The sequence below is a fragment of the Camellia sinensis genome, chromosome 9, assembly GCF_055761805.1.
Source record: "Camellia sinensis isolate YWXY chromosome 9, ASM5576180v1, whole genome shotgun sequence".
Classification (NCBI taxonomy): Eukaryota; Viridiplantae; Streptophyta; class Magnoliopsida; order Ericales; family Theaceae; genus Camellia; species Camellia sinensis.
Window position 1 is genome coordinate 117,979,362 of NC_138969.1, and position 72,089 is coordinate 118,051,450.

The following is a 72,089-nucleotide window of genomic DNA, read 5'->3' on the forward strand; positions in this document are numbered from 1 at the left end:
CACATAATCGAGTCAAGTCTAAAAGGATGACCACTTGTCTCAAAATTTTCAAGGAATTCTAACCAGAAACCACGTTGATAAGATGTGTTTCTAATGAAATCTTAAAGCAATTTAGCCAGCTACAAACACTATCCCTAAACTTAAACCATGCCCACATAAATGCAACACAAAATTTCCTACACCTCATATTTCCTACATGCAAACATCCTCACCAAGCGAAGCTAACCCATTGTGGTAAAAATCACTTCCCACGAGCTCAAGGTTTTCAAACCTGGTAAGCTCTAATACCAAGTTGTCTTGCCTCAAACTTTTATTATTCTAATACATTACCAAAACATTTAATTTAAGTCTAATTACATGACATATAAATATATGAACAATCATTACACTTGAGTAAATTGAAAATGTTCCCTTTCGAATAAATATAACAATAGTGCATGCCTAAGTTTGCATTGAAATACACATAAATAAATAATTACACGAGAAGCCACTCATCAATCCCAAATCATAACATTTCTCTCATTTACAATTTGTATAACAAACACACATGAAAAAAAATAGACTTCTTGAATTTTCAAACTGGTATTTCCTACTCTGTTTATTGAAAATGGTGAAAATAACATGGGATGAACAAATATGTCCAGTAGGGATCTACAATGATCCTTAACAATAAAATCGATAGATATATGCAATCATGAATGCTAAAGGATGATACATAAATAAATAATGTGCCTTGTATATTCAAAATAAAATATACATAGGCAATACCTTCCTCATGAAAATCCAATAACTTTTCAAAGAGAATTCTTTATTTTATCTTCTTATCATTGTTGTATAAATTTCTGACATTCTTTCATAAGGTTCCTTTGAAACAATACATAAAGATCCAAGATCTATTAACCATGAGCTATTAATGATCATACATTCCATATTTTAAATCTCCACTAGCCATTACCCACAAAAATCTACATAACTTCAACATATACATATAACTAAACTTATTTCAACACATACTAAATAACCAATCCATATAAAACATTTCAAAACCAAACTTTAATTATCCAGATACATTACCAAAACTTTTAATTTAAGTCCAATAACATAGCATATAAATATATGAACAATCATTACACTTGAGCAAATAGAAAATGTTCCCTCTTGAATAAATGTAACAATAGTACATGCCCAAGGTTTACATTGAAATACACAGAAATACATAATTACATGAGAAGACACTCATCAATCCCAAATCACAACATTTTTCTCATTTACACTTTGTATAACAAACACACACAAAAGAAAATAGACTTCTTGAATCTTTAAACCAGCGTTTCCTACTCCGTTTCTTGAAAATGGTGAAAATAACGTGGGATAAACAAATATGTCCAGTAGAGATCTACAATGATTGTCAACAATAAGATTGATAGATATATGTGATCACGAATGCTAAAAGATGATACAGAAATAAATAATGTGCCTTTTATATTCAAAATAAAATACACATAGGTAATATCTTCCTCATGAAAATCCTCTAACTTTTCGAAGAGAATTCTTTCTTTTTGTTTCCTTATCATTATTGTATAAATTTTTGACAGTCTTTCATAAGGTTCCTTTGCAACATTACATAAAGATCCAAGTTCTATTAGCCATGCTTTGCTAATGATCATGCATCCCACATTTTAAATCTCCATTAGCCATCATCCATCATAATCTACATAACTTCAATATATACATGTAAATACACTTATTTTGACACATACCAAATAACAAATCCATATAAAACAAATCAATTCATTTCCATTCATCACATTTACACATACCAATCCCATTATAATTATCTTGCACAAGTCCACAATCAACAACCAGTTCCATTACCAAGCCACATCAACGAACCACACACTTTTTCGGGCGCTACTCCAAAAGAAAGGCGGAACCTCTATTAAGCGCCACACTTTACCGATCACAAGTTGGAAGGAACGCAGAACCTTCACATATCTCAATAGACCCCATGCTTTTTCGAGCGCTACTCCGAAAGGAATGCAGAACCTCTATCAAGTGTCACGCGTTACCGGTCACAAGCCGGAAGGAAACAGATACTTATTCCAATATCACCATTCATCCACTCATTATGTTATTCTTTATTACAACTCATGGATAAAGCCATCAACATCATTCATTGTTTCCATTATGCATTAACCCAACAGCACATCCATAATAAGCATAAAGATTTATCTTTGAAACAATTACAATTTATTTTCCACTACATTCTTTACTTCTTAACAGTAACATCAACTCTTTATATTCAATTATACAACAATTGTTTTCATACTCTTCCCAAGATATATTAATTCAATTTCCAATGTTAATTTCTCCAACATAATCCTCATACCCCCTAATCATTTTCACAATAGCTAATTATCGTCATTTATACTCATCTTAACCAAACATAAACTAAATTTCAAGAATTTAGGGTCAATTAAACAATTTTTCATCTTCATAACGAAGAAACCATAAATAGAGTTTGACAAAAATTAGGACTTTTTACTTTAATGTGCAAAACCATGTTCTAATAACTCAAATTTTCCATATTCCACTTCAATCATAAGTTCAACTTCTATAATTTGAAAACCCTAACTTCCCTTACATGCTTTTATGAAAATCTCCTCAAGATGAGGTTCTTATGCAATATAAATCTACCACCCATCTATCTAAAAGAAAATATTGAAGAGAGCAAAAAAATTTATACCTCTAGCAAGAAGAGAAGAAACCTGAAATTCCAACTTTGATGAAAACATGATCCACTCAAATGGATAGAAAGCCCTTGGCATGCTCTTCGTGTTTATGTAAGGAACCTAGAGTAGGAAATGAGTAAAAAGAGATAAAATTCAAGCTTGAAGGCATGAAACCCTCAAAAATAGTGGAATGGAAGAAGAAAAAAGAGAAAGAAGCAGAAAAAGTGATTTTTTACGCACACTGACAGGTGTTATACTTGACACACCGTGGACGCAGTCTAGCTATTTGCAGGTGCCAACACATCAACTACATTGGTCACAGGCGCAACCCTCACATCGTAGGCGCAACCATGCCTGTTGCGGCCCCTCGCGACCAATGCACCTCCTCCTGGGCCAAACACATGAATATTGCTTTTGGTCATGGCCTAGTCATGGGTGCGATCTCACACCTCGCGAGTGAGACCTTCTTGGTCACGGATGCGACTTGCTCTCACAGAAAAAAACCTGGCTGCTGCCAGCAACCAACCCAAAGCACCCCAAAGGCCCAAACTACTCCGAAACAAACCAAATCACCCGGAATAACCCCGTGTCCCAACCAAAAACAAAACAGGTCGAGTTTTCTAAAGAAGGCCATTACAAGCTCTTTGCCATGGGAGAACAACCATGCCTTTGTACTGTGAAGAGTGTGGGTTGTTCTCCAGTAGTTTTAGCCCACTGTTGAGAATTATTCGAAGACATCAATGGAGACACGTGATTCATATACATGCTCTATGGATTCGTTTTGAGCATAAAAGGTATGCCCAAATCCGTTTATTTCCGGTGTGCATTATTTCTTATTTTTCTTACATTCAGAGCCATTGTTGGGTGTCTTCATGTTATTTGTGCATGAATATACGTATAGATATGAGTTGTGCATAAAAATTTATGTTTTTTCGAACCATCTTCGATTGTCCTGAATTTGATATATGTTGTAGTCCATATTATTTAGATCATATCTGCAAAGTTTTGCAAAAATTGGATGGCCAGATTTTGAGAAAATTTGAGATTTATATTTGATTTTTGTAACTTTGACTACATGCTATTTTTACATGCTTCATTTTCATGTTATGAAAATTATATATTTGAAATCCTTGTTTCGAGACCTTCGAAACGATATATTATCGGCCTGATTCTGACTTACGAATTGAAAGAAATCATAAACCATAATTTAGGTTCATTATTGTATTTTTTGAGGTTTATTGTAGAAGATAAAGTGCAAAAAATCTGCACTCCCACTCTCACTAAAGAGAGAGAGTGGATTACACTCCCTATTTAGACTTGTCAAAGTTAAAAAAAAAAAAAAAAAAAAAAAAAAAAAAAAATCGTGACCACCAATGGATTCCTTTCGAAAAATCAAGTCGGATAGTACCAAAAGCGAATTGAAATGGAATATAGAAGGCGAAGCGTGGTTCCCACGCGCTAAAAGCTACTGTCACGTGCTTCCAAGGGCTAACATGTGCGCTGACGCACTGATTGACGTGCTGATTGATGCGCATAGTGACAAGTTGAGTCACGCTCTAACACTTGCTGACTAAGGCACTGATGCGAGTGCTGACGTAATTTGCTTAGGTAAACGCTGGTGTAGGCACTATTAAGGCTTTGTTTGATTGCTTTTAATTTAAAAACTACATTAATTGCTTCTATATTATTTTTTATAATTTTGATTGAAGCATGGCTTATACCTTTGGACTCGTAATTCATTTTTCTACAATATGTTAAGAGTTCAAATTATTTTTGAAAAATAAATTATTTTTCATTAATAAATAACTCAATATTTTTTTGTTAAATTGTTCTTGGTGGAGAATGACTTGGATTTTGGACTTGAAATTTTTACAATAGACTACTACTATGTAATCTTATTTGCTAGTATGATTTTTTCATTTTTCTGAATTTTGTAATATTTATTTCTATTTTTCTGTGTAATTATTAATTACTTGTAATTCTAAAAAATTCCAAAAAATTGCAAAAATTATAGAAATATGTTGTGGCATTATTTAAATACTGTATGCAACATGTTAAGTTTTTTTTAAACATTAGAACTTGTAATATGTTTTTATTTTAAATAGCATAATTTATTTATATTGGTGAATTTTAATTCCATGATTAAATATTCTAACATGTTTTCTTTTATGAATTATATTGAGACATTGTCATGTGGAGTTAAATATTTTATCATGCTTCAAACATGCCATAGTTAGTGGGAGGTTGTTCGGTTGAGAGAAATCTTTGTAAATTTACTCTCGAAAACTAATATTTTGTGTATAAATTAAATTAAATTTTGGATAATTGTCACTTGTGGCGCAAGAAATGATTACAAGCATAGCATATTTTCGAACTTGCGACTTATATAATATTGTCACTATTTAATTTAGATTTTTGGAGAAAAATTATTTTATAATATGCTAATTAAATTAATCCTAATGCGCATTTTTCATCTAATTGACTTAGCTTATGGAAGTTAATTTGGTTGACCTAGACTTAGTAGAGATGTTCAAATATGAACAATATAATCCTATTCTTTAGATGAGCAAAACAAGGTCTTAGAGATTGTAGGTCAGACTTTAATTGAGCCAAAGTAAGGAAACATGACTCCACGTTGCTGTGGTATTGCTGCCTTGTTTGGCACAATAAAAACTGATGTGTGCACTATGATTAGCGGTATGCTAAGTAGTTTTGATTGGCGAGTTTGGAGTTGTGGGATTTGTAAGCCCTCAATAGATCTAGATGTGATCTTGACTATTGATCTGCGTGGATTGGCTTTGTAATTTGACTTTAATAATGTTGTATCATTAGATGAAGCAATATCCAAGAGTCACATCATCCACGATATGCGAGCTTAAATGAGTTAGTCATTAAGTGTAAGACGAGTAGCCAGTATGAGCATTGTTTTGCTCTCTACCCCACTGATGGAAATGGATGGAGCAAAATTTCACGCACTATAATAGTGTGCATTGAAGTATCACTTGAAGTTAAAAGATTAGCATTTAGAAGCTGCAAAATCTATTAATACTAAGTGAGAAGATTAGCGCTTAGTGGCTGCAAAATCTATTGGCACTGCTAACTTGTCTAAGTCTGGACACTCACTATTTCCACACTTGAGTGTGAGATATGAGGAGATGCTTCTTTGTATGATTCCTTAGCTAGGCTAACGCTTTTGAATGGCATTTACAATTGAGCGCAAAAGTTATAGTATAATAATGAAAAGGTCAAGGCTGACAAGGTTGTTATGACTTTAAGAATTTGATGCATCGCTCATGAGAGCATTGTGTTGAATTTGACTCTTTAGCCTAATTCGCTCTTAAGTTACTTCAGTAGCTATCATAGATTGACAGCTTATCCTCTCATTCTTATAGATAGTAGAATTGATTTCAATTGACTATGAAGCAAAAAACAGAGATGACAAGAGGAGTATCGTCATGTTTCAACTAGATGTAGTAAAGTGTATGGAGAATAAACTTGACTTGAAGGTGCAAGGGATTAGCACTTACTAGTTAAATTTGTGAGTTAGGCATACTAGATATCTCCATGACATCCTTTTATGATCTAGTGAACATAAGTTAGTCATGAGTCATTGCCTAGTTGGGCCTAAGCCTTTACACTTATTTTTGAGAAGTCACACATTAGGATGATTGACATTGATCATGAATCGGTGGCTTATTGTACTTAATCCCATTGACGAGAAGATGATATGGATGGTTTAAGTAGGCCCACTTGCTTGTGACATCTTACTCTCATGTGAATGTACAACTTTGTTCGCAATGGTTGTACACAAGTAAGTTAGAAAGCTGTAAAAGGACATATGTATTGGCATATTTGGTCACATAAAGTTTTCTTAGCAGAGGAGACGTGAATAGAGTTTTGAAACTTTATAAGATAGAGAATTCTAAGTATGGTGCTTTATGTAGGCTTAGTTGAGAATGGAAAGAAATTTCCAATAGCCTAGGGACAGTGGAAGCGACGTATCTACTAGTGGATTATTCCATTAGAGAAGAATACTCTACATTCTTAGTTGCGTGGTAGTAAATGTGAAAATTTTCCACATCATCACTGGGTGATTGAAAGGAAAGCATTCATGATTGCTCTACAAAATGAAAAAGAGCCTAGGATAGTGTAGTCTCTTGTTTTTAGAAAATGGATCAATGTTGCGCATTTTAAGACAAAATCTTTGAGGATTAACCATTTCTAAGATTTGGTTGACTTTCCGCTATGACGCAAAACTATTCTATAGTCATGCACGATTTGGATAGTCATTTTTTAGGCATAAGGCTCACTAGATACCGAAAAGTCGCACCATTGAGGAAAGCGTAGACCATGAGAAGACTACCTCCTAGGGAGTGAGGCTTACTTCAACTTAGGCTATGATTGACATGAGTTCGGTACTTTACTTTGTGGACATTGTGACCCAGCTTCTTGTTGGCGAATTGTATAAGTAGATCTGTAGGGATTTCCTTATGCTTTTATGGCAAAAAGTTAGGAGCGCAACAGATTGCTAGTTCCAATAAATCTTTTACAGCCTAAAACAGTTATCCAAATAGGGGTTCTTAGATTTCATCGAGCCATGATGGGCCAACAATGATCGATGAAGACCACTAGTGGTTTATTTTAGTAGATAATTAAGGATTCTTAGGTTATGTGATATTAATGCTATTATGGTTTGTGTCATAATGATTAGTAGATGATGATGTCAGCAGGAAAGATTGACTCATTGACACGAGCAATTGTCCTTGGCGATTGGGAGCGAGTAAGGATAAGACTAGTGGTTTATTTTATTTGGAGCTAAGAAAGGCTTAAAATTATCCACTATGTATGTCACCTTGGTTGCAGCCAAGATGAGGTCGTGTTAGAGACCAAACATGGATGTTAGTAACCACTTTCTATGTTTTGCCTGTTATGATTAGCTGAATGCGAGACCTCATTTGGCGCCTAGAAGGCGCACAAATAGAGATTTTGGGTTAGGTGGTAGAAAGCGACTCGTGCACTTAAGGACGACTAGACTAAGATCTGTATGGTGTATCGAGTATGACATCACTCTTTGTACGAGTTACTTCACTGTAGCATGTATTCATACTACATGTGCTTGTCGACCGAGTAATGAGGTGATAGAATGGATCCTTGCTTCTCATCATGTGATTTTTACATGTCATTGTTTATATGACTTTAATTTTTGTACCCTTTTGTAACCTTTGATTATGTCATAAGGTAAGGGGTTAATGTTTTTCTACTTTGATATGTTGCATGAGGTCATGTATGATTTGGCCTAAAGGGATATCAATGGGAAAGCAATCGATTCTAAACTAAATGGCATGAGGGCGAAGGGAAGATCATCTAGTATTACACCTCTGTTGTATATTCACTACGAGTAACTCACATCGCTCTGTATGAGAGGCAGATTGGGTGTGAATATATTGTAATATTTGAGTGAGTTAAACATGCTCTTTTGAGGGATTAGAGATGTTTTTGGACTGGTGAAATTAGATGGGTCTGGGGTAGATGAGACACTATTTTTATCTTCGAGTTAATGTCTTTATGTTGGCTCTTTTGAGTTTCTAGTATAGAGCTTCCATATGCAAGTGTTATCAGCGATCGCACAGTCTATTGACAAGTATAAGTTAGTTCAAGACTTGGGCAGATTGAGATTGAGATAGAGATGTGGCATTGTCATGTCAACCCATGTGCGAGTGAGAGATGTTGGAAATCAGGTCAAGTTTTGGATCTGGGTTTGGGCGCCCATGGTAACAAGACCCATGACCCATGTGGTGATCTTATTAGCTTGAATTTCAAACCACCTTATCTTGGGGATAAGGATGAATAACCCACAATCTCATCTCCTGGGGAGATAGAATTGTGGGTGGTTACATCTCTTGCATTTATACATATTACGTATATTGTGATATGAGTTTTGAACCGAATAATATTCTTGGAAAAAGACTTTCTCTCTCTAGCTCTATGCCATGGGAGAACAACTATGCCTTTGTATTGTGAAAAGTGTAGGTAGTTCCCTAGTAGTTTTACCCCACTGCTGGGAATTATTTGAAGACATCAATGGAGGCATGTGATTCACCCGCATGATCTATGGATTCACTTTGAGCAGAAAAAGGTATGTCTGAATTCGTTTATTTTCACTATGTATTATTTCTTATTTTTCCTACATTGCTGTTAGCCAGGCGAAATCATCGCATCTGTTCTTGCACAAATCCACTAGGGGTGAGCACAAAGCCTAATAGGAAAATCTTAACAGAGGATATGTTTAAGCAGTCTCATAATATACATGTTATGCAATGTCATGCTCTAGAAATTCATATCTTTGTTCTTTTTGAAAACCATATGCAATGCCTTTTCAAAAAATTGCATTATCTCATAAATTTCATATGCACAGTAGGGTAGTAAATACGACTCAGGTAATCTCTGGGTTAGTGTCTGCAAGCAAGCATATCAAGCACTACCAATCCTCACTTTACTGGCTTCTAATCGGAAGGCATGTGGTTACCTATTACATGCGTGTTTTCAGTCTTTCACGTTGGATACTCAGGCCAACTTAAACAATATCAATCTACACCCCCTATCTGGACTTACTAATGTATTTACCCGAAAACCTTTTGAAGATCCTCAATTGTTTTTCTCAAAACAATAAATCAATTTCCAAAACATGGCCATAATAATCAATATTCGAAGTTGTGCAAATGAATGTATATAGATGCAATTATCAACATCTCTCAATTTAATAATCAATAACCATATCTATATGACATATGACGCAATCCATATTCACAATGCTATAAAATTACCAATTTTTCCATGATCCAACTATTTTCATTATACTATCCATGGCAATTTCTTAACAAAAATTCATCCATTTCATAGATGATTTAACAACATAACAGCATGTTATTTTTCTTCATCCTTTTCAACAAAATCTCATGATCCCATGAGTTTCCTTTCAATAATTTCAACATTTCCCCAACTTTCAAAATCTAGGGTTTCCACCAAAAATGAATTTCTTACATTATCAAGAGGTATTCTAGCCAATGGACTTCCAAGAGTCATACATTTCACAAATAAGAATCAATTTCATGAGAGGGAAGGGAAATACCACTTTTTAAAAACACATTCAAAATCCTCACTCAAACCCCAACTCATAACCGAAAGATTTCATTAAGAATAGGCTAGGACATGCTAAAAACATATATATAACTCAAAGAAACTCCCTACCTCAATATTTGGAGAAGAAGATAGAAAAACCCCCCAAAATGGACGGTGTTGAAATCCAATCTCTACTGCACAAGATATAGCCCTTGATGAGCTCTCCAACTTTGATGAAGGAACTTGGGTCAAAACTCTTAATCAATTTGGAAAAATCAAGGTTTGAATAGAGTTTGGTGACTGTAAATGAAAAAAGAAGGGAGAGAAATGTGTTTTAGAGAGAGAGAGAGAGAGAGAGAGAGATCAAGAAAAAAGTGAGATACACTCAGCCCAAGGAGAAGAAAAAGAAGAGAAATTTGGACGCCCGGACGTGCAGTTATTTTAGTATGGCACTCTCCGAAAACCCTCATTGCTGAACGTGCGGCCCCCACTTCCGCACGTGCGATACGCTCCTCGCATGTACCCCTCCGAACCTGCAATTATTTTAGCCCCAACCCTTCGTAAACACCCTCACCGCACGCATGGCGCCTCTTCCGCACGTGTAGCTCCAACCCCTACGCGTGTGGTTTTGTTACCGCTCCAGATTTTGTAAGCTCAACAAGCCTACGACAACCCTGACTCCAACTACACTGCCGAAGCAAGAAAATCTCAACTCCGGAACAAAAATGAAGATATAAATCTGAAAAAGGCTTCAAGAGTGGGGAACTTATACGACCAACGAGGCCTTAAACTGGTTTCAAAATCCTGAAAATAAGGAATAAACACAATTAAGAAGGGAATAAAAAGGGTTATATACCTGGGGCATCACATATTGTATGTGTAATCCAAGGGTGGAAAATCTTTATGAAGCATTTTATGATATTTTTGTCGTGATCCCTAACAGTATTCATAAAATTACTAGGCTAATTATGAGTAATGTTGGCATAAGTGGTGAGTTTCACATGTAAATTATAGGGATAATAATTGGGAAAAGTTCACACTTACAGAGCCATATATTATTTGATTCAAGGTTTAAAATTTTTTAGTGATACATGTTTTTGAAATTATTTGGTAAGAATGACAACTTATTACTTGAATTCCCCTCCCCTCCTTCCCAAAAATTTTTTTTAGCCCATTGCTGGACCATTGTCAAAGTCCACCAGAAAATTTTTCATCATTGGAGAAGTTGTTGGCAACAACTGTTGGTATCAACCGCTAACAATGATAGTGGTGGTGATATGGACAGATAAGTAGATTATGTGGACAAATAAGTAACACATGAACAAATAGAAGATAACATATTGATAGATAGGTGGATAAATACATGACACTTAGACTTAGACAAATATGTGGGGTGGACAAATATATATGGGTACTATGATCTATTAAATTATTATTTTTTGACCTCAAAGGAATAGAGTTTAGAGTTATTGCCTGAATTTTATTTTTTTAATTGGATCTATGATCCAAGTATCCTAAATTATATAAGAATAATTTACACTGACCTTACCTAAAGTTTAAAGAAAATATAGTGAACTCTACCATTCTGATTTAATTATATTAAACTCTCTTAAAATTTTAATTAACATAGCACATAACTCTCTTTTTTGTAAATAGCTTGTTACTGTAATCTCTTTTACCTTATTAGGAAGGTCAGTATAATTATTTAAAATTATAAAATTTAAATTTAAAGTCTTTCCAAACTAGGCCCGAATGTTTTTCAACAAATTAAAGAGGAGGTGATATATAATTTTCAAAATGTATACAAGTGCCACCGCCCTTCCTTGCATGGCCAAAAAGCTGTGTGCCATGTATGTGAATGTGAACTTCCATATAGATTTGTAGTTGTGAGTTGTAACCCTCTAACACACACTCTCTCTCTCTGCTATATTCTATTTGGATAAAAATCTTTAATGTGTTGAGATTTTTGTGTTTTTAACCGAGTCCCGAGTCCCGAGTCCTGACCACCGAAAATGTCGGTGTGGCAGGTCAACTTGGTCTCGTCTCTATATGGACTGTCCATCCATTTGTTAAAACCATTTTATCAAAGTAGGGTTTTTGTTACCTAACCATGGTGAAGGTGAACTCCTCTGAAGAGATCAACGTTCTTCAGAAAATTTGGTAAATACCCACTCAGTTTTTCCCCCACATTCAATTTCTGAACCAGTTTCTCTCTTTCCTATTCAACCCTTTTGTATTTTTATTATTAGGTTTACAATTTCAATGATGTTCTTTTGTGTTTGATTTATTTATTGCTTCTTTTAGGCTCTAACAGATGATTACAGATCGGTGTTTGTTTATTTGTTTGGTTTTTAATATTATATTAGTAATTTGTAAAATAAATAGTTTTAAAATTATGAGGTTTCGCAATAGGAATTCACACCCCAATATTATATAGTTCGCAATCCCCAAATTAATTATATGACAATTTTAGAAATTGTTTTTTAATTGAGTTATGTTGAATATTAATTCTTGTTATATCTTGAGTTACTTCTATTCTTGTATTTAAAACTGAATTCAAAGATTCACTCAAATAATGGTTTTCACTGTGATTAAATCAACAATATCGTCTTTTTTTGGTTTAATCGGTTTGAAAATACTATTATTTTAAGAAGAATATCCCACTTCAAGATATTTCCATTAACAAAATTAACCGGGATATATATATATATATATATATATGTATGTATCTTTAATTTGCTGATATCCCTTGTTTTAGTATTCATTCATTGTTTGTGAATCCTTTGACAATGGGGATATTGGCTGTGTTTGACATGACATTTGTAAAAATGAGTTCCTTTTACTAAAATGAGTTATCCTCTTATTTATATTATGAAAAAGTGTTGGATACAGCTTGAGATGTCTAATTTTATATTGGTAGAAATTTGATTTTGTGGTTTGGAAATTGTTTTGGTTAATGATGATTTATTCACTTTTTCATATTGATAGAAATTGATATTGTAGTTTGTACCTTTTTGGAATTTTTTTTATTAGGAGTTACATAAGTTAGAATCCTTGATCCATCCTTATTTACATGTACACAAACAAACACACACACACACACGCACAAACACACATATATATATATATATATATTTCACACCACATTCTTATACGTCTTTGATTTTTACAATTTATTGTATCTTACTTACCTTTTCTCAATACCAATTTGGATCAGAGCTCTGTTGCTTCAACATTTTTTTGGTTACGTTGGACGTGGCAGCCTGGGGAACCCATCAAACCTTTGACCACCTAATGAGTTGAAAGGGTTTTGGTCAACTAGGTTTTGCTGTAGTTGGTTTTTTATTGCCTTGGCATTTCTTGGAATGTTGGAATGTAATCTATGTACCATTTTTTTAAAGTATATTATGATTATTATCTGTTTCTTGAAATCAGTAATTGTGCTCCTATGTGCTTTTTCTTATTTAACAATAATTCTGACCTTTCATTTTGTTTAAAGTTTTACTTTATTTTTCCTTCAGTTGAAATGATCAGTAGTCACCTAGTTTAGAAGAATGGATCCATTGACAGTTAAATTTAATTATTATGTATGAAATTGTGAAGAATTTGCTCAAACAAATGTTTAGAATGAGAGTAATTCACCTCTTGGATGAGCATTGATTTATATGTTTTTTACATGATCAATATGCTAGAAAGCAATTTGTTATACAACTCTAAGTGATAATCTAAATTTACTGCATTGGTATGAATCACGTCAATTTCCTAATTGCAGGCAGAGTTGCAGTCCTCACGTATGCAGTGGAACAAGTATAGCTATATTGCTGGCACACCCGCAACAAGACTGGAAAGGCTCTTGAGAAAAGGGGAACTAAGGAAATTGAGCAGGTCTTTCCCTCAAAGTGAAGAGGTAAGAGATTGGAACAGAGAGGTGGACCAATGTCTAACTGAGATTGATAATTGGCCCCCCGAGGAAGAATTGTTGTAAGGGTTTGCAGTGGGAAGACGCCTTGGTGACGGATTTGAGAGACAAGACAGGCAGCCTCCCAAGCAACGATTATTGGTTGTGGCCAATCGGCTGCCCGTCTCTGCAGTTAGGAGGGGTGAGGACTCCTGGGCTTTAGAAATCAGTGTAGGAGGCCTTGTCAGTGCACTTCTGGGTAATTACCTGCTGAACTTTCGTTTTAATTGATGTTTACACATTTTTTCTTATGTGTATGCTTCGTTTATTTTCCATAAATGCATAGGATTTTCTATCTCTAACAAGAACAATAATTGATGCCAAAATATTTTTTTGAAGGTGTGAATGAGTTTGAAGCCAGATGGATTGGGTGGGCTGGAGTAAATGTACCTGACGAAATTGGACAGAGAACTCACTAAAGCGCTTGCTGAAAAGGTTAATAGAACTTGCTTCCATCCTAAAGTCTTCATCTAAGAAGTACGGACACGGCCACGGTGTAAGTTTTCTGAATAAAACTGTATATTAGTCTTGAATTAATTTGAACAAAGAATACATACATCATTTATATAGAGTACCACTAATTCCTAACCCTACATGAATACATTACTTAGATATATAGAAGTCTAATAGACATAGGACACTTATTCCTAATCCGAGGAGAACACATATTCTCACACCCCCGCTCAAACTCAAGGTGTTTTAGCAGAAAACACTGAGAGTTTGTCAAGAAAAAACCAAAACCGAGCAGTGGTGTGAGTCTTAGTGAAGAAGTCAGCAAGTTGCAGAGCCGAAGAGACAAAAGGAAGCGAGATAAAGCCAGACTGCAGATGCTGACGGACGAAGTGACAATCAATCTCAATATGTTTTGTCCGTTCATGGAAGACAGTGTTATAAGCAATTTGAATAGCACTTCGGTTGTCACAATAGAGAGAGGTTGGGGAAGATTGAGGGACGCCCAACTCAGATAAGAGCTGACGAAGCCAGACAATTTCAGCAGTAGCATGAGCCATAGCACGATACTCAGTTTCGGCAGTAAAACGGGCAACAACAGTCTGTTTCTTGCTTTTCCAAGAAATTAGGGAATCGCCAAGAAACATACAGAAACCAGAAGTAGATTTACGATCATTAACATCACCAGCCCAATCAGCATCAGCATATGCCACCAAGTCTAAGGAAGAAGTAGAAGAGAACAGCAAGCCCAGAAAGATAGTACTGCGAAGATAACGAAGAATCCGAAGCAAAGCAGCCCAATGTGTAGAGCGAGGGGCAGAAACAAACTGACTAATCACATGGACAGCATAGGCAAGATCAGGGCGAGTAACTGTCAGATAGACTAAGCAGCCCACAAGCTCGCGATACAATGTAGGATCATCTAGAGGAACCCCATCAGTAGTGTTGAGCTTTACATTAAGTTCAATGGGGGTATCAGACAGCTTAGTGTCAGTAAGTCTGGCACGATGGATAACCTCGTTAGCATACTTAGCCTGGGACAGAAAGTAACCCTCGGGAGAAGAAGCCACCTCAATGCCAAGAAAATACCGCAATGGTCCCAGATCCTTCATTTCGAAGGTGCGAAAGAGATGCTGCTTGACCTCAGAGATAGCAGAAGAGTCAGAGCCAGTGATGATCATATCATCTACATATAGTAAGAGAGCAACAAAACCAGCCGAGGTATGTCTTAGAAATAAAGCAGAGTCGGAAGCAGAAGGATGAAACCCAAGCTCGGTAACAACAGTCTGAAAGCGATCATACCAAGCATGAGGAGACTGCTTCAGACCATATAGAGCACGCCGAAGACGACAGACTTGGCCAGAGGAATGGTGAAGACCAGGGGGAGGACGCATGTAAACCTCCTCAGTGAGAGTGCCATTAAGAAAAGCATTCATAACATCCATCTGATAAAGGGGCCAAGAACGAACAGCAGCGACAGAAATCAAAGTATGGACAGTAGTCATCTTGGCAACAGGAGCAAATGTCTCCTCATAATCAATACCATACTCCTGGGAGAAACCTTTGGCCACAAGACGAGCTTTGTAGCGCTCAAGAGAACCATCAGAATGAGTCTTGACTTTGTAGACCCATTTGCAACCAACTAGATTCTTACCAACAGGTAAAGGAACCAACTCCCAAGTACTCGTTTTCTATAGAGCAAACAACTCATCCTTCATAGCTTGAACCCAATGAGGATCCTGACAAGCCTCGTAAGACTGAGGTTCTGCAAAAGAGTGAATAGCAGACAAAAAGGTACGATAGGAAGCAGAAAAACAAGTATTAGACCAACCCAACCTTTTTGGAGGATGACGCGCTCGAGGAGGATATCGATGTGCAGCAGGATCAGAGTCGTCAGAAGCAGGAGGATCAGCAGCAGGGGTAGAGACAACTAGTAGAGGAGGAGCCTTGCGACGAGAATAAACTAACAACGGAGGAGAAGAAGAAAGAGAAGGAGAAGGCGAAGGAGGAGGCGAAGGGGGAGAAGTAGTCAAAGGTGAAGCAGTAGGAGAAGATGGAATAAGCTCAGGAGGAACTGTGGAGATGTACTCATCAGATGGGACCTCAGAAGGAAATGGATCAATATGAACCAAATCCTCTTTGGAAACTGGGGCGGTGAGAGGAGGACGCTGAAAGTAAGATAGACGTTCGAGAAAGGCAACATGGCGAGAGACATAAAGGCGACGAGAAACAGGGTCATAATAGCGATAACCTTTCTGAGTGAGACTATATCCCAAAAAAACACATAGGACAGATCGGGCACTAAGTTTAGTCCTATCTTTACGGGGTAAAAGGACAAAACACGCATACCCAAATACACGAAGGAGGGAGTAATTAGGAGGTTGAGAAAAGAGAGCCTCATAAGGAGACCGACCCGAAAGAAGGGGGGTAGGCATACGATTGAGAAGAAAAGCAACAGTAAGAACTGCCTCACCCCAAAACGGAGCTGGAACGGAGGCAGAGAGAAGAAGAGATCTAGCTGTTTCAAGAAGATGACGGTGTTTACGCTCAGCTCAGCCATTTTGGGCAGGTGTATCAGTACAAGAAGTTTGGTGAATGGTACCCAAGTTGGCCAAATATTCACAGAATTCAGTTTTAAAATATTCCCCACCCAAGTCAGACTGCAACAATTTAATAGTAGATCCAAACTGTATAGTGACCATAGACTGGAAAGTACGATATATTTGGTAGAAGTCAGACTTATGAGTCATAAGATAAACCTACGTGTAACGGGTGCAATCATCTACAAAAGACACATAATATACTGAACCCCCTTTAGTAAGAACAGGAGAGAGTCCCCAGACATCAGTATGCACAAGAGAGAAAGGAGAAACAGAAATAGACGTACTTTTATTAAAAGGTAAAGCTGACATTTTAGCAAGTTTACAACCCCGACATTCATCAATTTGACTAGGAGAAACTTTACCCAACAATCCTGACTGAGCTAAAGACCATAAGCGGTCAACAGACAAATGACCAAGACGAGAATGCCATAAGTAAAACTGACTCGACTGAGAATCTAATTGAAACGAGGAAAGTGCAGCTGGAGAGGTGGATAAGGGGAGATGCAAGCTTTCAACCACATAGAGATCTCCAATTCTACGGCCGATCCCAATCTGCTTCTTGGACACCCGATCCTGCACACAACAGACAGAAGAGGAAAAGATAACATCAAAACCAGACGCATCAAGTTGACTGATAGATAACAAACTAACAGATAACTGAGGAACATAAAAGACAGAATGAATAGTAACAGCAGACATGGCAGAGGGTAAGACAGACCCAACAGATAAAACAGACATACCAGATCCATTAGCAGTATTAATAGTAATAGGAACGGGTGGGGGAATACAATTTTGAAGTAAGGAAAGGTGAGGAGTCATATGATGTGAGGCACCAGAATCAAAAATCCAAACAGAAGAAGGGATACCTGAAGAGGACCCAAGCAAACCTGAATGAAGAGAGGTAAGAGCGGAGGCAGATGGGGATGACTGAGAGGTGGACAAGCTATGCTAAAGTTGTGCAACCTGAGCACTCAGGGAAGCCAAGTTAGGATCGGGAGCCGGAGTAGATGCAGTGTAAGCAGTAGGAGGTCGGAAAGTACTCGAAGTAGTACCGCGGAACTGTGTCTGAGAAGACGGAGCAGGCTGACGTCCCTTTTTAGGACAATTGTTCTTCCAATGACCCCTCTGATGGCAGAAAGCACACTCATCTAGCCCTAATGGTCCTCTCTTGGGTTTCGCAGTGGCCTGAAGTTGATGAGAATGAGGGGTCGATAACAAGGGCAGCTTGGCAGGAGCCAAGAACACAGAAGGAGGCAAAGTCTGACTGGCCGTCTTAAGACAGGTTTCCTCGGAAAGGAGTTCACGAACAATAGCATCCACCGAGGGAAGAGGAGATCGGTGAAGGATGCCACCTCGAATAGCCTCATACTGAGGGGAGAGAGCTGTTAAGAACTGGACTAAACGACCCTGTTCCCGAAACTCAATATAAGCGTCTAGTATCTTGAGACTAGGTGGTTCCATAAGAGCCAACTGATCCCAGAGACCTGTCATCTCAATATAAAAGTCCTGAATAGTTTGATCCCGCTGACGAGTACCCTGAATAGTTGTTTCCAACTCATACCGCTTGGCAAAATTGGACTGCTGATAAACACCGACTAAATAATCCCACACTTCCTTGGCAGTACTGTACTTGGAAAACATCATTCCAATACGGTCATCCACAGAGTTATGAAACCAGGTAAGAACTTGGGCATTATCACAATCCCAAGTGTCACAGGAAGACAGATACCCTTCTACCTTTGGGTCCGATGGACGAGGAACAGAACCAGAAACATAGCCCCATTTTTTTTGACCAAGAAGAAAATTCTTCATAACACTGGCCCAATAGGCATAATTGCCACCATTGAGTTTACATTTAATGGCTTGAATTTTAGGGTCCATTATTGTAATAAATTAAAGATTAATGGGTCAAAGAGGAATAAGGGTTTTAATACTATTGATAACAAATCACCGAGACAGAGATAGAGAGATGAGAACCAGAGTCGCGAGAGAGAGTCGCAATGATGAACCGAGATGAAGCCACAGAGAGAGAGAGAGAGAACCAAAGTCAGAAAATCGCGAGAGGGAGTTGCGATGATGAACTGAGATGAAGCCGACAAGGACTGAGAGAGATTCGATGATGCAAGGGCGATAATTGATCGCGATTTACAGCCGATGGGTTGCGACTGAACAGAGAGGCTACGGCTGTTAGGGTTTCGACTCTGCAAAAAGGCACGAAAGAGGCAAAAACAGACAACCAGCAGGTTGTGACGATGGGTCTTGACCTAAACCCAGATGAATCGCGATGGACAGACGAATCACGATGGATGGGTTGATTTCGAACCAGACGAAAACGAACAGAGATGGTTGCTAGGGTTTCGAATCCTTCAGATTAGGGCTTCGAACCAAGCTCTGATACCATGTAAGTTTTCTGAATAAAACTGTATATTAGTCTTGAATTAATTTGAACAAAGAATACATACATCATTTATATAGAGTACCACTAATTCCTAACCCTACATGAATACATTACTTAGATATATAGAAGTCTAATAGACATAGGACACTTATTCCTAATCCGAGGAGAACACATATTCTCACACACGGATACGAGATACAGTGATTTCAAAAAAATTGGGACATGGACATGACAATAAAAAATATAATATATGTATATTTATTTGCTATGTAGATTAGTATCACATCCGCATACAATTAAAATTAACTAAAACTAACACTAATTCAATATATATATATAAAAAAAAAAAACTCTTAAGTTAACTCTTATTGTTTATTTATTTTCGGATGATCTATTAATTTTTTAAATTTAAGCAAAAAGTAATAAACATTCAACATCTAACACCCACCAAAAGCACTAAAGAAGAGGGGGGAAAACTAGTTGGAATGTCCCTTATGTATCCCTGTTGTGTCCGCTTGATTGACACTGCTACAACACCTGTTTTGAAGTGTCGGTGCTTCATAGATGCTTCATTAATCTTGAACTTCTAAGCATGTTATTGTAATATTATCACCTTAAGTTATATTACAACATTGATGCTTGACATTCCATCCAATGATTGCCTTATTTGCTGCAAAGGTGCATCCCGATTTTTCTTGATGAAGAGATTGTTCATCAATATTACAATGGCTATTGTAACAACATCTTGTGGTCTCTTTTCCATTACCTTGGGCTTTCACAAGAAGACCGCCTTGCTACCACCCGTAGTTTCCAGTCTTAGTTTGATGCATACAAGAAGGCTAACCAAATGTTTGCTGGTGTGGTAAATGAATATTATGAGGAGGGTGATATTGTTTGGTGCCATGATAATCATCTAATGTTTCTTTCAAAATTCTTAAAAGAATATAACAACAAAATGAAAGTTGGTTGGTTTCTCCACACACCTTTCCCTTCCTCCGAAATTCACAGGACGCTGCCATCTCGATCGGAGCTGCTGAGATTTGTTCTTGCTGCTGATTTGGTTGGGTAAGTCTCTTATTTTTATCAAATATACTCTGTATCATAGTCTATTCTTTCTTTGGATGTTCAAGGTCCATATAATTGGATTATTTATGATCAGTACCTAGAAGTTTGAATGCATACGAGGAGAACTGTAGTTGCTAGGATTTTGACATGTAATTGATGCTAGACAACCCTTTTGCGTAAGATGGGGTTTAAAAATCTAGGGTTTGGATGTACTCTCTTAAACCTGTTATGCCAGTACGCTAGTATAGATTTGAGCATTTTGCTATCCTATTAGCACAACAATGGGAATTTTGGGGGGCTACATGAAAAGCTTAGAGCTCTACCCAGATTTGTGTGCTTTCGATAAGATGAGAAATTGTCAGAAAGAATAGTTTCAAATATGTCATTGTTTGCTGTCCCTTATAGTTATGTGGATCCAGTCTACTAGACTATGAAGCATGGATACTCCCAAATGGGCCGCGTATGAGTATCGGGTAAGGATACACGTCCGATACGTCGGGATATGTATCGGATACAGCAAAAAAGTATTCCAATTTTTTATTTTTATTTTTTTGAATTTCGGATATGGCTTGAATACGCATGTATACGTGAGAGATACGTTTCAAATACTTTTGGGATCTGGTGGGACAAAAAACGTAACTTTCAAAACTTTTTTGTGGGTCAAACCGTAAATAAAGAAGTTAAATTGAAAATAATACAAATCAGATCCTTCAAATCCACTTACGCATGAACCAAAATGTAAAAAACACTACGCCAAAACAGGGCATTAACGGCGATTTTTTTAACGGCGGTTTTCATTACCGCCGTTAAAGATACTATTAACGGCGGTAGCGAAACCGCCGCTAATACCGCCGTTAATGTATCTTTAACGGCGGTTTCGTTACCGCCGTTTAAAAAACCGCCGCTAAAGCATCTTTAACGGCAGTAATGAAACCGCCGTTAAAAAAACTGCCACTAAAGCCCTCTTTTAACGGCGGTAACGAAACCGCCACTAAAGCCCTCTCATTACTGCCGTTAATGACGGCGGTCTTTGCCGGCGGAACTCCGGCGTGTGGTGACCACGCGCGGCCAGAGGTTAAATATGACCATCTACAATAAAGCAAAAGTAATGTTTAAATATTTATTTAGGGAATATATTTCATATAGAGTGGCTGTGGTGTAGTGGTTGGTGTGCATGGATTAAAGGTCACGGGTTCAAAGCTTGGAGGGTGCAAGAAGAGAGAATTATTCTTTTAAAAATTTGAACCTATTTACGGCGGTAAAGAACCGCCGTTTTTTGTCCTATATTACTGTCGTTTTTTATCGACTTTTAACAACGGTAATTTACCTTTTTACGACGGTTGTACCTTTTCCGACATGCGTATAAACGGTGGTCCTAAATTACCGCCGTTAAAGGCTTTAACGGCGGTAAAAAACCGCCGCTAAAGCCCAATTTTGGCATAGTGAAAAAATCAAACGGTGAGTGAGAAAGAAGAAAAACCCTAACCTCAAATTCACAAATCGAAGAAGCATTGAAGTAAAAATCTAGTTTCTTGTCTCGATTGACCACAGCAACAAACATGTTTCTCTCTCTCTTACTCTCGTTTTCTCTTTCTCTGTCTCTGTCTCTCGCTCTCGTTCCTCTATTTGTCTCTCTCTCCCTCTCTCTCTCTCTCATGTTTCTTGATTTTTCCCCCTTATCTCTGCTTTTTTATTATTATTTTTCCCCTTATTTATTAGGTTTCTTTATTTAATTTTTTATTCCAATTTTTTTTCTTTTCCCTACGCTGTTTGAATGTTTCATTGTAAGTTTCATGATAAAGTTTCATTATTTTATTTTATATTATTAATTTTTCTTTTAAAAGCTAGGTTCTCTCTAGTTTTTTTTTTTTTTTTTTTATTTGCTTTTGGTGTTGGCATGTAAAGATGCATGTTTAATTTGCTTTTGCTTTTGTTTTTAGTTTTAGATGTTTTATGAATGTTTGAAGACTCTAAGCTTTATAGGAATCCCGTTCTATATTTATTAATTTGCTTTAGGTTTTATTTTCATGCATATTACATTATTAAAATTATAAAAAAATAATTTTTTTTTTATGAACATATCCCTGTCATACCTTTACCCTATTTTTTCAGATTTTGGTGTATTGCCATATCCATTTCGTATCGTAATGTAGGAATTGTCGGCATTATTGTCCATTATTGTCCAGCCCTTTTCAATTTCCATTACTCTAAAAAACTAACAGAAATAAATCTAGTTAGACTTATTAAACACAAATTGCTCAAGTATGTGTATGGCCACAAAATAAAAATATTAATCTTCTTGGCTGTGTTTTTTTACAAATCTGAAAGTAATGCCTGTAATGTATGAGATCCAATGCTCCCAAGAGGGAGGGTGTTGGTGTTGGTGTTGGTGTTGGTGTTGGTTTGTAAATGACAGAGTTGAGTCAATGGATGGACTGCAGTGTGGAAAGCAGTTTTTTGCATTTAATGCATAAATGATGCCTTTTCCTCCGTGGGGATTGGCAACATCTTCGTATTTCTTTTAGAGATTTGAGAACTTAGCTTTTCCATGATTACTTCTCTATTCAGAAGTTAAAGATGAAGGTGACAATGACGATGACAGCAATTAAAAAAAAAAAAAAAAAAAAGAAGAAGGTTAATTTGTGATATTGGCATTACATCATAGGCTAGCTCTCTTACTATCATGCTTAGTTTCTTATCTTTTCCTCAACATTTCCCTTTCAATAGAAACAAGATGGTTATTGTACATAAGATGGTTTGCATAAAACAATGACTCAACCTTATGAATATGAATCTTGAATTTTTGGGTTAATTACATTTTACCCCCTTGTGGTTTAGACCGATAACCTATGAAGCACGGACACCTCTCCGAGGGCTGCGTATCAATGTTGGACATGTGTTTGACACGGACATGCGGTGGACGCGTGTCCTACACGCTGTAGAAGGTGTCTGCTTTTTTGTTTTTTTTGTTTTGTTTTGTTTTGTTTTGTTTTGTTTTGTTTTGTTTTGTTTTTGCAGCCAAACACGTAATGGACACGTTCGGAACACCTCGGGGTGAATCAAAATTTATGAAACTTTAAGTGGGAGTCAATTTGTAAAAAAATAAAATAAAATTAAAGCAAACTGATCAAGTTCTAACCTAGATATTGAACAGAGAGAAGAGAAGAGACTAAGAGAAAGGCTTGTCGGGCACACCTGGTTAGTCATCGCTGGTCAGTCATCGCTCCTTGCTCATTGGTGGTTGGTCGTCAGTGGTCACTGATCTTGCTGTTATCTAAGGTTCAACTTCGATCTTCTTCTTCTTCGATCTTCTCTCTCAATCGCTCTCTCTTCTGATCTTTTTTTTTCTTTTTCTTTTTCTTTTTCTTTTTCCTTTTATATGCTGATTGTAACACCTCTCTCTGTCTCTCTCCTATTTTTTTTCTTCGATTTTATTTTATTATTTCTTTTCTCTCTCTGCCTCTGTTATTTAATTATATATATTTTTACTAATTAGTTTAGTTAATTTTAATGATATGTGTTTATTAATTTTATTATAGGAACCAATTTTTAATTTTAAAATAGTGGCTACTACGGATGGTAGTTCTAATGACATACTTGATGATGATTTTGATGAGAACAAACCATTGTGGAAGTATATAACTAAATTAGCAAAACCTAGGAAAGGAGGAGGAAATTACCAATTACAATGTAATTTTTGTAATAATACTTTCAAAGGTTCATATACAAGATTAAGGACACACATGTTGAAACTCCCAGGAAAGGGAATTAGTGCTTGTAAGAAAGTTATGAAGCACGGACACCTCTCTGAGGACTGCGTATCAACGTTGGTCACGTGTCGGACATGAACATGCATTGGACACGCGGCAGACACGTGTCTGACATGTTGTATGTGTCCATTTTTTATTTTTATTTTTTTTGCAGTTGGAACCGTAATGGACACGTTTGGGACACCACAGGGTGAAAATCATAATTTATGAAACTTCAAGTGGGGGTCAATTTGTAAAAAATAAAAATTAAAGCAAACAGATCAAGTTCTCACCTAGATATCGAATAGAGAAAAGAGAAAAGACTGAGAGAAAGGCTTGTCGGGCACACCTGGTTGGTCGTTGCTAGTCAGTTGTCGCTCGTTGCTCGTCAGTGGTCGGTCGTCGTTGGTCACTGGTCGCTGATCTTGCTGTTATCTAAGATGCAACTTTGATCTTATTCTTCGTTCTTCTTCTTCGATCTTTTTCTTCGTTCTTCGTTCATCAATCTTGTCTCTCAGTCGCTCTCTCTCTTTTCTGTTCTACTATTTGACCATTTTTTTCCCCTTTCTTTTATATGCTGATTGTAACACCCTTTCTCTCTCTCTCTCTCTCTCTCTATTTTTGTGTTCTTTGATTTTATTTTATTTTTTCTCTTTGCCTCTGTTATTTAATTATATATATACTTTTTGTTTTTGTTTTTGCTAATTAGTTTTGTTAATTTTAATGATATGTGTTTATTAATATTATGATAAGAACCAATTTTTAATTCTGAAACAATGGCTACTACGGGTGGTAGTTCTAATGACATACCAGATGATGATTTTGATTTTGATTCTGAAACAAGAGTAAGGGCACACATGTTAAAACTCCCAGGAAAGGAAATTTGTGCTTGTAAGAAAGTTATAGTATCTCCAATGGTTTGCCATTGATGCTGCTAAAGCCATTTTATAGCAGGTATGGGACAAAAGTGGTCTCCAATGGTAAGCTTTGACAGTTGCTATATTTGGCAAATGCCAAAACTTGTGTCATACTTGGCATTAGCTTTGGCGGCTACCAAATGTGCCAAGTCACCAAAACCAACTATTTCCTCCCTTTCTCATCATCCTTCCCAGCAAAAACTTTCAAAACAAAAACAAAATCCACCAAAAAATAAAACAACCAAAAAAATAAATTCTAAAGCTAAATTTCAAAATTAGGCAAAAAAAATTTATATTTATTTCAATGAATGTCAATCCAATTTCAGGAATTTCAGCAAATTTTAGGAATATCAATCAATCAAAATTTCAGGAATTTGAAGCAATCTAAAGCGGAAAAAAAAAATTCAATTTCAGCAAATTATACTAAAAAATACCTGGAATTTGAAGATGCTTCAGCTTCATCTTGTTCATCTTCGTGTTTGGATCGTCTTCATTAGGGCTTCGACTTCATCTTCTTCGTCTTCGTATTTGGATCGTCTTCGTTAGGGTTTCGGGTTTGGATCATTTTCGTTAGGGTTTGGATCATTGGAGAAGAAGGTTAGAACGGAGGGGGAGAGAGAGACAGAGAGACAGAGAGAAGAGGGTTAGAACATAGGGTTAGAGAAGGAAATTTGGGGTTTGGAGATTGGTTGTGGTTCTTGTGGTGGTTCTAGTGGTTGTGGTTCTCGAAACAGAGGGAGACAAGAGCTTGGTAGTGATGAAGATGGTGTGAGGGAAAGAGTGATGATCGCCGGTGGAAGACAAGGGGAGAGAGTAATTGAGAGAGAGAGACAGAGAGAGACGCTGCTTTGGAGAGAAGGTTCTGATAAAAAAGATGGAGATTTATAGAGAGGGAAGAAATGAGAAAGAGAAAAGGTTCTGGGGTCGATGAAGGTTCTAGATTGAGAGAAGAAATGAGAGAGTGAGCATGAAAAAAAATTAGAGAGAGAGAGAGAGAGACTGAATGGTTTGATAAAAAAAAAAAAGTTGGCACCAATGTGAGCCATTGATGTGATCCAACAGTTAGAAAATGGGTTTTTGTGAAGGTTGAAGCATTGTTATTATTATTTTTTTTAAAAATTTTGCAATGGCATATGAATGGTGTGATGAATTATATATATTTTAAAATATTAAATTTTTTATATTTTGTCTAGTTGGTAGAATGTAAATAATTTTTTGATGTTATTATGAAAAATACGAAGTTATTAAAATGAAAGCAATAAAGTTAAAAATGAAGACAATTTTATTAAAATAAAAAAAGACATTAATTGGTGGGGTGAATTATATTTATATTTTTTTTTTCAATTTTTTAATTTTTTTAATTTTTTTACATTTGTCTAGTCAGGTAGAATGTAAATATATAATTTCTATTAAAAAAGTTTTAAAAAGGTCATAAAAGATAAAAAAATGACACGATAAAAAATACTCATAAACCCATATCCAAACATCACCTACAAAATTGGAGGGAAAGTTGGTTGAGGTTTGCTAAAATGGCATGTGACTATTGGAGCACTATTGTTATAATTTGGCAATTTGGTACTGTAGATTGTCAAATTATAACAATGGCAATGCTATTATAGCGTTTGCCATTGGAGATGCTCTTACAAATCAAAAACTTTCACAAATGCAAAATCAGAATGATGTTGCTGAATTGAGAATTAATAATGTTCATCCCAAAAATGTATCATTTCCTCCTAGTGTATCAGTGGGTAGTAGTTATGCTTACGAATCAAAGAAGAGGAGAACATGTGGGAGTGGGAGTGCTATGTTAGCTCTTACTCATTTGCCGCAAATCATAATATTTCTGGATATTTGCCTCCCGGTTATAATTTGTTAAGAACCACATTACTTCAAAAGGAGAGGGCAAATATTGATAGATTGTTGCAACCAATTAGGCACGCATGAAAGGAAAAATGGGTGATCATTGTTAGTGATGGTTGGAGTGATTCTCAAAGGAGGCCTTTGATTAATTTTATGACAGTGAGTGAAAGTGGGCCTATGTTCATCAAGGCAATTGATTGTTCTAGAGAAACTAAAGCAAATATTTCATTGCAAATTTGATGAGCAAGTATTTCATTTCAAATTTGATAAAATAAGTGATTAATGAGGTTGGGGCCAGTAATGTGGTTCAAGTCATCATGGATAATGCTCCTAATTGTAAGGCAACTAGACAACTCATTGAAGTTCAATTCCCTTATATTCTATGGACTCTTTGTGTGGTGCACACATTAAATCTAGCTTGAAAAATATTTGTGCTGCAAAGAATATTGAGAGGAATGAAGTCACATATGAAGAGTATAGTTGGATTAGTGATATTGCTGGAGATGGTTTGATGATTAAGAATTTTATCTCTAATCACTCAATGCGATTGGCTGTATACAACGAATTTGTGCTGTTGAAGTTGCTTTCAGTTGCTAAAACATGATTTGCCTCCACAATTGTTATGCTCAAGAGGTTGAAGCTTATAAACCGTGGTCTTCAAGCAAAGGTGATTAATGACAAGTGGAATTGTTATAGAGAGGATGATGTTGGGAAGGAAAAATTTGTAAAAGAAAAGATTTTGGATGATGTGTGGTGGGAGTACTTTCATTATATTCTTTCCTTCACGGGTCCTATATATGACATGGTTAGGGCTTGTGACACAAACAAGCCTTGTCTTCACTTAGTATATGATACGTGGGACACAATGATAAAGTAAGTGAAGATGACAATATATAGGCATGAAGGGAAAAGACTAGAATAGGAATCTACATTTTACGATGTGGTGCATCAAATTCTCATGGATCGTTGGAATAAGAACAGTACTCCATTGTATCGCAGATTTATTGAATCCAAAGTAAGTACCACATTTAATTTTGTTTTAGATATTTTATTTTAATGGACTTATCTAGTCTTTCTTGAAATAATTATTTTTTCCATTTTGTATTTTAGGTACTATAGTGATGAGTGGCTCCATGATGATCAAAGTAGAGCTCCTCCACATAGGGATGAAGAGGTGACATGTGAGAGGAACAAGTGTTTTAAGAGGTATTTTGAAGATATCATGGAGCAAACCATGGTGATAATGGAGTTTGGAAAATTTTCGGGTTATGTTGAAGCATTCTTCGAATATGATTTCATTCATAGTAGGTGGTACATGGATCCTTATACTTGGTGGTGTGCATATGGTGCCTATGCACCAACTCTTCAAAACCTAGCTTTGAGACTACTTGTGCAACCCGCCTCTTCATCTTGTTGTGAGACAAATTGGAATACTTACTCCTTTATTCACTCTGTGAGAAGGAACAAAATGGTCCCTCAATGAGCGGAGGACTTGGTGTTCATTCATAGCAATCTTCGTCCTTTATCAAGGAGGAGCTCTCAATATTTGCAAGGAGAGACAAAAATGTGGGACATTGCAAGAGATAACTTTGACTCACTTGATGATATTGAAATGCTTGGGATAGCTAACCTCTCACCTAATGAACCGACTATGGAGGCAGCCCCGTTTACAGATGAAGGAGAAGATGGAGGCAATGGTGAATATGTACTAGTTTCCTCTACTTAGGTTTACATTTTCTGATGTTTATGGATTTTGTAATAGGTTGTTGGTACATTGGATAATTTTACATTTTGTGCTTTGGTTTTCATGCATTTTGTAACAAATGATGGTTGGTAGTTTGGAATGCAATGTTATGTATTGATGGAATGCAATTTTTATGTTATTTGTGAATGATATAAGTTAGAATGAATAATGAAGAAATTTAGGGTTAGGGTTTATAGGGTTTAAGAGGAGGAAGAAGAAGAAGAGAGAGATTTTTATATATTTGGAATTGGAATATTAACTCTACATCAATAAAACCTAACATAATGAAATGATCATCATACCCTAAATTGAAATTAACAGAGGGATGATAAAGAAATAAACCAAAAATAACTATTCTAACACCCTCTCTCAAGCTGGAGCATAGAGGTCAAACATGCCCAGCTTCACGGATAAACGATGAAACGAAGACCGAGCCAAAGGTTTAGTGAGAATATCACCCAACTGATCTTCAGAACGAACATAAGGAGTCACAAGTTGCTTGTAGAGTAAGACATCACAGATAAAATGACAATCAACTTTGATATGTTTGGTTCGTTCATGAAACACGAGATTATTGGCAATGAAGATAGCAGCCTGATTATCACAAGACATAGTCATAGGAGTGGGAACAGAAGAACCAAAATCTCGAAGAAGAGACTGAACCCAGAGTATCTCCGAAGTAGTATGAGCTATGGCACAGTATTCAACCTCGGCACTAGAACGAGCAACAACAAGCTGTTTCTTGCCACGCCAAGTAACAAGATTAGCACCAACAAAGGTACAATAGCCCGAGGTAAAACGACGGTCAGTCTTGTTACCAGCCCAATCAGCATCACTAAAGCCAGTTACAGATAACGAGGAAGATGGGCGATATAGCAAATACGACACAGCAGCAAAATGCAGTTGGAGGGGAGCATGCATAAACTAACTAACCACACCTACGACATACGTAATATCGGGACGAGTGACAGTGAGATAGATTAACTTCCCAACCAATCGACGATAACGACTAATATCAGGAAACAAGTCCCGTGTTTCGCCATCAAGTTTAACACTAGAATCCATGGAAGTATCACTAGGGCGCGCGCCTAAGAGGCCAGCCTCAGTGAGGAGATCAAGAACATACTTCCGTTGGGAGAGAAACAAACCCTGAGAAGAGCGGGCAATTTCAATCCCAAGAAAATAGCAAAGGTGACCCAAGTCTTTAGTGTGAAATTGTTGGCCAAATACCGCTTCAAATTAGCAATATCAGTGGAGTCACTCCCAAAAATGATTATGTCATCGACATAGACAATAAGAACAATACTCCCAGCAGATGAGTGTCGAACAAAGACAGAGTGATTAAAAGTGGAACGATGAAAACCATAGGTAAGCACAATAGCATTGAAACGATCAAACCCGGCATGATGGGACTGCTTGAGACCATACAAGGCCTTCCTTAATCGACAAACAAGATGCTCATGACCGATAACAACATAGCCAGGGGGCTGATCCATATAGACCTCCTCATTGAGATTGTTATGAAGAAAGGTATTCTTGATATCAAGTTGGTACAAAGGCCAAGGCTGACTAACAGCAACAGAGAGAAGAATCCAAACAAAATTAAGAAGGGCCACAGGAGAGAGTCTCCAAGTAATCAACACCATAGGTTTGTGTGTAGCCTTTGGCTACCAGGCGAGCCTTAAACCACTCAACAGTCCCATCAGGAAGATACTTAACAGTATAATTTCAACAACCCACACTAGATTTGCCAAAATGTAGAGGGTTAAGTTCCCATGTTTGATTCTAATGAAGGGCATGCATTTCCTCATCCATTGCATGCTTCCAACCGGAGATGGATATAGCTTGCAAATAGGAGCAAGGAATGAGAATACTAGACAAGTTACAAGCAATGGAGTGAAGACAAGGAGAGAGGTAGTCATAAGAAACAAAATTAGCAATAGGATGTTGAGTGCAAGTACGTTTACCTTTGCAGAGGGCAATAGGAAGGTCATCAAAGGGCACATCAACAGATGGAACAAGCGACTCAGGAACCTCAGACAAAGGAGATGAACTGGTCGGGCCATAAGATACAATGTGACGAGCTTGAGACCATTGATAAACTTGCAAAGAAGGGGTAATAGGAAGACTAGAGGGAGAGGATATAGCGGTGGAGCAGGAACGCACACAAGACGGAAGAGTAGGGGTGAGAGAAGCTGGCTCCCCCTCATGATAAGAGACAAGATTAGTGGATAACTGTTGCCTAGTGGAGGAGAATAAAGGAGTGGACGCAAAAAAGGTAACATCAGCACTGACAAAGTATCGATGCGACTCAGGATGATAACATCGATACCCTTTCTAAGTACAAGAGTAGCCTAAGAACACACACTTCTGAACACGGGGAGATAACTTATCTAAGTCGGGGTCAAGAACATGGGCAAAGGCCACACAACCAAAAACACGAGGTGACAAGGGAAAAGGAGACGATGCGGGATATAACTGAGAATAGGGAGATGTGTGTACAATACTAGAAGGAATGTGGTTAATAAGAAAACAAGCGGTGAGAACAACATTGCCCCAAAACTGTTTAGGAACGTGCATATTAAATATCAGTATGCGAGCAACATCTAACAAATGACGGTGTTTACGCTCTGCAACACCATTTTGAGATGTATAAGAACAACTAGTCTGATGAATAACACCATGAGCATCATAGAGGTAGTCACAATAGATTGCACATATTCTAAGGCGTTATCAGACCGAAATATCTTAATACGTTTCCCAAATTGAGTAAAGATTTCATTATAAAACTTAGAGATAATAGAAGGAAAATCAAATCTCTGTTTCAGGAAAAGCAACCAAGTCATCCGAGAGTAATCATCCACAAAAATAACAAAATAAAAAAAAACCATTAACAGTGGGTGTTCCAGAAGGACCCCAGATATCTGTATGGATAAGAGCAAAAGGCTCAGACACACGACTAACACTCCTGATAGGAAAAAAATTACGGTGATGCTTCCCAAATTGATAGGCTTCACACTCAATCTGAGAAACATGACCTATGAAGCACGGACATGAACACGATACGGACACGCGGACATGAAAATTTTCAAAAAATAAGAGACACGACACACTGGGGACATGTTCAATATATATAATTAAATTTATTTATTATATGTCATAAAATTATTAAAAAAATCATGGAAAGGTAATAAAAAATACAAAATAACACTATTAAAATTTAAAAAAAAAAAAAAACATTTCATTGATTTAACATTATATATATCATTCACAAATAACATAAAAATTGCATTCCATCAATACATAACATGTCATTCCAAGCTACCAACCATCATTTGTTACAAAATGCATGAAAACCAAACCACAAAATATAAAATTATCCAATGTACCAACAACCATCATCTATTACAAAATCCATAAATATCAGAAAATGTAAACCTAAATAGAGGAAACTAGTACAACATCTTCACCATCACTTCCATCTTCTCCTTCATTTGTAAATAGCACCACCTCTATAGCCGGTTCATCAAGTGAGAGGTTAGCTATCCTAAGCATTTCAATATCATCAAGTGAGTCAAAGTAATGTCCCATATTTTGTTTCTCCTTGCAAAGTATTGGGAGCTCCTCCTTGATAAAAGACAAAGATTGCTATGAATGAACATCAAGTCCTCCGCTAGTTGAGGGACCATTTTGTTCCTTCTCACTGAGTGAATAAAGGAGTAAGTACTCAAATTTGTCTCACAACAAGATGAAGAAGCGCGTTAAACAAGTAGTCTCAAAGCTAGTTTTTGAAGAGTTGGTGCATATGCACCATATGCACACCACCAAGTATAAGGATTCATGTGCCATCTATTATATTTTGAGAATGCGTCAACATAACCCTAAAATTTTCCAAACTCAGTTATCACCTTGGCTCGTTCCGTGATATCTTCAAAATACCTCTTATAACACTTGTTCTTCTCATGTGTCACCTCTTTATCCCTTTGTGGAGGAACTCTATTTTGATCCTCATGGAGCCACTCATCACTATAGTACCTACAATACAAAATAGGAAAAATAATTATTTCAAGAAAGACTAGATAAGTCCATTAAAAAAAAAATCTAAAACAAATTTAAATGTGGTACTTACTTTGGATTCAATGAATGTACCATACAATGGAGAGGAGTATTGTTCTTATTCCAACGATCCATGAGAATTTGATGCACCACATTGTAAAATGTAGATTCCTCATCTAGTTTTTTCCCTTTATGCCTATATATTGTCATCTTCAATTTCTCTATCATTGTGTCCCACATATCATGTACTAAGTGAAGACAAGGTTTGTCCGTATCACAAGCCCTAAGCATGTCATATATAGGACCCGTGAAGGAAAGAATATAATCAATATAGTCCCACCACACATCATCCAAAATCTTTCCTTTTACAAATTTTGTCTTCCCAACATCATCCTCTCTATAACAATTCCACTTGTCACTAATCACCATTGCTTGAAAACCACATTTTATAAGCTTCAACCTCTTGAGCATAACAATTGTGGAGGCAAATCCTATTTCGGCAACCGAAAGCAACTTCAACGACACAAATTCATTGTACAGAGCCAATCGCATTGAGTGATTAGAGATAAAATTCTTAATCATCAAACCATCTCCGGCAATATCACTAATCCAATTACACTCTTCATGGGTGACTTCATTCCTCTCAATATTCTTTGCAGCAAAAATATTTTTCAAAGCTAGATTTAATGTGTGCACTACACAATGAGTCCATAGAATATGATGGAATTGAGCTTCAATGAGTTGTCCGACTGCCTTACAATTAGGAGCATTATCCGTGATGACTTGAGCTGCATTACTTGCCCCAACCTCATTAATCTTTCATCAAATTTGCAATGAAATATTTGTCTTTAGTTTCTCCAGAACAATCAACTACCTTAATGAACATAGGCCCACTTTCACTCACTACCATAAAATTAATCAAAGGCTTCCTTTGAGAATCACTCCAACCATCACTAATAATGCTCACCCCTTTTTCCATCCATGTGCCCTTAATTGGTTGCAACAATCTATCAATATTTGCGCTCTTCTTTTGAAGTAATGTGGTTCGTAACAAATTATAACCGGAGGCAAATATCGAGAAATATTATGATTTGCAGCAAATGAGTAAGAGCTAATATAGTAAGGGTCCTAGCAATTTCAAAATGCAATTGCTCTCTATCCTTCATGTTGAATGCTTTCTCAATAGTAGCCCCACTCCTAGTTCTAGGCCCACTCCCATTCCCACTCCCACATGTTCTCTTCTTTCATTCATAAGAATAACTACTACCCACTGATACACTAGGAGGAAATTGGACATTTTTGGGATTAGCATTTTTAATTCTCAGTTCGGCAACATCATTCTCATTTTGTATTTGTGAAAGTTTTTGACTTGTAACTTTCTTACAAGCACCAATTCCCTTTCCTGGGAGTTTTAACAGGTGTGCCCTTACTCTTGTATATGAGCCTTTGAAAGTATTATTACAAAAATTACATTGTAATTGGTAATTTCTTCCTCCTTCCCTAGGTTTTGTTATACTTCCACAATGGTTTGTTCTCATCAAAATCATCATTAGGTGTGTCATTAGAACTACCACCCGTAGTAGCCATTGTTTCATAATTAAAAATTGGTTCCTATAATAAAATTAATAAACACATATCATTAAAATTAACAAAACTAATTAGTCAAAAATGTATATATATATATATATATATAATCAAATAACAGAGGTAGAGAGAGAGAAGAAAAAATAAAATAGAAGAGAAAGAGAGAGAGAGAGAGATGTTACAATCACCATATAAACGAGAAAAAAAGAAAAAAGAAAATAATAGTTCAAGATCAGAGTAGAAGAGAAAGAGTGACTAAGGGAGAGAGAGACTGAGAGAGACAACAGGGAAGATCGGAGAAGAAGATTGAAGAAGAAGAACAAAGTTGTACCTTGGATAACAGCAAGAGCAGTGAGCAGCGACCACCGACCATCGACGAGCGACGACTGACCAGCGAAGAGTTACCAGGTGTGCCTGACGAGCCTCTCTCTCTCTCTCTCTCTCTCTCTCTCTCCTATTCTCTCTGTTCGATTCTAGGTTATAAATTGATTTGTTTATGTTTTTTGCAAATTGACCCCCACAGAAGTTTCATAAATTATGAATTTCACCCTGTGGTGTCCCAAATGTGTCCGTTACGTGTCCGGCTGCAAAAAATCACAAAAAAAAAAATCGGACACCTACTGCGTGTCGGACACGTCCACCATGTGTCTGACGCATGTCCGACACTGATACGCAGCCCTCAAAGAGGTGTCCGTGCTTCATAGAAGATGACTCAAACTAGGAACAACTAACTTGAGCTTGGCCAAAGAGGGATGACCTAAGTGGAAATGCCACTGAAGAGAAGATACAGCAGCGCTTAACACAGTAGATGGAGGATGAGGAATCTCAGTGTCCAAAAAGTATAAGCCATCAATTGAAAAGCCCAGCCCACACTTCTTAAAACTCAGCTATTAAGGAGAGGGAAACTGAAGCCTTATAACTAGCATAGATGGGGCCATTCCAGGCGATGTGGGACACATTCCAACACACCCTCCTAGACCACAACATATAGTAGCCGGACAAATAGCACACCAATCACAGGCCCAACCAAGCTCTGATGCCAAATTGAAAAGTCCAGCCCACACTTCTCCTTAAAACCCATGTATTAAAGAGAGGGAAACTGGAGACTTATAACCAGCACAAATGGGGCAATTCCAGGCGATGTGGGACACATTTCAACACCATCTTTCTCATGCCCAAACCAATCATCCTCTTGGTCTGAAAGTCCTACAAAGCACATGAAGTGGGAGAAAAGGTTATAGAACAGTGGAGAGCTTGAGTTAATTGGCTAATAAAAAGCAAATTAAATGGAAACTTAGGAACATAGAGACCAGAGGGTAAGGAAAGGGATGGAGTAGGGTGAAGAGGACCTTGACCACTAACAAGTCGAGAAGATCCATCAACAAGTATAATAGTATGATCAACAGGCCTCAGATTATCAAAAAGAGAGGAATAGCAAGAGATATGAGAACTAGCACCAGAATCTAGGAGCCAAGGCTGAGTAGACTTAGCTACACATGCAATATTACCTGAACTAGCCAAAGTAGCGGTAGAGGATGAAGGTATACTAGGCCGGAGAGACTGGAAAAGAGCAGTAAGCTCATTAATCTGAGTGGTGTCTCATGAGAATCAGCCTGAGAAGCAATAGAACCAGTGGAAAACAAGGACGACTGTGAGGATAGAGCATCCATAACTTGATGCACATGGTTAGGTTTGCCATACTTCTGCCAACACCAAGGTTCAGTATGACCTTGGGAACCACAATGAGTACACTTACGATCACCACATGTGCGAGAGCTAGGTCCACTACTACCTCCACCACGGGAACCGCAACCACAAGATGTACCACCACGAGAACCTCGTGAACTATAAAAAGAGCCCCGAGGGCCAGATAGGCCATGAAACGCCCTCGAGTATGCCCATGATCTCCACTACTAGAGACCATTGTAGAAGATGACAAAGTAGAGGACCCAGTGGTAGGTTGTGCTTGACCGAAGGAAAAATGTAACAACAGAGAATAGGCATTAGCAGCAGAAGGGAGAGTCTCATTGGCAAGAATCTGATCTTTGAACCTCTGCAATTCAGGATCTAAGCCGAAGAGTAATGAAGCCATCATAAACTCCTCCCAATGTTGCTTTTATTTGTTCACATTAATAGTGAAGGGTCGATGCTGCAATAATTGATCCCACAAGGTCTTGAGACTACTATAATACTCGGGAAGGGACCGACCATATTGGTGCATAGCGAAGATCTACTCATATAACTCAGACCTGAGAGACATTACTCTGATTCGAAAAAGATTCAGCAAGGGAGTCCCATATTTCCTTAGAGGTATCACAAAATTCCACGGTAGTGGCAACATGTGGCTCCAAACTGTGCCAAATTCAACCCATAACACAAGAATCCTCACTACACCAATCATCATATGCTTTATCATCAATAGTAGGTGGGAGTTCGCTAAGGAAGTGGGACTTCTTCTTGCCACGCAAGAAAATTTTGACTGCATGAGCCCAAGCCAAGTAGTTGGCACCATTCAATTTCTTTGTAGTGATAGATTTAGGCATGTCATCATCTTTACCAATAGCCATAGCCTTAGCCTCTATCTTGGCCATAATGATCAATCACACAGAATACGCGACAAACGAGCACGAATATAGCACAATACTTGCAAATAGTCACTATCCACAGCAACTAGTAGCCATAATAACCAATATAGGCAACATAACTAGCTCAACAAACAAGAATGCATGACAAATTGGACATAAGTGAGGAAGACACAGATCTATCAAACAGATTCAGACCTAAATTGAACCAACACAACAACCCACTAACAGAAATTAACACTGAAGATCAATTATCCCTTGCTAGAAGGATTTCAGCCCCTATACATTCAATTCCAATAGGTAGAAATGACAAAAAAAAAAAAAAAGAAAAGACAAGCCTACTGAATAGATACTGAAGCTGCCGAACATATTAAGGCACAAATTCAAGCCAAATACTCATCTTACCACATCAGAACAACAAATTAACACCAAGTATCACTAGGGATGTAATTTTTGGCTCCTATAGGATAGATTTCAGCAAGAAGAATCAACAAAAACAAGGCCCAAAACCAGATTCAAAGAAAGGCACCAAAAAATATGAAAAACATTCGAAAATAGAAAACTCACATCAAGGATGATCAAAAAAATCCACAAAAATCACCATAAATCTCAAGAGAGATTTTCAAGCCAAGAGGTACGGGTTTCGTCCGTATAGTGCTGATGTTATGCTGGTGTCATCATACGGATGATGACGTTAGCACATTGCAGTCACTTTCGATTGATCTCCAGAATCTGTAGAACACTTCCTAATGAAACAGAGATTGCTCTGATACCAAGTTAGAATGAATAATGAAGAAATTTAAAGTTAGGGTTTATAGGGTTTAAGAGGAAGAAGAAGAAAAAGAAGAGAGAGAGATTTTATATATCTGGAATTGAAATATTAACTCTACATCAGCAAAATACATATACAAACCTTAACATAGTGAATTGACTATCATGCCCTCAACTTAAGTAAATATTAATAGAAGGACAATAAAGAAATAAACTAGAAATAAACTAGAAATAACTATTCTAACAATATGTATGATGTTCAATCAATGAATTTTTTATTTTATTTTTTTTATATAATTTTAATTGTGTTATTTTGTATTTTTTTATTACCTTTCAATGATTTTTTTTTAATTATAATTTTATGACATATGATAAATAAATTTGATTATATATATTGAACGTGTTCCTAGCGTGTCGTGTCCCCCATTTTTTGAAAATTTGTGTGTCCGTGTCGTGTCACGTGTCCATATCCATGCTTCATAGCCGATAACACATTACCCCCTTGTGATTTAAAAATATACACTTAACTTGTTTGTAGTTTGGAGTGAAGTGCAAAAGTAACAGTTTCCGTTAAAATTAACTGCGCATGTCAAAAAATCACTGATTAAGCGTGTGTGACAAAATTGGACTGAGAAAATGACAATTTTTCCCTTTCTCTCTTTGTTTCTTCGTTAATCTTTTCTTTTTTTATTTCCTTTCTTCCCATTCACCTCATTCTTCCTTTCACTGCTGCTGCTGTTGCACAGCAGATTCACCCACCAGATGCTCCCTGTGATCTCCTTGTCCTTCTCCTTCACTTCCTAAAACAAGCTAAGACCAGCACCACTGAAACCATGGCCTCCCAGGGTAGTCTCTCACAGTCTTTTTCTACCGTGGAAACCATAACTAATAGTGGCTACCACGCACCACCTCAACCGGCAAAACCCCAGACCACCTAAACCACCACCACTTTCCACCATCTATTTTCTCTACCATCTTCTCCTTATCATTACAGATACACACATTTGTACATATAGGCGCACACAACAACTAAGCCATGACCCAAACTGTAGTGGTGGCTACCATCATGGGTATTGTGAGAGGCGAAGGTGGTGGGTGGTTAGTAGTAGGATAGGAGATGGGCTAAGTTTGTTAGGTAATTGCAACAGTGGCTGTTGGGTTTCTATCGAGGCGTTGAGTTGGGTGCGCTTCGAGGAGAAAGACAAAGAATTGAGTGGGTTGCTGCTCCTATACAGCTGTGGATAGCTATGGAAAAGTAAGAGAGGAAAAGACAGGGAAAAAAAAGACTCGAAAAATATTTCATCCCATAAATTTTGTAACTAGTAAGCATCATTAAGATAAGTAGAATATGGACTTAATGAAAGCTTGGACTTGGATCTTAGTGATATTTCTTTTGAACATGTTTCTATTTTGTATTGCTGCTACAGCCCCTTATTAATTGGGGTTGCATAAGGAGAGAGGAAGGAGGTAGTGGCTGTTTGAGGCAACTATGGGATGGCTGTTTGGATCTACTTCTAGAGAGAAAGAAAGTTGTGGTGATGGTGGTGTGAAAAAGAAAATTAAAGAGAAAAATAAGGGCAATATTGACTTTTCACAAAAAATATTAATGGAATTAGACTTTACCTTCACTCCAAACTACAACGTGGTTATGTATATATTTTTAAATTATAAGGAGGTAATGTGTTTTTCAATTAAACCACAAGGAGGTAAAGTGTAATTACCCCTGAATTTTCTTTATAGGGATGATGCATATCATGGTTTTGAGTCCTGGTATCAACAGATGTAGTGTATCAGTATCAGAAGTATTGTATGATACATATCGGGAATTAGGCGTCATGGTCATTAATTTTTTAAAATCTTTAGCAACCCCTCTAAAACTCATGCATTTTTCTTACCCTCTGTAAGTTCAATTTGTCACATATTTTACTCATTTTTTTCTTATAGTGAGGCATTAGTCAGTTCTATGGCTTATCATATGGTTGTCCCCCAATAATTCCACCCCTACGAAACATCATACCATCATTAATGTTTGTTTTTTTTTTTTTTTTGCATTTTTTTAAAACTAAATTACCTACACACACACAAGGTGAACGGAGATGGGGCAACTAGTACCTCACCAAAATTGGAAGAACAGGAAAGAAGCCAAAGTTTTCATGCCTAGTGTATCCCATATTGATTGATTACAATGTTTTGTCTTTTTCCGTTTCTATATAAAATCACAAGTTTCCTTATTTTTTAGCTATGCTCTAGTTGTCCCACAATGCCAGATAAACTTTCCTTGGATTGGTGAAAGTTAGTAAGTAGTTGTTAGATTAGCATCTTAGGGAAGCTGAACTCCCACCCTCTCCTTGAAAGCACTCAAGTCTTGCAAACCATTCCACTTCTAAGAGTGGAACCTAGGATCTCCCCTTTGGGGAGACTTGGTTGCCCAAGGGCTAGCCACATAGGTTACAACTCCTCGGTTGGGGTTGCAAATGCGCCAAGTTGAGCTGAGCTTTGTTGAGCTCGAGTTCGACTCGTTTACTTATCGAGCTCGTTTATTGGGCTTGAGCTCGGCTCAATAACTAACTAGGCTTGGCTCGGCTCGTTAATATTAATGAAACTCGAGCTTATATATCAATAATAATAATAATAATAATAATAATAATAATAATAAAACTTGAGCTTGGCTCGGCTCGACTCGATAACTAACTGGGCTCGAGCTTGGCTCGGCTTGTTAATATTAATGAAACTTGAGCTTATATATAAATAAAATAAAATAAAATAAAAATGAAACTCGAGCTCAACATGGCTCGGCTCGATAAGATTTTATTTATTTATATTATTTAAATAAAAAATATTATTATATTATTTAATGTATAATAATGTATTTATGCTATTATTTATATAAACCAAACCAAACCAAGTATAAAGTCCCATCAAATGGAGTCGGCTGCATGAATGCTTCTTCTCCATTTGACTCTATCCAAGGCCATTTGGTTAGTCAAATTAAGGAAACTCATATGCCTATTTACTACACTAGTCCACGTCAATCTAGGTCTACCCTTTCCCCTAATACTACTATATACCTTCATTGTATCGCATCTCTTCACTATTGCCTCTGTTGGTCTCCGTTGTATATGACCAAACAATCTCAATTTATTCTCTCTCAACTTATCTTTTATCAGTACTACTCCTATCCATTCTCAAATATACTCATTCCTAACTCTGTCTTTTTTAATCTTTGTCACACATCCACCTTAGCATCCACATCTCAACAACACTCATCTTCTCTACATGTTTCTTAGTTGCCCAACCTTCTCTCCCATACAACATCACTGGTCTAATAGCCGTTCTATAGAACTTCCCTTTTAGTCTAATGGGTACTCGTTTATCGCACAGTACTCCAAACGCACTTCTCTACTTATACTATTATTAATATATATTTAATATATAAATAATATATTTAATATATAATTTAAATAAAGATAAACGAGCCGAGCTTATTCGAGCTTGAGCTCAGCTTATTTACTAAACGAGCCAAGCTGAGCCGAGCCGAGCCGAGCCAGCTCGCGAACAACTTGGTTTGTTTGTAGCCCTACCCTTGGTTCATCTATTGATATCTTACTAGCTATGTTCTAAGAAGCACATGCACTTTAAATTCAAGGTGCTCATACATTTGTAAGAGAGAAGATTCTTCTTAATCTAACTTTGTTGAAGCATCCATTTGTACCCAGTTAGGAGCTCCCAACTCATCTACGGTCTAAATTATTTCTTTATAAAAAACATGAACAAGCCTTTATTGCTAAGAATGTGGATGATGTATTCACCAATCCTGTCTTAGTTTTAGTTGATCCTGAATTGATTATTGATATGATTTGGTAAGATTTGCTGCACAATTTTACATTCTCAACGTCACATGGTTCTAATTTTTTTTTTTTTTTCATTATTTACTTCCAGCTTCCACACTTACGATTATGCAAGGCATTTTGTTAGTGCTTATACCCGTATTATTGGGCTCGAGGGTACACGTGATGGAGTGGAGGATCAAGGAAAGCTAACTTGTGTGGCAGCGGTATATATACTATCTGATGATCATATATTTTTCTATCACCTGGAAACCTGGTGATTCATTTTCTTATTCTACACGTGAATGTCAAAGTTACCCTTTTCTTATAACCCTGAATTCTTCATAATTTGATACCCTTTGTGAGCTTGAAACTACAGTTTCCTATTGGGATAGATTCTGATCGTTTCATTCAAGCTCTTGCACTCCCTCAAGTCCAGGATCACATCAAAGAACTGAAAGAACGATTTGCTGGCCGAAAGGTAGCTGCTTTGTTTTTTGGCACATAGTCAATCAAACCATAAAACTTGAATAAGGGTCATTTGAATTTTAACATCACACGCATGATGCTATATTTATATTTTAAAAAGTTATGTGTGTTTTTATTTATTTATTAATATTGTTGAACTTGTGCAAGATTAGCAATTATCTTTCATGAAGATCGTTTCTAATCAAGTGGAAGTTGTACTTATTTGAAAACTATTTCACACTTTCATTCTTGCTGGAAAATGATGAAATAGATGGAATTTTTTCGTTTTTACCTCTTATACTGCTGACAACTAATGGATATTTTGTATGGTAAATAATGATTATTGTTGAATTTACAGTTGAAGATGAAAAGAAAAAGAATGGAGGAGAGAAGAGAAAATCAATAAATGGCTAATGAAAAGAGAAACCAAAAAATTAGGGTTTTCTTCTCAGACACTTGTATCTAGATTAGTAAGGTCCAAAGTACATAAATACCCTTAAACTAAAATTAAAGCATAAAACACAACTCATAACACCCTCTCTCAAGTTGGTGTAAAGATATTTGTCATGCTTAACTTGCAAACAATGGGATGAAAAGCCTTGCTACTAAGACCTTTAGTAAATACGTTAGCCCACTCAACTTCTGATTTCACAGAAAGCATTCAAATCAAAACCTTATTCAGCTTTTCCTTGCTGAAATGTCCGTCAATTTCAATTTGCTTGGTTCTATCATGCTGAATTGAATTATGAGTAATATTGTTGGCAGCTTTGTTGTCACAATATAACTTTATTGGTTCAACACCATAAATTCCTAGGTCTGCCAACAAGGATTGGATCCATGTAAGTTCACTTGTGCCATATACTTTGCCATTGCACTCGATCTAGCCGCCACAGCCTCCTTCTTGCCACACCAAGTAACTAAATTTCCCCTTACAAAGGTTCAGTAGCATGAAGTAAACTATCTATCATCAACAGAACTTGCCCAATTTGCATCAGTAAATGCCTCAAATCTTAAGTGACCATCATTAGAGAAAAAGGTCCCTTTCCTAGAAATTGACTTAAGATTCCTCAAAATGTGGTATGTTGCATCTAGATGCACAGAACAAGGATTATCGATAGACTGACTAACAACCCCCCACTATATACACGATGTTTGGTCAAGTGGGGGCAAATATACAAGTCTCCCCCCGAGTACCTCTTCATATCTATAGGGTCACCAGGACCACTGCTAAATTGATGACTAGCCTCATTTGGAGAATTTGTTGGCCTACAAGCCAACATGCCTCTTTCATCAACAAGATCAAGAATGTATTTCTTCTGAGAGATAAAAATGCCCTTATCTGATGTGATAACTTCAATCTCAGGAAAGTATCTTAAAGGACCAAGGTCTTTAATCTCAAATTCCTTAGCTAACTTTGTCTTAAGTTATGTCACTTTCTTTATATCATTACTAGTCACGACTATATGTCATCCACATATACAACAGGAACAACAATATTATCGTTATCTTGTTTGGCAAACATAGTGTGGTTTGCATTGCTTTGTTTGTACTCAAATCTCAGCATAGCCTCAAGGAGTCTGTTAAATCAAGCTAGAGGAAACTGTTTCAATCCCAAAAAGCCTTCCTTAACTGACAAACCTTCCCAATAGTGGATTGAGATCTTGATGGCACATCCATGTATACTTTTTTCTCCAAATCACCTTGAAGCAAAGCATTATTGGCCAACCCAAATTAGTAGCACAAGAAAAAGAGTATGAATGGAATTTAAATATTGCCACAGGGGCAAGGTCTCTCGATAGTCAATTTTGTAGGTTTGAGTAAACCCACCCCTTGGCAACAAGTCTTGCTTTGTATCTCCCAATCATCCCATCTGTTTTTTGCTTAATGGTGAATGCCCACTTACAACCCACTGGTTTCTTTCCATGAGGATGAGGAATTAACTTCTTTTCTACCGTAGCCCCACTTTCTACTTGAGATCATTGATAGCTTCTTTCAAACCCTATGGAATACACATAAGACAGACGAAATAAAGGCATGATATGTATGTGACAATGAATAATGACACAAATTTAGATATAAGATGTTGAGTATAAGTTCTAATACCCTTTCTGAGAGCTATAAGAAGATCTAAGTCAATAACATCTTGACTATCCCTAACAATAGTAATAACAAAATATTTATTACCTGAAGGATCTAAAAGTGGTATGAAGGATGACACTTGATTGAGTGGCACATGAGAGGTCCGTGAGAAGCAGACAACAATAGACAATGCAACAAAGTACCATGAAGGTAGTGAAGAGTGCGGAGCAAGGCAACCCAACGGGTGGAACTGAGAGCAGATGCAAACTGGCTAAGAATATGGACATCGTAAGAGATGTCTGGACGAGCCATAGTGAGATAAACGAGACAACCAACCAACTCATGATATATAGACCAAAATAACCCCCTTTTTTCTAACATTTCCCATTGAAAACATCCATTTTTTCACTTTGGTATTGTACCCAAGGCTAAGAAGCAAGGATATGAACACGACACCATATGGATACGAGACGGACACGCCGAAATGCAAATTTTCAAAATATGTAAGACACAACATGTGCAAAATATATTATTTTATATACTTATTATATTTCATAAATAAGGATAAATAATTATTATATTCTATAAATGTATATGTAAGTTAAAGATAATAAAATTTTAAAGGCTACCGGAGCAGAATAAGTATAAATTTACGTTGGTTTTGTTTCATCATTGAATTCTTAAGTTATTTTATTCAAAATTTTAATGTGTTTCATGTGTATTTAAGTGTTAGGAAGTGTTAGATGAGTGTCGTGTCGTGTTGGTGTCCGACACGGTGTTCGACATGAAACGTTACCTTCTTAAAAGCGTCTTAGTCCCTAGAGGGTTTATCATCACAAATCAAATTTTAAGAGGGCACCGTGTTTTTTGGGCCTAACCCTAGGGAGGTCCAGCGTAATTTATCCTTATAAAATAATCAAGTTTTCACGCATTATGGCCACGCTCTGTTAATTTTGATGGAAATTGTCATTTTTGCAATTTGTTATTAGCCCTAGGGGGTTCATTGTTACAAATCAAACTTTAGGGGGATCCATATTTTTTTGCCTAGCCATAAAGGGATAACTATAATTTACCCTTAAAAAATTGAGGAGCACATGTCCCTCCTAGACTTATAGTGGCTCTGCCACTAAACACACCCAAAATCTTGGAAGCAAGAGAAGAAATAGGAGTCAATGGAAGAATCTCTAGAGGAATTTCAAATTGGAGAACACTAGAGGACACACTATTAATAAGATAGGAAGCATAAGAACAGAATCACTCCAAAAAAATTTAGGGACATGCATAGTAGACATGAGATAACTAGCAACCTTAAGAAGAGGGTGGGTTTTTTGTTGAGTGAGTCCATTATGTTCTGGAGTGCCTAGACAACGAGATTGTAAAGAAAGGTTTTTTTGCATCAAATTGATTATCCACCATATTATGAAAGGTTTTAAAGCAAGAGAAATTTCATTTTTAGCACAAAGTAAATAAACCCAAGTAACACAAGAATAACAATCAATAAATGTGACAAGCTAATGATAAACAAAAGGAGAAACAATAGGTAAACGACCCTATACATTAGCTAATTAGCGTAAAAAGATATATATATTTTTTATTTTTTATTATTATTAATTGAAGGATAAGAACGTTTATGCTTGGTCAATCAGATCAGAGGAAAAAGGCAAAGATGAAGAAGGAGATGTACCCTTTGAAAAGTAAATACCATCATGTGCTCTACCACTGCCAATTGTTCTTGCTATGCTTAGTTACCAAAAAACACAATGTGTTGAAGAAAAGGTCAATGAACAGTTTAAAGAAGTAAGACTACTAACAAAAAATATGTTGGTTGAAAATTTAGGACATGAACAGAGGAAAGAGAAATCGAGGAAGAGTAATGAATAGAACCCTTCCCGGATATAGAGGATAGTGAGCTATCAACAACGATTACTTTATCCTTACCAAAACAAGGAGAGTAAAAATGGAAAAAACTAGAAGTATCTGTAATATTTTCAACAGCTCTAAAATCTATAACTCAAGAGGATGAAGAAAATGGACTAAGGGTGTGGGTGAAGTCTGTGTAGAGGTAGTCGGTCGTTGACCTCTAGGAAGATGGCAGGCACTTCAGTGGTCTGAGATCACCAGAGGTGGAGAAGAGGAAGCCAAGGTAAGCTTGGAAAGGGAGAGGTTGGCATTGATGGACCTTGAACACTTCGTGTATAGGTTTAAGTGTGCAAGTATGAGTGTGAGTTCAACTGTAAGACTTATGTGTTGTGTATCTGTGTCGTAGTGTTGGAGTTGTGGCTAATTTTGCCTACTGCATATATGATATGTTATATAGGCTCCCAGAGCATTAGAGCCCAAGCAACCTGTTGGACAGGTGACTTGTTCTTCCCAACTCTGCCAGAAGCTGATATAAGCCCCACTGCCGTCTGTGGTTTGATGGCAGGCAGGAGAGCAACATATCATACATGCATCAGGAGGTGTGAGTGTAAGGTCACTATTGCCTCTACTACAAGCTTGATCAAGATGGGAGTTGACTTAGCAAGAAGACAACCATCTTGACGATCCCAGGACCTCAGCCGCTAGTCCAAGATCCTCTGATGGTCCTAAGCAATGATACATGGGTTTTGTTCCCAACCCAGGCAACGAAGTAAGTGAATGGGCCAATGGCCTATCTCAATGTTTAGGAGAGCCAATGGCTTACTCTTATCAATCCAAGTCCAATGTATGCGAGTAGGTTGAGGGCCTGATTATATTGTTGTGTAGACTTGGAGCGGGGTATGAAGGACCAGAGGCTTGCAGGGGCCATGGTGCAATTCGTTGCAGGGCTCTTCATATTTGGGCTTTTGTGCATGCTTTCGTTTGGCTAAGCATGTAGTCTTGGTTTTGCATTGTGGCTTGGCGGTCTGCCATGCAGGCGGGTATTGGTGACATGGCGCCTGTGGGGCTTGCTATGTATCAGGCATGTGATATGCCTGCATGGTGCTTTATTGGCCTGCCTGGTGTTTTAAAAGGCTCTAGGCGCACTGAGGTGATAAGGTCTCCTATAGCCTAAGCGCGAGGCCTGAGGCGAGGCACGTGCCTCACCAAAGCAAGGCGCACATAGTAGAAGAAAAGCAAAATTTATAAAATAGGCAAACTTTTCATCATAACAAATATATGTAGTATATTAAAATTATAATATCCATCATCATTCAATGTTGATTTGATTTTATACTTTTTTTTATAGGGGAAAAAAACAGAGAGAACAGAGGAGAAAAAAAAGCAGAGGAGAAAATAGGAGAAACAAACAAAGAGAGAACCAAGACAGAGAAGAAAAAAAGAAGAAAAATAACAAAGAGCGGGAGAAGAAGAGAAGAGGACCAGTAAAATAAAGCAAAAAAAAAAAAGGAAAAGGCAGAAAACCAGAGAAGAAGAGGAGAACAGAGAACCATCGAAAAGAACCAAAGAAGAATATAAAAATAAAGCCAAAAAAACAAAAAAATGGAGACAAAAAACCAGAGAGGAAAAGGAGAAGAGGAGAAGAGGAGAAGAGAGAGAACATAGAAGAAGAGAAGAGAAAGAGAAAGAGAAGAACCTGTGTGTTGTGTGTCGAAAGCCAAAGAAGAACCTTTTTGTCTTCTCTTCTCCACCCACTAGGTTTTTTTTTTCAATTATTTCGGCACTTTGACCACATTTTGGTCATTTTATAATGAAGAGAGATTTTATTCCATTTGGGTATCCACATAGAAAACCATATGAACCGTTGGAGTGAAAAGAAAAGCGAGGTGCAGAATCGGCTCGCCCCGCGCCTCTGAAAAAGGAGCTCACCTCAGCGCCCCATCTACTCCTTACCTACGTAGCCTCACCTTGCTATGCATGAAGCGCATCCTTGCGCCTTGCCTCGCCTCGCCTCGCCTCTCCTCGAGCTTATGTGCCTACCTTTTAAAACACTGGGTCTGCCACATGTGCGGGGCTTTGGTGATGTGGCACCTGTAGGGCTTGCCACGTATTAGGCTTGATACAAGTATCTACAATAATGCCCTATGTACATATGCTTTTATGACCAGTGGGAGTATTTGTGCATGATTATGCTAGAAAGTTCAAAAATATTAGCTCATGCAAATAACGTATTCAAATAGAGTCCTAAAATTAGACTTTGGATACAAAGGAGAATTTTAATTGCTCATGGAGAATTTACATTTCTAATTTCATCTGTCGTGAGCTAGTCAGATGAAAATGTGTGCTTGTTGGGCGATGAGCTGATTTCGCGGGTTCTCCACCACTTTGTAGGAGATCTCAGCTCCATTCCATAGGCGTTATATCCCGTCCGTCGTCCTTTCAGTGTTGAAGAAGAGGAGGCGGGTTCATGGCCTTGGTGTTGGGGTAGCCCATGATTTGGCTTATGAACTCGGCCTCGCTTCCTTCTTTTTTTGTCTTTGTGATGATGACGAGATGGAAGTGTCCGAAAGAGTACAGGTGCATGTAGTGTTGGAGGAAACTAGGGCGGGTGGCACCTTCAGTGTTGAAGAAGAGGATGGCGAGTGGAGTGTTGTAGGAAGTGCTTGGTGGAGCATTGCGGGGAGCGCTCCCTTGCTGGCTTTAATTTGGAGAATGAGTGCGTGCATGACTTCCTTGCTGGCCTTAATTTGGAGTATGATCATATTCACATTCAAGTGTTGGGTCATTCTCTTTTTTTCACCTTATGCGAGGCTTATGCTTTTGTTCAGCAAGAGGAGAATCGGCGTAGTGCTATGGTCGATTTCTCTATTTAGGATCGTTTTACTTTGGTTGCTGCTCCTACCGCCTAGGATCCTAAGCTTAGTCCAGTTTAGTGTACACTGGTTGATCGAGATCGATTAAAGTGTGATTATTGTGGGAAAGATAGACATGATGGATAGCATTGTTAGAAATTTAATGGTCATCCTACTTAGGGCCGTGGCCGTGGTAGTACAACTTGTCCCCAAGCGCATGTGTCTGAGATTGTTGCTAGTACTTCTAGTGAGCTCAGTACTCTTTCCCAAGATGAGTTACACATTCTTAGGCGTTTGATGGCTCGGCTTGATTCCCCATCTCCCACACTTCATTCTACTTCTATTTCTTCCAATTTTTCCCACATAGGTATTCCTGCTAGTGTCGTTAGTACATCCTTGTCAATTTATTGGATTATTATTCTAGTGCTACCAACCAACCACATGACAGGTGCCTCTATTCTTTTCTATTCTTATTCTTCTTTTTCTAGGTGGGATAAGGTTAGAGTGGTTGATGTCACTTTATCCTTTGTATCTAGCAAGGGTTCAGTTCATTGCTCCTCTTTACTTTCTCTTTCTTCTGTTGTTCATGTTCCTAATTTTTTTTACTTACTTTTTGTTAGTAGCCTTACTATTTCTCTAAATTGCTTTGTGACCTTTTTTCCTACTCGTTGTGTCTTTCAGGAAATGGCTACGGGGACAACGATTGGCAATGGTAGAGCTCATGGTGGACTATAGTTTCTAGATGTCGTCCCTCCTGCATTACTTTTGTCCTCCACCTAGGCTATTCATTGCACTATTGGCTCCTCCTTTCATCTCCTTCAGCAGTGGCATCGTCGTTTGGGTCATCATTTTTAGTATTTTAGAGAAGCTTTTCCCTTCTTTAGTTCGAGACTGTCCTAGGAATAATTTTGTTTGTGATGCTTGTGAGCTTGCTAAGCATAAACATACTTGTTATTTTTCGATTAATAAACGAAGTACTTTTCCTTTTATGCTTTTCCTATTGATGTGTGGGGGCCTTCCATTGTGATTTTCACTTCTGGGTATCGGTGGTTTGTTACTTTTATTGTTTGTTATTCTCATGTGACTTGCGTTTACCTACTTCGAACTAAAAATGAGGTTTGCTCTTGCTTTTGCCTTTTTCATAAAATGGTGACGAATCTATTTAATGCTACTATCAAAATTCTTCATAGTGATAATGGGACTGAGTATGTTGATAATGGTTTTTGGGCATATCTTGAGCCTGACATTCTTTACCAAAGTAGTTATGTTGGCACTCCTCATTAGAACAGAGTAACTACATGAATAGGGTAACTACATGAATCCTTCTTCTCCACTCGACGCTATCAAAGGCCATTTGGTCAGTCAAATTAAGGAAATTCATATCTCTATTTACTATACTAGTTCTCGTCAATCTAGGTTTACCCCTTCCCATACCACTTCCCTCTACCGTTACTGTATTACATCTCTTCACTATTGCCTGTGTTGCTCTCCATTGTATATAAACAAACCATCTCAATTTATTCTCTCTCAACTTATCTTCTATGGGTGTTACCTCTATCCATTCACAAATATACTCATTCCTAACTCTGTATCTTCTAGTCTTTATCACACATCCGCCTTAGCATCCTCATTTTAGCAATACTCATTTTATCTACATGTTGTTTCTTAGTTGCCCAACATTCCGTTCCATACAACATCATTAGTCTAATAGCCGTTCTATAGAACTTCCCTTTTAATCTAATGGGTACTCGTTTATCACATAGTATTCCAAACGCACTTCTCTACTTAAGCCACTCTGCTTTAATTTTATGGATCACATCTGCTCCAATCTCCCTAGTTGTTGCGATAATCGATTCTAAATAACGAAAAAGTTTACTCTTAGGTAGTTATTAATTCTCAATCTTCACTTCTCTATTTCCATTGTGCACATAGTGATCATTAAAATTTGAAATTTTCTGATATTTCTTGTAACTTTAGATATCGAATCTTGCCTAGCCAAAAGAAAGATCTTTCAACTGTCTGATTTCCCTTGAGGTTTGGGAAAATACAATCATCGCCTCACTTTTGTCATAATTACACCAGCCTCTCTTAATGTTTTAATTTAGTTTAAACTTAACTCCTTTTTCATCTATAATCCGTTAGTCATATTGATGAAAAAATGATATTATCATATATTTAATACCAAAATGTATATTTTACCTTGTTTATCCATGTCTATACACTATCTGTATTAGTTTTGATCACTTAAACCTCATTAAAAGTGATGTCGATGTAATTATGTCAAAGTTTTGTTAGTCAACGCATCATGTCTAACAATGAGCAATATTTTGGAGAATAAACATGTCTCGGGTATTGCATTAATACTATTGTTTCTAATACCCAACACTTAATAATCCTTTTAAAATTGCAAGTCATCTTGATTATTTGTAGTGCTTGTTCATTCTATATCGAGAACCCTAGATTTCTCTTTGCTGAGTGAATCTTTACCAAAAGCCCAAAAGCTAATATTAAATTCATTATGCCTTAGAAGTCAGACCTCCCATTTGAATCAAATGTTTTGGCCATATTATCCTGTTAAACAAAAAAATGACTTTAATTATTTGTAATCACAATGAAACATGTGGACATTTAACTACTGAAACATTCAATATGTGATGAGATAGTTCAGGAGACACACAATTCAAAAGTTTTGGGGAAGTGTCACAAATTAGCTGCATGGTTTCACTTGCAGAAATAATGAAGCAATGTTATAGAACATAAACATTCCTTGGTTGAGGGAAACTAGTTCAAACAATGGCAATGCTTGTTTGTTTATCTACTAAGAAAGATATATATGGTTGGAAACTATTTTCTTGTAAAATAATTCTTGGATGAGGAAATGAAAAGATGGAAATATTAAAGTCTTTAACAATAATTTATTTTGATGCTGAATTGGAATTTTGACGCATTGGAGAAAAGTTGAAGGCCGAGAAATGCTGTTTTCCAGAGAGTGGGTTGCAGGTGGAGAAACTAACTGGAAAACTGTTGAGTAGCGGAGACTTGGCCTTCTTTTTTTGTTCGACATCTTTTCTTTTTCTTTTTCTTTTTCATTTCGTTTATTTATTTATTTATTTATTTATTTTTTTGCTGTTGGTATTTGTTGAACTTGAACAGCCTCAGCCAAATTTGGCTGTACAAAACTTTTGGTCTTCAAAATCCTGTCATGTGCATCATTCATATTGAGGAGAGATTTACATTAGAAAGCATAAACACCTTTGATGGGTTATTAGATCCCAAAAAAAAAAAAAAAGGAAAAGATTTTTGCTGTTCTGTCAAACTAAAATGGTGACAATATATGCTTTCTAAACAATGCCATTTTAACAAAACCAACTACATGTCACTGAACTTTGGATCAACTAACCATTGTAGAGCGAGTGGCATTTAAGAAAACCATGCAAACCCTCCTTTTTAGATACTACTTGATACCATGAGAATCCCATGGCTCTACAATGGTAGTAACTGTCTTTGTGCACACATATGGCAACTCTATCACGTATTATACTTAGGGTAAATTATTAATAGGTCTTAATAATTAGAGTTAATTTTTGTCAAGTCTTATTAAAAATAAATCTTAGTAAAATTGTCATAAAAAAATAATTTTTTTTCGACGGTTTTTTACATATATTGCTAAAATTTGACAATTAGTGATTTTTTTGATCATGATTTTTTTAATTGTCGCTAAAATTTACAATTAGTGACCCTTTTTTATGATGAATTTTCAAGTTGTCGTTGAAAATTGAAAATTAGTGACGCTTTTTTTAAACTGTCGTTAAAACTTATAATTAGAAACATTTTTGTGATAATTTTTAAATTGTCGTTGAAAATTAATAATTAGTGACGTTTTTTAATAGTGTTTGATGGAAAACATCATTAATTCTCACAGGACATGTTGGATAATAAGTTCACCTATTAGAACTTACACTTAAATCTCCTTTATACCTATTTAATTTTGAATGATAATTATGTGTTTGATATGTAATTGCATGTATATCTATTCACCGGTGAATTATCTATTATAAAAATTGAAAGTCTTGATGACGCCAGAAACCAAAATTGACAAGTTTAATTGTGATAACATAATTTTTAGAACCATATGAAAATTTTGATTAAAATTTAATTCGGACTAAATTAATTAAAATTAAGCGTAAATTACACTGACTTCCCCTAAGGTTTACCTTAATTACAAGGATCTCCTCTGTAGTTTCAAAAATAACACAGACCTCTCTTACTTTTGAAACTAGTATACAAATACCCCCTTCTGTTATCCATCTGTCCAAATTCAAATAAATTCTACTAATGTCATCTATAATTATTTTTCAAATTCCAATACTACCCTTCAGGAGGCGTAAGTGTAATTTACACACACACACACACACATATATATATATATATAAACACATACATATCATGCATGTCACTGTTTCTGATGCTCAAACTCTCTCTAAAATCTCTCTCCCTCCTCAATTTTTGTGACAGATATTTCAAAGGAAAAACCTCCATTACGCAGGTCTGGTGAACTCTCTCAAAACCCATAGCTCGATTCGTTGTTTGTAGTTGTTCTTCTTTTTCTTCGTCACACCATGAAAGTAACCCAGAGAGATTCAGAGAAGATGGTTTGGGACTAGATGAGAAACCCATCATCAATGACACCCATTACTGTTATGGGTTTATCAAATCGAACCATGCCTAAGTTCATGACATGGCTCCTTTTCGTCTCCGTCACTTACATCATCAACACTCTGAAACTCGTCTCCTCTAATTCACACAGTTACGACAACGACCCTCTCTTCACCACCACCTACAACTGCTTCGTTTCTGTCTAATCTTTTTCCATCTCCAACAACATCAGCAGCTTCCATTAGGATTTGAAGATTTGTGTAGACACCCCACTTTTGACCGTCCCCAAGACTTGGATGTTCTTGCAGGTATATCCAGTGATGAGTTTGATTGCTCGTCGAGCGCTCGAAATCCGCGGCGGAACGCCACAGGTTTGAGCTTTCCAAACTTTGCATCAATTCTATCTCATTTTTGGACCTTGTCTAGGTCCTTTCAGCATGATGTTTTTGATGTACTACCGGCCATGTTTGGGCACTGCCGGCCATGGATTTTGTCCTGCCGTCTATCAATGATGGCCGGTCGGCCACCAGTGTATCAGTAGATATTTTCTGATATTTTGTGCCAGCTGTTTGCACAGATTGAGCCATCTTCTTGCACGTGTATGGTTAGATCTCTTTGAGGGGATTTTGCATCTTCTATATATAGAGGCCCCCTCTTGCATATGTGGGGGTTGGAAATTTTTGAAGACAAAAAATTTCTCTCTTTCTCTCTCTCTCTCTAAAATCCTCTCTCTAAATATTTTGTGCCTTATAGCTTAAATTCTCTACACTCTTACATATAAGCCCTTGATCAAACTTGGTCACCATTGAGTTAAGGTTGCTTGGGGTCCTATTTGAGCTCTAGAAGAGGATATTGGCTTGGTTTGGCTTGATTTTGGTGCCTAAATTGCATCTTGTCTTCAAGATGTAGAACACTTGTGTTTTAAGCTTATTTAAATACATGTTTTGCCATCTTTGCATGTTGTTTTGAGGTTGGTTTTGACCTCTGAAAATCTTTGTTTTATGGTCTAAAATGATGGTTTGAGGTTTGTTTAGAGTTAGGGGTAGTTTACCATTCTTGTTACTTTATTATTAAGTTGTTGTACCAACTTTCAAAGCTTTCTAAAACAACTTTTTTGGCCCTTTTAACCACTGAATTACAGGGGATTTTCAGTGGTAAAAACTATGTTTTGAGGTCCAAAATGGGAGGGGGGAGCCTCCCCTCCTTGTGCCGTGTTTGTAAGACTAGATAGCTTAATATGTGAGCATGATTTTCTAGCATTTTGTACCTTAATCTCAGTATGTTTTTGCTACTTTTTGGGCTAGTTTTAGCTCTGTTTTGAGCTGGTTTGGTCATTTAAGGGTTGCTTTGTATGCCTGTAGTGCAATTGTGCTTAATAGTTTAGCTTGTGCTGTGTTGGCTTCCTATACTAGCTATTTTTAGCTTATTTCAAGCATGTTTTAGGGCTCCTCTTAGGCTGTTTTAGGACTGCTTTGTAGTGTTTGTACCTTTGGAGCTTTGTATTGCATGCTTATAGTGTAGTGATCTTCACTAGTTTGGTGTTTTTAGCTTTTAAACATGATTTACATGAGTTGCTTACATGTTGTAGTGTCACTTTGCATGCAATTTCAGCACATATAATATCTGCAACCTCCCTCATTTCTTCACTTTTTCATTTGCTTTGAGGGTTGGTTAGCCTTAGGGTTATGTTTAAGCTTGAGATTGAGATTTGTGCTTAATGGTTTTAATCCTCTTTTGAGGGTTTCTACTAACCAATGGCATGATCTTTCTCATGTCTTAAATCATCCCTTAGTTGACACCTCTCTCATTAAAGGACACTCTCATTAAAGGACACTCACCTTGGACTTAACCGGTTAAAGAATGGATTGGTAATTAAAATGAGTAAACAAAATGAGTAAGTAAAACTTGAGCAAGATAAGTATGTTGTGTTGTATTGCATGTGTTCAATCGGACGTTATATTGAACACAAAGAAGATTGGAGCATTTCATACTCAAAGTGATAAAATGAGCCAATCTCATTTGTCTCCATTGCCTTTGATCATTCATGACAAGGTTATGGTCTCGAGTCTTGTTTTGTGCATTTATTGAAATTGTGCAACTTGGATCTTTGGCCATCATGCATTGAAAATGCTTGGTTGGTGGTTTTGGATCCAAGAATGCCACTCCTTTGATGTTTTGAGATGATAAGGAGGGATATAGTACAAACATACCCTTAAAAAACCCTCTCTTTTCCTCTGTTTGTGCTCTGTTGCAGTGTGGTGATTTAGAACACTAGCGGCCGACAGTGGCTCATTGGTGGCCGGCAGTGGTTCACTCTTGGCCGGCAAGGCACATTTTTGGCCAGCAGGGGACCGGCAGCAACCAATCATGGCCGGCAGGCCACTGGTGCAATCCTCAGCATTGGTTTGGTAAGGTGGAGCATAAGGTTTTGAAGTGTACTCAACCCTGCAAACAGAGCCTCTCAAGGCAAAACCGAAGGGTTTTTCGGGGCAAAAACCGAATGCATGCATCCTCCACTTCCCGAAGCAAAGCTGTGGCAGTGTAGTTTAATCCTTTGTATGATTAGTTAGTGTACTTTTGCTCTAATTAACTAGTTTGCTAATTAGTTAAGTGTTGTAATAATTAGTAAGTAGTTTACTAGTTATTCAATTGGTTTGTAATAATTAGTCTAATTAGTTTAATTAGATTAGTTTAACTAGCTTAGCTTAGCTTAGTGTAGCTTAGCTTATTCATTCGAACCCTCCTTCACGAGGGCACAATGTTGTAATAAGTGTGCGTGTGTGTGTGCATGTTTTCCAACCCCACGTCATTCTCCCTTTTATACCTGGTTTCGATGGTTAGATTAGGGATCATTTTCAATTAGCATACCTTATACTTGCCTGTTTGCATCATTCATTTGTCTTGCATGCACCGAAGCTCGGTGCATCATTCAAACTGCATCGTTATTTCAATACACTTCTTTGAATATGTGTTTTCAAAGCATGTTGTTCAAGTTGCAAATACCATGATTAGGTAACCGAACCTATTTAATTTCATCCTTTGCATGTGTTGCATTAGGCATCTTGTATAGTTAGGATCATGCATTTTTTTCTAACTAGTTTTTGTTTTGGTTTGAGTACTCGATAAATTTTATGCTTTAGCATACTTGCACGAGTGTGAATGTTGCCATGTTTCGTATGCTTGCCATGAGGCTATGTGCTTAAATGTTAAACTGTATGAATGCCTGTGGATGGAGGTTTTGTTGTTTGAATTGGAACAATTCATCGAACGTGTGTTTTAAGCCCACTTTGCAAAGTGACAAATCATGTTTTAAGCCCACTTGAGGTGGCAAATCCGCGTTTTAGCCCACTTGAGGGTGGCAAATTCAAACTATTTTCGAAAGCAAACATGAGTTGAATTCATTCCAAGTCTTGCGACTTAGTCTATACTTACTTGTGTACGTCACATAGTAAAGTTAGCCAATAACCAAAATAAGAACACATGAGGTTTATAAAACAATATATCATGATAGCAGAGGCCGATCTTTGATCGGGCAAGCGGGGGTGCTCATTTCAGGACCTTCCCTTCTCGTACCCAAGTTTCCAAGCCGAGGCAACTTTGGTAATAACAGACACGTGGCCTTTGGCACGAGTCAGGGTTTTCTCAAAAATAAAATATTTAGGTGGCGACTCTGTAATCTGGCAAAGTAGTCCAGTTTTGACATTATTTGATCTAAAATCAAATTTCCAAAATGGTTTGCTGGATTGGACTCTTTTTTATTTATTAGTTTCACATTGCACTTTGTGAGACTAGATTCAGAACCGTGAAAGGAGTCCGAACTGTAGAACCAATTCAAACTCTTCGAAAGGGGGCGTGGAAAAGTCGAGCTACAATTTGCATTAGAGATCTGATAGCCAAGTTTTTGCTTCACTGAAGCTCTCTACTCCAGAGTCTTAAACTAAGCCAAGAAGACCCTCTCTCTCTCTCTCTCTATATATATATATAACAGGTCACAGATTTATCAAATCGCCACCGCTGCTGCTTCTAACTTTATCTTTGTAAACCATAATCGTTGATTGAACCCCCATATATATACACATACATACATACATATACATATCTAGAGAGAGAGAGATAGGGTCGGAGTTGATTCTAGGGATCACGAGACAAATACATACATACATATACAACAATCAAGTCAGCAAGCTCCGCCTCCCTCGCTTCCATCTCGCTGAACCACTCTTAATCCAAATCACTAACCTGCGCATGCACAGAGATAGAGAGAGAGACCAAGAGTCAAAGAGAAAGAGATAGCAACGATCGTAGGAGAGAGAGAGAGAGAGAGAGAGAGAGAGAGAGAGAGAGAGCACACAGAGAGAGTGAAAGGGAATATGGATGAAATGGGTACAGTGATATATATATATATATAAGATATGTACGTGTTTATATATAGGTATTCTCTCTCTATATATATATATATGAATGAATGAAAAGGGTATTATGGTCAATTCAACTGTCAAGCTAACGTCGTTAAGACCTTTTTAACGAGAATGGAGTATTTGTATATTAGTTTCAAAAGTAAGGGAGGTCAGTGTTATTTTTGAAACTGTAGGGGAGGTCCTTGTAATTAAGGTACACCTCACGGGAGGTCAGTGTAATTTATCCTAAAATTAATTATTAGAATTGAGTAAGACTAATTAGACTTATGCTAGGTTAATTAACTCTAAGCTTGATTAATTAGTCTTCACTAATCTAGCCTATATATATGTTAAGTAATGAGGATTAGCTCATTTTGAGCTCAAAATTCTGTAAAAAGCCTTAAGGTGGAGAGAGTTTATCATCTTAGAGAGAAAGAGAGAGAGAGCCAGAATTGGAAGATTTGGCTTGAAGGATTAAAGGATTGTGTAAATGAACTGAAGAATTAGCTAGTACAAGCTTAATCCAAGACTTTAAGTATGTTTTGAACTTTTAATTTATGAATCAAAGCTATCTAGCATGAGAATTCAAAGAGAATATGAGCCTTAACTCAAGAATTGAGCTAAGAATGGTGAAATTGAACTTAATTCATACATGCATGCATCAACATGAAGAGTTTTCATTATCTTTGAGCATGATTTTGCCAACCATGCTTGAATTGAAGTTAAATCATACATGCATCCATGATTTTGAATGTTTTCAAACTCAATTTCATGTTTTGAGAGTTTTGGAAAAGAGTTTGAAACTAAATTGTTATATGCATGAGAATTTAAGTTCCAATTATGAAGAAGTATGAAGTTTTGAGCATGAGATTTGGAATTGGTTTTGAATTCATGCCATTGAAGATGTATATATGATTTTGAACATGTCATGCAAAGGTTTTTGGCTTTGAACTTAAGTTTTGAAACACAAAATTTTGTTTTGAAAACCCCGAATTTGACTAGACCACTCGAGCGAAAAAGTTGCCACTCGAGCGCACATCTTATGCATCCAGTAGTTTTGCAGAGTTTTGCAGTCGGCTCGAGCGACCAAGTGATGGTTATGTTTCTCCTTATTTTAGTTCTATGGTTATGTTTAACTAGATCTATTGGTGTTTCCTTATAAGAATTTCTCTTTTGAGGTAGAGATAGTGTTAGGACCTTTGTTGTCAAAATCCATGGCACAAAACCAAGGTTGTAACTATTTAGAATTTTCCAGATTTTCAAGTTTTGGTCTTCCCGCTCGAGCGGGGTTTGCACCCTCACAGCATTTCTGTCAAGCCTGCAAATATACTGGATGGCGTGATTCGACGCTCGAGCGTGGAAACTTCCGTTCAAGCGTGGACCTTATATGAATAACGGAATATGCAGTCTCCGCTCTAGTGGGAAATCCCACGCTTGAGCGAACCACGCGATCTCAGATTCTATATATTCGCATGTTGGGTCAACTTTAGGATTACTTTTCCTAGATCTGATAAAAGAGCCTTAGGGTTTTGTTTAAGGTTTTCATCTGAAAGTCTTGTGAGTTTTCCTTGATGTTTTGAGAGAGTTCGTCACTCATGATCTAAGATACATACATCATGGAGTTTGTTACTTTAAATTCAAGAGAGTTCTCTTCAGTGGATCCCGAAGATTCAAGCGTAGAGTTTCAAAAGGCGTTTGATTCTATACGTAGTCGTTAATTCGACAAGTGAAGTTGTGGATTCAACTTCAGGATTGATCAGTTCCGAGACGAAGGCGTGGTGAAAGAGTTACAGAAGATTCGAAGACAAATTGACTGAGTTGGGTAATTTGTGTGTTATCTTTGTAATCTTTCTTTCTTCAGTAGTGGATTGATTAATGGTGTTTCGCCCGTGGTTTTTGATTACAATTGAAGGTTCTTCAATTGCGATTTTTTCCACGTAAAAATCGTTTGTGTCGATTTATTGTTTATTCAGAAAAACAACAATCTAAATCACTTTTGTAATTGCTTGATGATTTAGATTGCGTGTTTTGAATAATTGGAATTTGGAATATTTTAATCTTGATCTAATCACGAATCACTTAGGATTCTCAATTGGTATCAGAGCGGGTCACTCTTTGTTTTTATCTAAACTATAGGAGTGTGATTTTGTGTGACTAGTGATATGGATTCTATTCGTGAAGGTAACTCGACCCATAGACCTCCTTTACTCGATGGTACAAATTATTCTTATTGGAAAGCTCGTATGAGAGCGTTTTTAAAATCCATCGATGAGAAAGTCTGGCACTGCGTGATCTATGGGTCGAGTGAACCTACTATCACCATTGATGGTGTTGATATTCCTAAACCCCTTGATAAATGGGACACAACTAATTACCAAAACTTGAGTTGGAACAATAAGGCTCTCAATTCCCTGTTTTGCTCCGTCACACTTGAAGAGTTTCGTCGTATCTGCACGCGTGAGGTAGCAAAAGAGGCTTGAGACATTCTTGAAACGATTCACGAAGGTACTACTTCTGTCAAAAGGTCAAAACTTCAACGTCTCACCTCCGCCTTTGAAACCCTTTTTATGCGTGATGATGAGACGTTTGATGATTTCTATGCAAAACTTAATGATATCGTGAATTCCTATTTCACACTCAGGGAAAAAATCCCGGAAGCTAAAGTTGTTGGAAAAATTTTGAGGTCCTTACCTGAGAGGTTCCAATCAAAAGTGACAGCCATTGAGGAGGCTCAGAATGTTGATACCCTCAAGCTTGATCAGTTGGTTGGAAACTTGCAGACTTATGAAGCCCACCAGATTTCAAAGAAAAAACAAAATGATAGTGTGGCTTTCACTAGTGCTCATGAGACTGCAAAAACTCCGGAGACTGAATTTGATTTAGAGTCTGAGATGACGGCTATGTTTACTAAACAGTTTTAAAAAATTTTGAAGAAAAAGAAGCCTAATTTCAGAGACCCTATTTCAAAAGACAAGAGTAATGAAAAACCCAAAACTTTTCCATCAAAACTTGCTCCAAAAACTGAAAAGAAGATTGTAAAGGGGCAAGGGGTCAAGTGCTATGAATGTCAAGGGTATGATCATAGTGCCCTTGAATACCCTTCGAAAAAGAATCGAAAGAAAGTCTACACTGTGACTTGGGATGATAAAAGCGGGTTGGAGCAAGAACCCGAAGAACCTGAATCCGGTGAAGACGGGGATGGTGCTTTCATGGCATTTTGGTCCACTTTCACTCAACCTCTTCCAAAGCCAGCAGAACCAGCTCGTGGTCAGAACCTGCATCATGCTTTCACCTTTGATGGGAGTAACTACCTGAATTGGAAGATCAGAATGAGGGCGTTTCTGAGAGCTTTTAACCCAGAAGGCTGGTAAGCCATTGAAGAAGATACAGAAAGTGCTGACAATCCGAGCAATCAGAGAGCCTTGATCACTATTCGTGGAGCAATTTCTGCTGAAGAACAGTAACGGGTTGTTCATTGCACAAAGGCTAAAGAGGCATGGGAAATTTTGAGCCAATTCCATGAAAGAGGAAATTCACATTCACCACCATCCAGCAACTTTTCTGCCTTAGTTGCTCGACTGGATGAGGTCAAGAAGAATGAGGAGCAAAAAGATGATGATGAAACATCTACATCTGAAGACAATGACGAGATCACTGGTGAGGATCTACAACAAGCTTACGAAAAGCTTTATGATGAATCTTTGAACCTATCTAAAATCAATGACAAACTCACTCTCAAGCTCAAAGCATGTGAAAGCGAGAATGTCAAGCTAAAAGGAGAACTTGTAGCGGCAAAGCAGAATGTCATCAAAATCTTAAGTGACAGGCAAGACCTATGTGGAAAACTTCTATCCTACGAAACTGAAAGGAATGAACTTCTGAAAGTGTATTCCACATATGAAGAGAAGCTTGAAAGCCTTGAGATGTCACAAGCTACATTGAAAGAGATAGTCTGTCAGAAAGATGAAGAACTCCGTATTGGTAGAGCCACAATTGTTATGTGGAACAAAGGTTCCAAATCTTTAGAAGACATCCTTAGGTCTCAACAAATGGGTTGTAACAAAAGTGGGCTAGGCTATGGTGCAACAGCTCACACGGGACAGGCCTCTACTTCACATAACCTAAAGACTCAAGCAAAGGAAAAGCTGAAGGTAGACCAGGCTGATCCCTCTCTTCATCTACCTAAAGGGGATAAGATCGTCAAAAGGGAGGTAAAACCTGTTTTTATTTGTCATCACTGTGGTAGGTATGGCCACATTCGTCCTTATTGCTTTGAATTGTTTGGTAAGGTGTCTCAAAAGGGTAGAAATTCGAATACTTTTTGGGTTAGGAGACAACCTTACATGTCTAGGTGGAATACCAAGTTTCATGAGGGTGTTCACAACACCAAGACATTTACCAAGACCACTAGACCTGGTTTTGTTAAGACCAAAAAGATTTGGGTGAGAAAAGATGACTTGACTTGTTTAGTTATTCACACTGCTCTAAAAGCACATGACTCACACATGTGGTATCTTGATAGTGGGTGCTCTCGTCACATGTCCGGTAACAAATCCTACTTTACCATCCTTGAAAAATATGACGGAGGAATTGTTACCTTTGGAGATGGCGGCACTTCTAGAGTCATTGGTAAGGGCTCTATAAGTGTTGCTGGTCTCCCTAAGCTCGAAAATGCTCTTCTTGTTGATGGTTTTAAAGCAAATCTTTTAAGCATTAGTCAAATGTGTGATTCCCACCATGAAGTATTGTTTTCAAAAAATAAATGTGAAATTTTGGATAAAAAGGGAAATACTGTCTTGCATGGGGTTCGCACATCTGATAACTGCTATGAGATTGTTACTACTAATGATCTCACTTGTCACTCTGCCATCATAAGTAACATTGAATTGTGGCATCAAAGATTAGGTCATATGAATTTCAAAGACCTAACAAAGATAGCCAACAAAGAGCTTATGAGAGGAGTACCTAAATTGGGTAAGAATCTGAACCATGTGTGTGGACCATGTCAACTTGGAAAGCAAACTCGTGTCCCTCATAAAAAGGTGAACAACTTTACAACAAAGCGTCCTCTTGAATTGGTTCACATGGACTTAATGGGACCCACTCGCACTGAAAGCATCGAAGGTAAAAGATACATTTTTTTAACTGTTGATGATTTTACTCGATTTTCGTGGGTAAATTTTTTAAGGAAAAAATCTGATACGTTTGATGCTTTCCAGGCCTTAGTCCTTAAAATCCAAAATGAACAAGGTGTTTTCATTGGGTGTATCATAAGAATCCGAACTGATCATGGTCGTGAGTTTGAAAATAGTTCGTTTTCGGATTTTTGTGATATGCATAGAATTAAGCATGAATTTTCTACACCTATTACTCCACAACAAAATGGAGTTGTTGAGAGGAAGAACAGGGTTGTTCAAGAAATGGCTACGGTCATGCTCCTTAGTAAGAAACTTCCTCCAAAGTTTTGAGCTGAAGCCCTAAATACAGCTGTTTATGTTATAAATCGCGTGTATTTAAGGCCCGGCACTTTACAAACTCCATATGAATTGTGGAAGGGATTGAAACCTAATGTAAAATACTTCAAAACTTTTGGGAGTAAGTGCTACATTTTTAAAGATAGAGAGCCTTTGGGCAAATTTGACTCCCGAAGTGATAAAGGTATTTTTCTAGAGTATTCAACCACTAGTAGGGCTTTTCGAGTCTATAACCTGCGAACTTCTTCTTTAATGGAATCTATCAATGTAGTTATAGATGATACAGGTTCCCCTACTCCAACAACAAATGAGGATGACAATGGTGAGTCTCGAATCTTGGATACTGAACCACAAATTCAAAGAGAAGCTGAGGTACAATCACAAGAGGTTGTTACGGCACCATCCTCACAGGTAAGTTCAAGTCCAAAAAGTGCTCAAAGGGACATCACTCCTGATGCTTCTGTCACCACAAGTCCTGAGTACAAACCATCAGTAAGGGTGAAACTGAATCATCCAGCTCAACAGGTGATTGGAAGTGTATTGGATCAAATGAAAACCCGAAGACAAATTCGAGATGAGGTATCACATATGTGTTATGTTTCATTAATTGAACCTAAGAACTTTCAAGAGGCCTTGCTAGATGATAGTTGGGTTAATGCTATGCATGAAGAATTAGGTCAATTTGAACGTAACAAAGTTTGGACTCTAGTTCCCAGACCTAGAGACATGAATGTGATAGGTACCAAGTGGATCTTTAAAAATAAATCTGATGAAAATGGTATTGTGGTTAGGAATAAAGCCAGGTTGGTTGCTCAAGGCTACACACAAGTAGAGGGTGTTGACTATGATGAAACGTTTCCCCCAGTTGCACGTCTCGAATCTATTCGTATTTTGCTTGGTGTTGCATGTTATCTTGGTTTCAAATTGGGTTTGAGGACCCTAAATGTCCAAATCATGTTTACAAGTTAGACAAGGCTTTGTATGGGTTGAAACAAGCTCATCGGGCTTGGTATGATAGACTTACTACCTTTCTTCTTGATAATGATTTCCAAAGGGGTAATGCGGATAAGACCTTATTTGTAAAACATACTAAGTCTCATATTCTTGTTGCTCAGATTTATGTTGATGATATTGTGTTTGGATCCACTGCTGATCATCTTGTGAAATATTTTTCGGATTGCATGACACATGAGTTTGAGATAAGCATGATGGGAGAGTTGTCTTATTTTTTGGGTCTTCAAATTAAATAGTCTCCTTCAGGTATGTTTGTTTCTCAGTCTAAGTATGCCAAAAATCTTGTGTCAAAGTTTGGTCTTGAGTCTGCCAAACATGCACGAACTCCTATGAGCACCAGTCTTCACCTCTCCAAAGACTCCTTCGGAATTGATGTAGATCCTACCCTTTATAGGAGTATGATAGGGAGTCTTCTGTGTCTTACAGCCAGTCGTCCTGATATTTTCTTCAATGTCGGTGTTTGTGCCCGTTACCAAGCCAGTCCTAAAGAGTCTCACCTTCTTGCAGTCAAACGCATCATCAAATATGTTAATGGGACATTGGGGTATGGGGTTTGGTTTTCTACTGATACTACAGCTGAAATTACTAGTTTTTCTGATGCTGACTGGGCAGGGTGTGCTGATGATAGGAAAAGTACATCCGGGAGGTGTTTTTACCTTGGGAATAATCTGGTTTCCTGGCATAGTAAAAAACAAAATGCCATCTCCCTTTCGACTGCTGAGGCTGAGTACATTGTTGCAGGGAGTTGTTGTGCACAAATGCTGTGGATGAAGCAAATGCTTCATGATTATGGGATAGAACAGAACACTCTCACTCTTTTTTGTGATAACACAAGTGCCATAAACATTTCAAAAAATCATGTCCAACACTCTCGCACCAAACATATTAACATCCGTCATCACTTTATTCGAGAGTTAGTGGAAGAAGGCCTTGTTGTTTTGGAACATGTTCCTACTGAGCATCAAAAAGCTGATATTTTTACAAAACCCCTTGATCTTCTTCGATTTGAGTTTCTTAGAAAGACCTTGGGTGTAGTGCTCAGTATCTAGGTTGTTTCTTATTTTTTTGGTGAGTGTGAGTGGTTGGCTTACTGTACTTGGATGTGATAATCCCATTGTCATTGAGTCCTGATATCTTTGCGTCTAAAATTTTATATGAACACTGTTCATGTTGCTTACAAGATCTCATTCGTCCTTGTTCATAGCTCATTCTGAATGCCCATACTCATTTACTTCATGATCTCATTCTGTACACATTCTTGAGAAAAACTGTTGCAGGGGTTTCTGCATAAGTGATCAAAGTTCTCTATGGACCACTAACAGTGTTTCTGGTACTTTTCAGAGGAATTGACTGATACTAGTATATCATGGGTGATGTTGAGTCTCTTAACCATCTACCATCTGTTTTCACTTCCACGGTTTCTCCTTCAGTTCCTTGAAGTCCGGGCATTAGGAAAAAGCTACCTCAGAGGCACCAACCAGGCCATTCTTTATGATTTCATTCTTCTCTGGTTTGGTTTCCATACTCTTGAGCGTGAATGCCACCAGTGAGTGCCCATAAGAAAGAAAAAGTCAAAAAAAAAAAAAGGGACTCATTGATTGAGGGGGAGCCTCCGCGTTTACTCAACCAATACCCCGTGATTCCTAGTAGTTTGACTTTTCTCTGTGATGGTCCGTTACTCTTGTCGGAGGTCCAACCATCTGATCACTACGAGGATTAACTCTAGCTCTGTGGCTTTCAAGGATTGCACACACACACATTCTATTTGTGAGCTCTCATGCGTGTTTTTGAGTTATGCATTCATATGTTGCTTATGACATTGATTAAAGTCTATCTGTTCTGTTCATGTTCTGGTGTAACAAATTTTTTTTACAAGTTTTCAGGACTCATGATTGATGGATTCTTGTATCCTAGCGATATAGTAGTCCCCTTGGACTCTCTGCTGATTACAGGTCATCTTAGTTGTTTTTTGTTTAAAAAAAAAAAATTTGTCCCCGCTCGAGCGGACATTCCCACGCTCGAGCGTAGTTTTGAGCCTTGCAGCATTTTTTACTTCACTTTACAGTTCTGAGAGGGGTGCATTGGTGCTCGATCGGCCGTTTTCTCGCTCGAGCGAGTCTTCGCGTGTTATGGCTCACACTCGAGCGTTAAAACCCACGCTCGAGCGGACTGGTTTGTATAAATCTCCCTCATTCGATTCTTCAGTCCATTTTTTGCCTTTGGTCTCTCTCTCCTAGGGCATCCTTTGCACTTCCCATCCATTGTTCTTCCTTGGTGACTTCTTGGTGCTCTCAGTGTGTGTGCACACCTCAGGTAGGTCTCTTCTCTCATTCTCCTCTGTTCTTGTGTCAGATTTCTATCCCTTTGATCTATTCGTATTTGTTTTTACTTGAGTTGGTTTACAATGTGCAGTTGGGTTTATTTAGTTTGTGTTCATCATGTTTCGGGTTCGTAAATGTTGATTTTAGTTGTTTCACAGTAGTCCATCTAGGGTTATTGCTTTGGGCATTATGCTAGTTTTTTTATTTTGATTTTCATTTGAGGATTTTTTTGTTCCATATATTGCTCTATGGTGTTGTGTTTTTTACCTTGCTAATTGAGTCTCTACCCTAGTTGGATTCATATGTGTTTGATAGTTGTTTGATAGCACAATTTGTCATTCCATTTATCTTATGATATTTTCATGTTGGCTGTCGTGTATCATGCTTCATATTTGCAATATCTGGTTCTCTTGAGCCTACATTTTTGCATCATAGATTGATTTCCTTGCCTCATGTTATTATCTCAACCTGTGATACTAATGTTTGGTGTTGCCTCTATTGTTTTTTTGGTCTTGGGTTGGGGGTTGTTTGTTTTGTTTTCTGTTTTGTCTATATGTCTTGGTTTAAGCCATGTCCACCTTCAAAAGACGAAAGTCTACTGTCACTCGCCCTCCATATAACATTGAGCGCTTTCCCTCGGCTGAGAAAGCCAAGCTGTACCGCGAGACTTACCCAGCCCGCTCCATTCATCTTGAACGTAATGTTCAACCCTCCACATTTGAGTCCATCCCTATCCGTTCACTGTTTGATCCCTTGGGTGGGGATAATGTTCTTCTCTTTTCTGGTTCTTAAAACCTATCTTGGGTGCGAGAATTCTATTGCAACATGGATAGTCTTGACAATATTGGTCCCTCCTTCAAAACTTGGGTTAGGTCTAAATCCATTATTGTTACCACCGCCCTTATTCGCGAGTTATTAGGGATTAGTGAAAGATTTCCCATCTTCTATCCCTTTCTAGTGCGCCCTACTTGTGACTTCGATGAGGTAGCCCATGCTTTGTGTGGTTTTCCTCGTTCTTGGCCTACCGGTTCTTTGATCAAACAGAATGAACTTTTTTCCCAATTTAGGTTGCTCAACCTAATTGTGTGTGCCAATGTCATTGTTACCACCCATAGCTCCAAAATTAATCAAGACCAAGGGTTTGTCCTTCAGTGCCTTACTTAAAATCGTTCCATAGACCTTGCCACATTGATCATTCAAAAGATGGTTGCTGCTTTTGAGCGCAACAATCTTGGTTTACCCTATGGCTGCCTTATCAACCGGCTTCTTGCCAAATTTGAGGTCCCTGCTTTCGATGAGGATAAGTTTGCCTCTCCTTCCCGGCCTTTCACCAAGAAGACTGTTTCCCAGAGTCAGTCTCATATTCGGGGGGTTTCTTCTGGTTCAAGTCGTTCTGGTGCAGGTACTAGTGATGCTGCAGCCATGGCAAAGGAGGCGGAGTATGATGCTGTTGCTGGTGGCGGAGATATTGCTGAGGGGGAGCCGCATCCTCCAGTTCGTACGGTTCGTGGTCAGCTTCAGTCCTTTAAGCGATCTGTTGCTTCCCGGTTTGACCATCTCGAGGAGAGGATGGAAATTTTTGAGGCCTGGCTCACAGATCTTGAGACCATAGTTGATACCCGGTTCAGTACCTTGGAGGCTTCTTCCCAACGGATTGAGGAATCCGTGGCACAGTCTTCATCTCAGCTAGCTCAGATTCTGTCCTTGCTTCAGTTGCAGTCCCCGGCACCAGCTCCCTGATCTTTGCTGTTTTGTTCTGTTTCTCATATTTTTGATCCCTCCCGGACAAAAAGGGGGAGTGGTATTTCCAGTTCGTACAGTTGTTTGGTACAATTATTTTTTGTTTATATTGATGGTACAGTACAGTAGTTACTTTTATCCTTCTTTGGTACAGTTGGATAGTATATCTGGATAGTATATTATTTATGGATGGATTTATATTTTGTTATTTAATACAAGTTCTATCTACAGATTTTGGTTGACTTGTGTGGGTGTTTTTTCTTTCAGGGTGACTGTTCAAAAGTATGGATTTCAAAAGCATGGATTTCAGATTTTCATGGTTGTTAGTGTTGGCTCATAGTTGTTGGTGTTGCTAGTGTTATTTTAGTGATTTTTGTTAGGAAACTTGTTTTAGAATGGTTTTGTCCGGGATTTGACAAAGGGGGAGATTGTTAGGACCCTTTGTTGTCAAGATCCATAGCACAAAACCAAGGTTGTAACTGTTTAGAATTTTCTAGATTTTTAAGTTTTGGTCTTCCCGCTCGAGCGGGGAAAGTGACGCTCGAGCGGGGTTTGCACACTCACAGCATTTCTGTCAAGCCTGCAAATATATTGGATGGTGTGATTTGACGCTCGAGTGTGGAAACTTCCGCTCGAGCGTGAACCTTATATGAATCACGGAATATGCAGTCTCCGCTCGAGCGAGAAATCCCACGCTCGAGCGGACCACACGATCTCAGATTCTATATATCTGCATGTTGGGTCAACTTTAGGATTACTTTTCCTAAATCTGATAAAAGAGTCTTAGGGTTTTGTTTAAGGTTTTCTTCTGAAAGTCTTGTGAGTTTTCCTTGATGTTTTGAGAGAGTTCTTCACTCATGATCTAAGATACATACATCAAGGAGTTTGTTACTTTAAATTCAAAAGAGTTCTCTTTGGTGGATTCCGAAGATTCAAACGTAGAGTTTCAAAAGGCATTTGATTCTGTACGTAGTCGTTAATTCGACAAGTGAAGTTATGGATTCAACTTCAAGATTGATCAGTTCCGAGACGAAGGCGTGGTGAAAGAGTTACAGAAGATTCGAAGACAAATTGATTGAGTTGGGTAATTTGTGTGTTATCTTTGTAATCTTTCTTTCTTCAGTAGTGGATTGATTAGTGGCGTTTCACATGTGGTTTTTTATTACAATTGAAGGTTCTTCAATTGTGATTTTTTCCACGTAAAAATCGTTTGTGTCGATTTATTGTTTATTCAGAAAAACAACAATTTAAATCACTTTTGTAAGTACTTGATGATTTAGATTGCGTGTTTTGAATAATTGGAATTTGGAATATTTTAATTTTGATCTAATCACGAATCACTTAGGATTCTCAGATAGATTTTTGGGTTTGCCATGAGCACAAATATTTGGGTAGTGAGTGATATGAGAGGTTGCTTTATCACAATTGTAGCTCTTAGGATCAATTATTCTCTTTGCTAGTGATCTTTGCCCATGGATATAGGCTTAGGCCGAATCCCATAAATCTTGGTATCTTGTAATTGTTTCTCTCTCATGAATTTGCATAAATTGTGTTGTTCTTTTGCTCTATATTCAAAACCATCAACTATCTTAGTGTGATTGGGTTTTCTTAGGGCTTTCCACACAACATATTAACCCTTAAAATAGGAAATAAAATTATGTCCACAAGTGGACTGGACCTTACTGTTTGGGTCTATGGGGTCTACCACGGATCCCACCTCTATAATACAAACAATTTATTTTGTAGAGCACAAAGTGTTAATCATCTATGTAAAAAATCAAGTCGATCCGATAATTGTAAGCATGCTAATTTATTACATTTGTTTTCTAAAAAATAAATGATATAATATTTAAATAGTATTTATCGTTCATTTTACATTTTATTTACAAATAAATTTCATAGTCTACAGCTATGATCCGATAATTGTAAGCATGACTTGATTTTTCATACAAAAAATCTACATGTTATGATCTACAAAAATGAATAATTCAAATATCAAAAGTAGACTCGTGGTGGACCCATTACGGTCCAATCCACTTTGCTTTAAATGTAGTACAATTTTGCTCTAATTTTAAAATTAAGTAGGTTTGAATACCTGTGATGTTATTCTCTCCAAGATACTACTTCTCGAGCATCGTCAAATTTCCAATTCCTCTGGGTATGATCCCACAGAATTTACTCGCAGACAATGGTATGATTTGGAGCTCTCTGCATTCACCCATAGTTGATGGAATTTGGCCATCAAACTCATTCCAAGAAAGACAAATATCATCCGGAAGACTACCAGACATCATAGTAGAAGTGAAATCAATCCACTGAAGTGATGACATGTTGAAGATGGTTGGCAGTATAGACCCTGAAAAATGGTTAAATCCCATACGTAACTGCTGCAGTTTAGATGGATAATCGATCTCTTCAAAAACTCTTCCCTCTAGAAAATTGTACCTTAAATTGATAGACTCTAATGCTGATATGTTCCCAATAGAAGGTGGAACCCTTTTTTTTTTGATCGGCAAAGAAAAACTCCATTAAAAACATGAAATTTACAGGTACAAGGTAAAAAAACGCATTGAGAGAGGTTCGAAGAGTAAATACTCTCTCTCCTACCACTGCTACTCGCGTTTTTACAACCAATCCTATAGTCTCACGATTTTAAATTTTAAACTACCAAAAAAAAAAAAAAAAAAAAAAAACCAAACACTTGAGCCCCCTAAACCAAAGCTACACACTGAAACAACCCACCTGACCCACTTGAGCCCCACGCCTGATACAACACTTGATGCACTGATACACTCACGCCTGAAACACTCTTGAAACTCTTGAAGCACTTAACCACCACGTCTGAAGCACTCAACCACCACGCCTGATAACCCCACAAAAATAACCTACAAAACCCAGCCACACCTGCTATTTTTTAAAACAAAAACTAATTCACCTATACTGCTACAACACCCCACCCACCTGCTACACTCACTCCTGACAACACTAGACTGCAACAACTCCCATCGCCCAACACCAATGCTGCTACAACACCCAACGCCGAACCTGCCAGCCATGGAGAACCCTGCACACGCCCACCTGCTACACTCATTGCTGGCCGGAAGAACTCCATGCCTGAAAAACTCCTTGCTGGTCCACCTGCTACACTCCTTGCTGGCCGTAAAAACTCCCCACCTGAAAAACTCCTTGCCTCTTCACCTCTGAACCTCCTTTGCTTCCTTCTCCTCTTCTCCGTGACCCACAATCAGCCTCCATAGCAAACTCCTAGCTTTTACTTGCTTCACTCTCCGCTTCAAGCTTAATCGAACACAAACATCGACCACCAAAGGATTGAACGGAAATCATCCCTCAAACTCCCACTCGCATGGAGCGCTCGAATGAAGATCCTAAATATCTCTGGATCCTCCACCCCTCAAACTCCCTCTCGCAGCGAAGTGCCCGAATGAATTTCCTGCACCAACCCGCCCTTGGTCAACGCAACCACCCAAGGCCGGAACTGAACATTAAGGCCGAAGCTGAAACACCAAGCAAAACCACCCAAGGCCGAGAAAATAACCCACCAAAAACCACCCAACAAAGCTACCAAAACACCAACAACCCACAAAGTGAAGATAGATCTAAGCCACCCAAAGGATAAACAGCAAAAACCCAAAGAAAGACCCGAGAACACAAACAACCTAAACAAATCTAGAGGTTAGATCTGAAAAGGAAGAAAACTGGAAAACAAAAGGGGGCTCAAGATTATTAGGATAGAAAGAGAGAAAGCTAGGCCAGCCAACCGCCATGGCCAAAGGCGGCGGCCGGCTGGCCAAT

The 72,089-nt window shown here is 37.6% G+C and overlaps 1 long non-coding RNA gene across 9 annotated transcripts; it reads left to right on the plus strand.

Annotated features, from left to right (window-relative positions):
* The first annotated feature begins 11,666 nt into the window (after nucleotides 1–11,666).
* LOC114291905 (uncharacterized) lies at nucleotides 11,667–49,615 on the plus strand. Of its 9 annotated transcripts, XR_014340208.1 has the most exons (7): nucleotides 11,688–12,011; nucleotides 13,624–14,008; nucleotides 14,149–14,305; nucleotides 20,269–20,325; nucleotides 41,528–41,642; nucleotides 41,795–41,896; nucleotides 49,356–49,614. It is a non-coding gene; the product is annotated as an uncharacterized LOC114291905 (long non-coding RNA). The 9 variants fall into 9 exon arrangements; XR_014340205.1 differs by having other exon boundaries at nucleotides 11,686–12,011; nucleotides 41,528–41,896; nucleotides 49,356–49,615; XR_014340207.1 differs by lacking the exon at nucleotides 49,356–49,614 and having other exon boundaries at nucleotides 11,691–12,011; nucleotides 41,795–42,157.
* Nucleotides 49,616–72,089: the final 22,474 nt, after the last annotated feature.